This window comes from Camellia sinensis, chromosome 3 (assembly GCF_055761805.1).
Source record: "Camellia sinensis isolate YWXY chromosome 3, ASM5576180v1, whole genome shotgun sequence".
In the NCBI taxonomy this organism is placed as follows: Eukaryota; Viridiplantae; Streptophyta; class Magnoliopsida; order Ericales; family Theaceae; genus Camellia; species Camellia sinensis.
Window position 1 is genome coordinate 134,510,525 of NC_138963.1, and position 72,089 is coordinate 134,582,613.

Below are 72,089 nucleotides of genomic sequence, written 5' to 3' on the forward strand. Positions count from 1 at the left end.
GTGGACCAAGAGCTTGTGGATGTGTTCCTCAGGGAAGGGGATAGCCTGTCGACCAAGTCTCCTGCCCACCGGCCACCTTGATTTTCAATCGGCCAAATGTGATGGCCGGCCGGCCAGTTTGACTGCCGGTCGACCACTTTGATGGCCGGCCGGCCAAATGTGGTTTTCAACAGATATCTCTGTAGACAGCTGGCAGCTGTCATTCCAGGCCATACCCCAGCCCATGCCTGGACGTGGGAGTTCTGAGGAGCTGCAGATTGATATATATCTATATCAATCAAGCTCTCTAAAAAAAAGAAAAAATAACAAGGAGGGATGTACAACTTTGAGCAAAAAAATATCTCTCTCTTTACATTTTCTGCCTCTCTCTAAGGTTTAGGGCTTGTTTGTGCTCAAAAGTGCATTTTCTTTGCACTTTTGCATACAAACACCTAGTTCTCTACTCCCTTTATTGAGCTGAGGTCCTTGGAGATGATTTTTGGGGTGATTTGAAGCTTTTTTTGGTCCAAAAGTTGCTGATTTGCTGCTGTGCTTCAAGGGTGAGCTTTTACCTCTTTTAAGCCTTGTTTTGCCATGTTTGCAAATATTTTTGAGCTTAACATATAACATAGAAAAGTCTTGTTTTTATCTGCCCTAAATAGTTTCTTAAGGGTGTTTTAAGCTTTGGGGTTGTTTGACCCCTCTTAAGGCTTGTTTGGCCCTTGTTTTGTGCCATTTCGGTTGAGCTCCGGGACCATTGTGTTTGGGCCTCCTCACCACTGAAATCTTGGGGGATTTTAGTGATGAGGATGGTGTCTTGAGGTCCTAAGAAGGAGAGGGCCACCCCCTCTCCTTGTTGTCCTTGATAAGGGCCATTTTTGCCTCTTGAGGGAGCATCTTGTTTAAGTGTATGTTGGCCATGCTTTAACTGATTTTTGTGCTTATTATGTCATAATAAAGCTCTGTTTTCAGTTGGTTTGGACACACCTTGCATGCCTTGCATGCATGTCTTGTAATGCCACATTTTTGCCTTAACATGCTTTAGATGTAGACCCTTGTTCTAGCATGATTTAGGCTTAGCTTTGTGAAGCTTACATGCATATTTTGATGTGCTAAGGGACTTTTTTAGGTCATTTGAGTCATTCATGTCTTGCTTTGTATAGCTACCATGCAATCCCTCTTGAATGCCTTAAGCTTTGGCCTCTCTAGCATGCATTACTTGCATTATTTCAGTGGTTTGGAACCACTTACCATGTTATTTCAGTCCTTATAACATGCTTGTATGCTTGCCTTTGATGCCTCTTTGATGCCTTATGAGGTTGTGCCTTGTGCTCCATGTTTGGTCATTGTGCATGCCCTTGAATTCAAGTCATTTAGATGCCATCTAAGTGGTCTTTAGGCTTTGTTTTAATATGTTAAAACTCTGTTTTGATCATTTAATTCATGCCATGTTTGGTTTTGCTAAGGGTAGTTCAATACCTCCTTAGCTTGCCTTAAGTACTTGGACCATTATTGCATGCTTTTCTTGTTTTGATTACTTGGTTTGGCACCTCTCTTTCATGCAATTTCAGAGCTTATGATACATGCCATATGCTCATGTTTGTCTTCCTTTAAGTGTGCTTAAAGGTTGCTTATTTGATGTTCAAGTGTTAGCCCATTTGCTTGCATGTGTGTGTGTGTATTGGTTATCATTTCCATAGCATTGGCCACTGTTTTAGGCTTGTTTAAGGGTTGCCTAATTTAGTTTAAGTCCACCCTTTGGCATGTTGTTGCATGCTTAGCTTATGACATGTTGTTGCATGTTGAAATGATGCTGCATTTGGCAAGTATTCTCCTCCTTGTTTTGGTTGCTTAACATGCCATATGTTTTGCATGCTTATGTGTTGACATTGTGCCATGTATGCTCATTTAACATGCATGCTTGTTATATGCCTTGCATGCTTCCCATATGTTCATGTTGCATGCCTAGTTAACATACTTAGGTTGCATCGCATTTGCATGCATCTTTCACCTCTTGATCAAGCCATGATAGAGGTTGAAAGCCCCTTTGTTTGCTTATTTGCATTGCATTTCATTTAAAATCAAAGTGCATACTTGTTTTCTTGGGCCATCATGCATTGAAATGCGCGATTGATGGTCTGAGAATCGAGAACCGTGTCCCTTTGAGTCATAAACATGATAGGGGATATGTTGGTGCATACATTTGCTTGAAATACATTGCCATGCCTTGCCTACCCTCTGCTGCTGTCAAACAGGTTTCTGCAGGAAGTTTTGGCCGGCCGGCCATATATACTGCCGACCGACCAAATATACTTGGCCGAGAGCTCAATGGATGGTCGATGACCACTTCAAAATGGCCGGTGATGATCCCACTCAGCCGGTGGTGTTCCACAACACTCAGAGAAGCAACCTTGGGAGTTGTGCAATTTTCAGAGAAGTAGAATAGTCAAAGCAGAGGCAAACTTGTGCATGGCGTTGGATTTCCGAGCAAACCCGAGCACGCCCGCATTGGATCCTCTTCCCGAGGCCTTTACTGCTTTCTTAGCTTAGTTAATTTGCTTAATTAATTAAGTGGTCTGTAATAATTAATTAGCTTGTAGGTTAATTAATTTGTATTATTCTTTTGGTCTGTCCAAGCGAGGGTGAATTTGTAATAAGTGTGGGTGCATGTGTGCATGTCTTCCAACCCCCACTTCTTTCTCGCTTTTACTTACCTGCTTTGATGGTTAGTATCAGGACATGTTTACTTTAGCATACTTTATGCTATGCATGCGTGCATCATTCATTAGTCTTGCATGCACCAAGCTCGGCGCATCATACTAACTGCATAAGTATTTCAAATCTAACTTGAATACGTGCTACTTGTGCATTTTCACATATAGACTAGCCGAGCCTACTCTAGTGACATTCCGCATGTGTTGCATTACCCATCTTAAACTAGGATCATGCATATGATTGCTAACTAGTTTCTGTTTTGGCTTGGAGTACTCGGTAAGCATTTATGCTTTAGCATACCGCATGCGTGTGAGTGTTGCCATAACAGCATGATTACCATGAGGCTAGCTGCTTATGTGATAAAACTGCTTGAATGCATGTGGATGGAGGTTGAATTACCTAAATTGGAATAATGCATTAAAACTGTGAGTTTTAAGCCCACTAGATAATGGCAAAATCATCTTTTCTAAAAACCCACTCGAGGGTGGCAAAACCTGCATTTTAGCCTACTTGCGAGTAGCAACCCATCTTCAAAACAAACATGCAATGTTTTGTTCCAATTTAGGCGATTTGGTCTATACTTGTTTGCTGCGCGCATAACATAGTAATTCTAGGCTAATAAATGGAATAAGAACACATAACGTTTTCAAAAACGAATATCACGATTAGTAGAGGCCGATCTTCGGATCGGGCGAGAGGGGGTGCTCATAGCTGACCTTCCCTAATCGTACCCAAGCTCCCGAGCCGAGGCAACTTTGGTGATGATGGACACGTGGCCTTTGGCACCGAGTCAGGGTTTCCTAAATTCCCCTATAAAAAATATTTACGTGGCGACTCTGTATCTGGCAAAGCAGTCCATGTTTGGCACTTCTTTTCTAAAAATTTGTTTCTCAAAACGATTTGCCAAATTTGGACTCTTTGGTTTAGATTAAGAACTGTGACAATTTGAGAGTCCTGAACTGTAGTGAACCCAAAACGAACAGAACCGGGGGGGGGGAGGGGACTCGTCCTCCCGGGGCGTTTGGGGACGTCTACAGTTTCTGGCGACTCTGCGGGGGATTTAGAGAGCTTGACTCGAACTCGTGATATCCTGTTTTGATTTCATTTATGTGTTTCTTTGCATTGCATGTGCATTGGTGCGCCTAGGACACCGTGTTTGCCATCTGCCATTCCTAAACGGTTTGCCGGAGGCTTGACTTTGTCAAAGCATGCCATAAGGCTGGCCGGCTGTGGGCTCTAACAGTATGGGAACACAAACCCCGCTTTTACCAGGGCACCCTTTTCGACCATTCGACCTAGTGCATATCGAAATCCATAGTGACTATTCCAAACTAGGACAGGTTGCTTACCTGATGTTAGGTTGTTTTGAAAACTGTCGCGTGCATAGTGAAACCCTAGCTCCTGACAAAAATAGGACAGGGAAACCCTACCCCTCCATAGGGGTGTTGTGGCTCTCTTTACTTGCTATGTGCTTTTAGAGTGCATCTCTACAGGGAACGCACATATCAGTTTGCAAGTTTGAGTACCAGACCTGAGGGCACCAGTATCAGTTTATGAGAATCAGTTATATCTGTGGGTATCCGATTCAGTATTTTGGAGGCAGTGATTTCGGGCAAAAGTGATCAGTAGTAGAGTACAGTTATTCAGCTATACTAGCGTCTGTTCTGATTGGTCCGAAAGGCTGCGTGTTTTCTCTTTCGGTTCAGAGAGTTGATACAGAATAGCTAGCGTTCCCCCTTGCTGAGACAAGACAGATATCTGATCCGTTAGTCACCATTCAGTACAGCGGACTTATCATGACGCAGAATTTAGAGGAAATTGTGGTTATGACGGCCGCATCAGATCAAGGAATCACTCTGTAAGGCGAGACCAATGTCGATGTACCGCATCCACCCAGGTCTCCTGTCGCGCACCCGGTCTGGACCCCCCAGTTGTATCAGGCTCGTGAGCCCACCACATTCGAATTGATGGGAATGATAGGTGACCTCCAGAGATCCGTGGCCGATCTGGCCTACGGAATGTCGGCTTCGCCACCAGCTGCACCGTATGCTAGGAATTTCATACCACAGGAGCCCCCGCTACTGGGGCAGATTGTAATCGAGCTCAACCAACCAGAGGTTGCCTCCAGCTACAGCAACGACGTGTCAGCAACAACCGGGCTTTGCTCTGATGTAGTAACCTAAACCCCCGATCAGGCTGAGGCCAGAGACAAGAACAAAATGAAGGCAGATGCCGATCCCATTGAACAACTGTTGTGGGTAGCCGAGGCTTTGAAAGCCAGGGGGATGAATAAGCAACAAGTATTCGCAGTCATGACTAAAGCTGTGGATGATGCTTTCCCCACTCCAACCGAAGGCGGTTCAAGCCGGGTGAAAAATCGGGATGGGCTCCGTCATGCCAAGACAGCCCCTGTCACCCCTAACCCTGTACCATGAAAAGATCAGAAAGCCAAGGCAGTGCCTGCCGACCCTTTCACTAGTGTGTCTAGCAAGAACCCTCAGACTTCAAAGTACCTGCCTCGAGGGCGCAGAGCCTTTCATGCCCTCTACATGCATTTCAAATATTGGCTAAAAAGGGGCATCTTAAACCCCTCGAGCCTCAGCCCCTCCCGAAGAATCTCCCTTTCTCGCATGATGCTACCTTGTACTGCGCGTACCACCAACAGTCCGGTCACAGTACCGATGGTTGTTTCCGCCTTCGTCATGAAGTGCAAGATTTGATTGACAATGAGGTCGTCCTCCCGCCTACCTCAACAAAGTCTGTTACCACTGAGCTATTGGACTTCGAGGACACTGCAAATTTGTGATCAAGGGTTGGACCACCTGCGGGCGGCGCTCGGTGTATTTTGGATGTGTCGTCTGGCACGCATTTTGGAGCATCGGTGAATGCTAGTTTTGTAAATCCTGGCTTGCTTGTTGAGTCGGTCTTTTGTTTTGTTTTGAGTCTGTCTCATTGTCTTGAGTCAATCCTTTTGCTTATGGGTCTGTCTTGTTGTAGCGAGTCAGTCCCCTTTGTATAGAATGTTGGGTGATTACGGAGCTGTTGCCTCGAACACCGTTTTGTTTTGTAATTATCCTTTTGCTTTTCTTTTGAGTTTGTCTATCGTGGAGCCAGTTGCAACCAAGGAATCTGAATGAAACAGCTGCGGCTATCATGTTTCCATGCTTACTACTATTCTGAATTAGTTGTGCCAGGGGACTTGAATGGAACAGCAGTACATTCCACCTGTTCTCTTGTGCCCTGAAAATCATTGCATTGACCTAAGTTTTTCAAAACTTTTTGAACACTGTGGTGAAAACAAAGAGGAAGGAATTCCTCGGGTTTTGCAAACTTTGATCAAATTGAGAGAAAGAGAGGCGTGCTAAGCCCTTAATGATTGAAATCATGCTTGTCAGCGTGAGTATTGAGAAGGACCCTGGCTTGATCCAGACTGGTTCCACACTATCTTCAGCGCGAGCGATTCGTCGCTTCTTTAAGAACTTTCAAAAACAAAATGTTTTGTGCAGCCCTGCGAAGACTTGTGTGGAATCGCTCTTGAGATTGTGCAGCTTAGGATCGCTCTCAGCCTCAAGACTTGAGCCCTTGTTTTAAAGCCTTGAACCACAATTTGGAGCGTTCAACGATCAACCATCAAGAGAGGCCTGTGTGGCCAGATTGGAAGCAGCCCTCGAACAAGAGGCACCAAAGCCAGATCAAGAAGATCAGATCTCATCAGAAGAAGCTTGTAAAGCTAGAACAGAAGCACTCCTCCAAACTAGGGGCAAAAATGTCCGATTTGCTCGAAGAGCCGAAGATGGGTCCTTCAGTAAGTCAATGCAACAGTCACTCTCCTGGATACGGATGGCTTCAAAACCCTAAAACCATTTGGCATGGACTTGTTACACTTTTACCCTTTGAGCGGCTCGCTGGGACGAAAACCCGGAAGGGCGACCCAGGCAAAAGTTAGAGAAAAAGAAAATATATACAAAAAAAAGCAAAAAATATACAAAAGAGAGAAAAAAGAGAAAAAATATGCAAAGAGAGAAAAATACAAAAAAGAAAAAAGATAAAATATACAAAAGAGAGAAAAAAAAAAGAAAGGGAAGAAAGAAAAAGGAAAGAAAAGCTCGCAAGGTCGAAAACCCGCATCGGGCGCCTTGGCAAAAGTTAAAGCCTAAAAGGTGAAGGTTAAAATACCCGGGTGTACCTTAACCGGAACTACGTAAGGCTTGATTCCCATGTTTGGGATACGTAGGCAACTTCATCCTGAAGTCCAGCCCCCAACGTTTTCATAGCGACTAAGTCCATGCAATGGTTTTTAATCATCCTTGGTTCCCATGTTTGGAATACGTCGGCAACTTCATCCTAAAGTCTAGCCCCCAACACCTTCAAAGTGACTGTGTCCATATATTGGTTTTGACCATCTTCGTCTTCTCTGTATCCGAGAAAGTTTGGTCGTGATCATCACTAGTGAGGACTGTTTACAATATGCTGCGGCATCATCCAGACAAGGGGCAACTTTCCGTTGCCATGAGTCGCCGTTCAAACAAGGGGCAACTTTCCGTTGCCGTGCAGCGTCCTTCAAACAAGGGGCAATTTTCCATTGCCTCCGATCCGAGGTTGTGCATCTTGAGAGTAAGTTCCGCGCTAGTTAGGCGGCGGCCGTTTGCCAAAAAAAAATAGTTTTTGAGAATTTTTATTGAGGATGACTAGTTTTCTCGAAAATTGTTTTATTTGTCAAAACTGGACCATTTTCTGGGACCCAAAAAAAAAAGGAAAATTTTCAGTGCTCATAGCCTGACTTGCATCATTTTAAATCAGAAAATTGAACAAGTATGTTAATCTGACTCTCATCTTGGTCAAAATTGTTTTAGTAGAAAGCCAAAACAAAAAATAGTCATAATGATGAACTAGGGGCACGGTTGAGTCAGGCTTCCTGTTTTTCCCCCATTGCCAACATACTTGCCAAGAAGGGCACAACTCAAGCTGTCATTAAAGGGCTGAAAGCTCTCTCAACCTCCGAGCAACGAGGTATCGAACCAAGTGCGAAGCACGAATCTGAAGGGATCAAGGTACTCCGTTCCCTTACCTGGGGCATCGACCAAGCGCCACCGGAAGAAACAGCCGTGAGCTAACCCTGTCGGGCGTGAACCCACAACTTCCTATTCATCCATTAAACATCCTGGGGAGGGATAAAAATGAGAGAATAAAGAATAGAGAGGTGTAAGTTGAGAGAAAGAGTGAGCAAAAAGGGTGTTGAGAGAAAAAAACCGAGCTTGAGTGCCAGAGTGATGTGAGAATCACAAATGAGGAAAGGGTGGGAAACAATACCCAGAGAAACTAGCTCCTCATGATCTGAGGTCCCCCATCTTCGTTAACGCGTTTGTATGTCGCGTCTTCTGTTTTGTTTACCTCAACCTTTGTTTTGAGTCTTTTCCGAGTATGCCTCGTTGTGTTTAGGTTGTTTACCCTTTTGTCTCCGCTGTTGAGTCTTTCTCGCTGAGTTCAGTTGTAGGCTCAATACCCCGGTTTGAAGAAACCATCTTCAATTTCAAAAATTAATCGTTTTGTGCTTAGAATGCCGTGTCATTCTCCATATTTGTGCAAAAACATTATTTGGTTCTTTTATGCAACTGCAGGGTCCACCCCCGATAATTGTGAACAGGAAAACCTGGGCCTCTTTGAAGCTTCTGGGTTTCAGATCGCATCTGAGTGTGCTTCAACTTCAGTAGATTCAACCTTCATGGTCCGTCTTGTCAGATTTGGGCTGTTTGTTCAGGATCCGCTGTGTGCAAAATGAACCAAGCGCTGTGTTATGGGCTGTATGCAGATTAATCCCCAGTGGAGTATAAGCCGAGTGTTCAGAATGTGCAGTGCTTGGTATGGTTTGTTTTGCTGTTGGCTGGTTCGTTATCTGATTATTACAATGCAAGTGTTCAATTTTCAGACAACAGATCAATTTCATTTACATTGAGGTGCAACATGATGCAATGCGATGCAATGCATGAAATGTACAAATACAACACTTTTTCAGACAAAAAGTTTGTTTCATTTCATCATCTTTTTCAAGTACATGGTTTTGGAAATAAAAATCTGCCTGCGGCAGTACAAGGTACTCTAGCTACCAGCAAAAGGTACAAAAGAAAAAGAAAAAGAAAAACAGCAAAAATCTGGATCAATGACAAAGGATCTCAGGCCTGGGAGTCCGTCCTAGTCCTTTTCCTGGACGAAGGTCCAGGAGTATCATCAGCGCTGTCATCTGAGCCCGAGTCCGAGCCGTCTCTGATCTCATCTGACTCCGCCTCAGCCTCCGACTCCTCGTCATCGTCATCAGGGACTGGAGCCCGCAAGCTACTCCTTACGTGAGTGCGCCCCGCCTTGGTGCGGGGGAATACTCTGCCCTCTCCATCTCCTCCGGCAGGAACAGAAGGCCGGGCTGGAACACCTCCTACAGTGGGAATCTGGAAAGGAGGCTGAAAAGTATAAAAGGTAAACGCATCAGTATGCTGTGAACAGTTTATCAGTGCAGAATGCAGTATAGTGTGAGAATGCCGTGAGCAGTTTATCAGTGCAGAATGCAGTGTATGAGTACAGCGTGCGAATGCCGTGAGCAGTTTATCAGTGCAGAATGCAGTGTATGAGTACAGCGTATGAATGCCGTGAGCAGTTTATCAGTGCAGAATGCAGTGTATGAGTACAGCGTATGAATGCCGTGAGCAGTTTATCAAGTGTTGTGTTGTGCACCAGATTATGTGAAGCAGCTTATGAGTATGGTTTGAGACCATGATCAGAAGAACATACGGGAATGCTGTAGAGGGCCAGGAGGTCGAAAGTCCGCTGCAACATCCCCATCATGGAGGCATTCAGCTCCAAGGACTGTCGGGTATACTCGGAAGAAGCCTGCAAAAGTGTCAAATGCATCAGTATTCTGCGAAATATCAAATAAACTGAAATGAAATGCCAATACAAGATGTATAAAATGTAGTAATACATACCGGAGGCTAGTCACGGAAACCGACCAACTCATGGTTAGCCGGAGGAGGAGCAAAGGGGATCTGGTAGGTCGCCCCACCCTGCCCTCGGCATGTCATCATCGTGGGTAGCTCTGGCCAGCTAACCCCCGGACCCCTCCGAGCTCCGCTCTTGCTACGGACACGAGCTGTCCTCAACGTCCCTGCCCCTGCTCCCGCTCCAATTACCGGCGCCGCAGGTCCCCCTCTCTCAGCTCGGCGGCCACTACTCAGAGGCCGCATAATGTACATCTAAACATACTCTGACTAGTCGCCCTCGCCCCTAAAGCCCTCCGCGTCCCAGCCGATCGTGTAATCGGCCATCTCCTCGGCGGTGAACCTCTCGGTGTCCCTCATGTGGGTAGGAGGCGGACCCGGAACTATCTGCTCTGGCAAGCCCAGGGTCTGGCGTAGGAAACGCTCACCCAAGTACCAAGCCCGACAAACCGGGCCCTCCAGCAAAATCCGGAAACGTGCAATCTCCTTTGCACCGGCAAACCAATCCCGAGTCACGGCTGGCAGTGAAGCCCAAGACTGTCAGGTGATCTGAAAATGAAATACAGATTGTTATCTACTATTATTGACAATACAGTGTAAAGCGAAGCTTAAATGAACTGCAAGTAAAACATACCTCTGCGGGGGTAATAGTGTCAAAGTAGTGGCGAAAAAAAATGAATGTCTCCCGGGGCCTCCGTACGCACCTCACGTCAAAGTGACGCGAAAATGGGATGACGAGAGGGGTCTCTACGTCTGGCACTGGGGCGAGTCTCGGAAAGTAAGCGTAGACCCACAACTGCAGAGCCAATACCAGAAGGGTTATCAGATAAAGTAGAACACAAAATAAGGCAGAAATCGCAGGACTGTGTATTGTGCAGTGTATTGAGGAGAGTGTATAGTGTGTGCAGTGTACAGTCAGTGTAAAGCAGGGTATATGTGTGTGTCGTGTGTGCAGTATACGATCAGTATGAAGCAAACCACAGTGTGTGCAGTGTACAAAGTATAGAAAATGTAAAGCAGAAATGGAAGGCAGAAGAGAAAACGTACCTCCCAAGCTCGCCAGTAGCCCCCGAGCAGCTGTCCGTTGCAACAGGAGGCTGAGCTCATGTACCCGTACAGAGTGGCCAAGGCAGCGCCACCCCAGTCATAGTGCAAGATCCGGGTGACATCCACGAGAGCGCTGAGCAGGCAGAGGGACACAGTGTTCACCCGGTCGACGAAAATAGTCATCCCCAGCAGGAACATGAGAAAGCCGCGCGCATATCGCTCCACCGCCTCCTGAGTCATCGGAGCCTCCTCGACTAAGGCTGGCTGGACTCTAAACTGAACCTCGAACCATGAATATCGAACGAAGCCGGGACGTGCGAGAGGTGGCACCTCACCGAGCAGGTAGATCTGAGCAGCCTCCCACTCGTCCGTGTCGGTGTTGAAGGGGATCGGATCACCCCCCACTCTAATGCCGGTGAGCACCGAGAAATCATAGGGAGTCATCGTCATGTCTCCCACGACGGAAAAGTGGAATGGGTCGGTGGTGTCCCACCACCTCTCCACCAGAACGGCAAGGAGAGGCCTGCTCGCAGTAAGGCGTGAGAATCCCCTGCAGAATGCGCCAAATCTGGCCTGGTCAACAATGTGACGGACTGCGTCTGGTAACTCCGTGTACCAATCCCGGGCGGCAACATTCCCATACCCACGGACAGTATGGGAATCTCCCTGTTCAAAAGCAAAATAGTTACGAAGAATATAAAATGTACAGTTTTGAAGAGTATTCAGAATTGGTGACAATATAACGTGTGTGCACGTTTTCAGGTTCAAACAAACATCGGGTGCCGGTGTGCAAGCAGGGAACTACAGCATATGATGTGTCAGTGTGCTTGAGTGGTTCAGTACCGATATAGCGTGTGTGTACGTTTTCAGATTCAAACAAACATCGGGTGCCGGTGTGCTAGCAGGGATCTACAGCATGTGATGTGCCAGTGTGTTTGGGTGGTTCAGGGCAAATGCAACGTGTGTGCACGTGTTCAGATTCAAACAGACATCAAGTGCAAGTGTGTTCACAGTCAACTACAACATACAGTGTATCGATGTATTCGGGTTAAGCAATTAAAGAGCAGAATCAACTATGGTAGTTAAGTGTTCTACATTGCGGAAAATGAAACGGGGGAGAAAATACCTCGGAAGCACCGTATGAAAAGTGCGTCTCTGGCTCGCTCTGAAGGAGCTCTGATGGCACACCTCTCGCAAAATCCCGAAACTGGCGAAGTCCGTCAGGAGGAAGCACGTGAATCGCTGGCCGGTAGGTCGCCGGGTCGAACGGGCGGACGCTCAAGGAGAGGAGCTCGGCCTCTGGGTCCATCTCATGATTCGGGGGAGTCCTGCCCCGTGGAATATCATCCGCCATGTCAAAAGTGGTGCGAAAATGGCCGAAAGAGTGAAAATCGGGCAAGAATATGAAAAGTCAACCGAAAAGTCAACCCCGGGAGGGTAAAAAAATGGCCGGAAAGGTCGGGGTGCAGAAAAGGCACGGAAATCAAGAAAAACTTGGGAGAAACAAACCCCAAGAGGCGGAAATCAAAAAGGAGACACCGAAACGAAGTTTCGATTGGATGAAAGTTTCGAAACGCGATGAAGTTCGCGAATCAAGCGTCGAAAAGGGCACGAGAATCAAGGAAAACGGGGAATGGAAGAGGGGAAAATGCTCTAGAGAGAGAGAAAGCAACTATTTGCAGCCAAGGAAAATGAAAGAAATAGGGTTTGAAACCCTATTTTAAAAGACCCAAGGTGAAAAGTCAAAACTGCCCCGAATCAGGCATTTTTGGCCGGTCAGCTACATATTTGGCCGGCCGGCCAAATGTTTGGCCGGTTATGTTTTTTTGTGGCCGGTGGATGGCCGGTGAGCCTCCTACAACCTTGTTTGGGTCATATGTGTAGTTTGGGGCCTTCTTTGCCCGAGGAAGTGCAGGAAAAGTGCATTTCCGAAGCTCGACCAGCCCTTGTTTCGACCTCAGACTGTGTCTTCTGTGCGTGGCACTCAAATATGTGCAAGGTGTATCCTTTTTGTATCCTTTTGTCTCTTTTAAGATTCGAAAGTTGCCCCGCATGCATTGCTTTACAATGCTTTGGTATGAACGCGTGTTGAGTTATATATCATTATGCTTGCATTGTTATGCATATTAACGGTCTGGCGAGACCTTAAATATGCTCGGTCTAGGAGACCTTAAATCCTCTAAAGGTGTAAGTCCTTTGGTGTTTGTCGTGCCCGAACGACTTTTGATAAGTTGCATTATACATGTATTTCAAGCGACTCGCGTCGTCGCATATTCAAGTTCACATGCATTCCAAAAGCCGCACGTTGTCGCCCATTTCAAGATCATCTGCATTGTCATGCATCTCAAAAGCCGCACGTTGTCGCACATTTCAAAATCATGCATCATCATCCATTTGCATTTCAAAACAAAACAAAACAAAAAATGCATATGTCATGCATCATTGTAAATAGTGCATATGTCATGCATCATTGTTAAAATAGTGCATATGTCATGCATTCATTGTAAATAGTGCATATGTCATGCATACCACTGTAAGTAATGCATATGTCATGCATCTTACCGCAAATATTACATTTACGCCCATCCATTGCATATTGTAGATACTGCATTGTAGCTTGTATGCATTCACTGCATCACTTCCATCTAGGGTTTGCGTCTTTCCTTGTTGAGCTTGGTCTGGTATGTGCTCATACTTTTCACGTCTATACACTCATAGTCCTGTATGACCGTTCTATGTTAGACGTGACTTGTTCATGTCCATGCCTTTCCTAGGCAAGATACGGCTTGGCCGTAGGCCTTAATCCACTGTATCCATTCCATTGCATATTGTAGATGTTGCATTGTAGCTTGCATGCATTCATTGCATCACCTCCATCTAGGGTTTGCGCCTTTCCTTATTGAGCTTGGACTGGTATGTGCCCATACTTTTCACGTCTATACACTCATAGTTCTGTATGACCGTTCTATGATTAGACGTGGTTTGTTTGTGTCCATGCCTTTCCTAGGCAAGATTTGGTTTGGCCCGCGCGCCATATCCATCATACATATTACATTGTAGTGTAATTTTTTGCATCCTGCATTAGGATCATGTTCTTTCGTTAGCGGATCATTCTCCACTTGTGTCATTCCACCCAATTACTAGTTCTTGTGTCCGTCTGCATCACTCATAGTTCTGCATGTGTACGCGCCTATTCCATGTTGGTATGTTGGTTTGAGGGTTACGGCACCTTTTCTATGGTAGACAGACTTTGCATCTCCATCAATCTATTTGACATTTGTGTGGTTTTGAACCGCTCATGATTTGATCGTGATTCAATTGCATTGCATTTTCATTTGCATTATTATACATAGTTTTGTATATATCGCATATCATTTTGCATGTTGTGCATATTGCTAACGATATCTGTACCTGTTAAGTTTTTTTTCAGGCACGATATTGTATGTACGGTTCATTTGAAGCTGGTGCAACCAGATGAACCGCGCAGGTATTGTATTCTCCGAGTGAGACGTATCGAGAATTGCATAATTCTCTTACATCCTTTCTGCATTGTAGTGTAGTTTGGTGTATGCCAGCTTAAAACTGTCGCATGTTATGCTTCGTCACAGCTTTCTTTGCATGATCATAAGTTATGTTTGGCTCTTGGCATTGTCAGTTGCATTTTGCCCCTGCCTTCGGGCGCATATCTTTGCTTGTCTTGCATGTTTGTCTAAGTCTTTGGCCTTGTCAAAAATGGGTCGTCTCTGGGCTTTGACATTCACTCCCGCCATTGTTATGAATTTCGAGTTCTGTCAAAGAGGGGCAACTGTAGACACCTCATTTTTTACCGTCCTCAAGGCTTGGACGTCATCGTTTGAACACGCGATGATTATCCATGCTTGTGTTTGTTTTGAGTTTCGAAAAGTCTTGGCTGCGCGTCGTGCCTTAGAATCTCTTAACTTCTCTGTTTTGTGCTTGGTTGCAGACCAAGAGCTTGTGGATGTGTTCCTGAGGGAAGGGAATGGCCTGTCGACCAAGTCTCCTGCCCACCGGCCACCTTGATTTTCAATCGGCCAAATATGATGGCCGGCCGGCCAAATGTGGTTTTCAACAGATATCTCTGTAGACAGCTGGCAGCTGTCATTCCAGGCCATACCCCAGCCCATGCCTGGGCGTGGGAGTTCTGAGGAGCTGCAGATTGATATATATCTATATCAATCAACCTCTCTAAAAAAAAAAAAAAACAAGAAGGAGGGATATACAACTTTGAGCAAAAAAATCTCTCTCTCTCTACATTTTCTGCCTCTCTCTCTAAGGTTTAGGGCTTGTTTGTGCTCAAAAGTGCATTTTCTTTGCACTTTTGCATACAAACACCTAGTTCTCTACTCCCTTTATTGGGCTGAGGTCCTTGGAGGTGATTTTTGGGGTGATTTGAAGCTTTTTTTGGTCCAAAAGTTGCTGATTTGCTGCTGTGCTTCAAGGGCGAGCTTTTACCTTTTTTAAGCCTTGTTTTCATAGCTTGTTTTGCCATATTTGCAACTATTTTTGAGCTTAACATATAACATAGAAAAGTCTTGTTTTTATCTGCCCTAAATAGTTTCTTAAGGGTGTTTTAAGCTTTGGGGTTGTTTGACCCCTCTTAAGGCTTGTTTGGCCCTTGTTTTGTGCCATTTCGGTTGAGCTCCAGGACCATTGTGTTTGGGCCTCCTCACCACTGAAATCTTGAGGGATTTCAGTGATGAGGATGGTGCCTTGAGGTCCTAAGAAGGAGAGGGCCCCCCCTCTCCTTGTTGTCCTTGAAAAAGGCCATTTTTGCCTCTTGAGGGAGCATCTTGTTTAAGTGTATGTTGGCCATGCTTTAACTGATTTTTGTGCTTATTATGTCATAATATATTCTATTTTCAGTTGGTTTGGACACACCTTGCATGCCTTGCATACATGTCTTGTAATGCCACATTTTTGCCTTAACATGCTTTAGGTGTAGACCCTTGTTCTAGCATGATTTAGGCTTAGCTTTGTGAAGCTTACATGCATATTTTGATGTGCTAAGGGACTGTTTTAGGTCATTTGAGTCATTCATGTCTTGCTTTGTATAGCTACCATGCAATCCCTCTTGAATGCCTTAAGCTTTGGCCTCTCTAGCATGCATTACTTGCATTATTTCAGTGGTTTGGAACCACTTACCATGTTATTTCAGTCCTTATAACATGCTTGTATGCTTGCCTTTGATGCCTCTTTGATGCCTTATGAGGTTGTGCCTTGTGCTCCATGTTTGGTCATTGTGCATGCCCTTGAATTCAAGTCATTTAGATGCCATCTAAGTGGTCTTTAGGCTTTGTTTTAATATGTTAAAACTCTGTTTTGATCATTTAATTCATGCCATGTTTGGTTTTGCTAAGGGTAGTTCAATACCTCCTTAGCTTGCCATAAGTACTTAGACCATTATTGCATGCTTTGCTTGTTTTGATTACTTGGTTTGGCACCTCTCTTTCATGCAATTTCAGAGCTTATGATACATGCCATATGCCCATGTTTGTCTTCCATTAAGTGTGCTTAAAGGTTGCTTATTTGATGTTCAAGTGTTAGCCCATTTGCTTGCATGTGTGTGTGTGTATTGGTTATCATTTCCATAGCATTGGCCACTGTTTTAGGCTTGTTTAAGGGCTGCCTAATTTAGTTTAAGCCCACCCTTTGGCATGTTGTTGCATGTTGAAATGATGCTGCATTTAGCACGTATTCTCCTCCTTGTTTTGGTTGCTTAACATGCCATATGTTTTGCATGCTCATGTGTTGACATTGTGCCCTGTGTGCTCATTTAACATGCATGCTTCCCATATGTTCATGTTGCATGCCTAGTTAACATACTTAGGTTGCATCGCATTTGCATGCATCTTTCACCTCTTGATCAAGCCATGATAGAGGTTGAAAGCCCCTTTGTTTGCTTATTTGCATTGCATTTCATTTAAAATCAAAATGCATACTTGTTTTCTTGGGCCATCATGCATTGAAATGCGCGATTGATGGTCCGAGAATCGAGAACCGTGTCCCTTTGAGTTATAAACATGATAGGGGATATGTTGGTGCATACATTTGCTTGAAATACATTGCCATGCCTTGCCTGCCCTCTGCTGCTGTCAAACAGGTTTCTGCAGGAAGTTTTGGCCGACCGGCCATATATACTGCCGACCGACCAAATATACTTGGCCGAGAGCTCAATGGATGGTCGATGACCACTTCAAAATGGCCGGTGATGATCCCACTCAGCTGGTGGTGTTCCACAACACTCAAAGAAGCAACCTTGGTAGTTGTGCAATTTTCAGAGAAGCAGAACAGTCGAAGCAGAGGCAAACTTGTGCATGGCGTTGGATTTCCGAGCAAACCCGAGCACGCGCGCATTGGATCCTCTTCCCGAGGCCTTTACTGCTTTCTTAGCTTAGTTAATTTGCTTAATTAATTAGGTGGTCTGTAATAATTAATTAGCTTGTAGGTTAATTAATTTGTATTATTCTTTTGGTCTCTCCGAGCGAGGGTGAATTTGTAATAAGTGTGGGTGCGTGTGTGCATGTCTTCCAACCCCCACTTCTTTCTCCCTTTTACTTACCTGCTTTGATGGTTAGTATTAGGACATGTTTACTTTAGCATACTTTATGCTATGCATGTGTGCATCATTCATTAGTCTTGCATGCACCAGGCTCGGCGCATCATACTAACTGCACAAGTATTTCAAATCTAACTTGAATACGTGCTACTTGTGCATTTTCACATATAGACTAGCCGAGCCTACTCTAGTAACATTCCGCATGTGTTGCATTACCCATCTTAAACTAGGATCATGCATATGATTACTAACTAGTTTCTGTTTTGGCTTGGAGTACTCGGTAAGCATTTATGCTTTAGCATACTGCATGCGTGTGAGTGTTGCCATAACAGCATGATTACCATGAGGCTAGCTGCTTATGTGATATAACTGCTTGAATGCCTGTGGATGGAGGTTGAATTACCTAAATTGGAATAATGCATTAAAACTGTGAGTTTTAAGCCCACTAGATAATGGCAAAACCATCTTTTCTAAAAACCCACTCAAGGGTGGCAAAACCTGCATTTTAGCCTATTTGCGAGTAGCAAACCATCTTCAAAACAAACATGTAATATTTTGTTCCAATTTAGGCGATTTGGTCTATACTTGTTTGTTGCGCGCATAACATAGTAATTCTAGGCTAATAAATGGAATAAGAACACATAACGTTTTCAAAAACGGATATCACGGTTAGTAGAGGCCGATCTTCGGATCGGGCGAGAGGGGGTGCTCATAGCTGACCTTCCCCAATCGTACCCAAGCTCCCAAGCCGAGGCAACTTTGGTGATGACGGACACGGGGCCTTTGGCACCGAGTCAGGGTTTCCTAAATTCCCCCATAAAAAATATTTAGGTGGCGACTCTATATCTGGCAAAGCAGTCCATGTTTGGCACTTCTTTTCTAAAAATCTGTTTCTCAAAACGATTTGCCAGATTTGGACTCTTTGGTTCAGATTAAGAACCGTGACAATTTGAGAGTCCTGAACTGTAGTAAACCCAAAACGAACAGAATGGGAGGGGGGGGACTCGTCCTCCCAGGGCGTTCGGGGACGTCTACACATGTGTATCTAGATTGATTAGACCCACAAGATTGAGATCGTATTCATTGAATGTATATGTTCCATTTGGGAAAATTGTGAAATATGTGTTGGGATATCGAATAACTCTACACATGCACACGTACATCTAAACCTATGCTCGGGGTGATTTGTTATATTACTACCTTCATTGACTAAACCACTGGAATTGTGACTCTTTGATTGTGTGACTGAGTTGAGCACCCCAAGTAATGAACTCTATAACTGTGAGACCATACATTTTGATTGGTAGAGAATTGACTGAATTATGTGACAATACTGGGCCCGACTCATAAACCTATGTTTTTGCGACTAATTTGGAACCTCTGCGTGACAAATCCTGTATTATGTATAATCAAAGAACTTTGCTTAATGTGTTATTGTGTACCATGTGCTTGCATATAAGACCTATTTGAGAATTTCTATACTGATTATGATATATACCTCCTGATATGAATGCCTGCATATGCAACTACCCTGAACTTATGTGAACAGTGCCATATTGTACATGATTTGAAATACTTTGACATGAATAGTTGTGATAAATGAGTCCGATATGATTTTGAGAACTGATGGACTTAGAACAGTTGTAAAACTATCGACTAGGTACCTAAGCAACAAAGTGTGCCTTACAAAACCAAAAATACCCCATTGAGAAAACTTTTATCTGATTCAATCTGATAGAACTTTTGTTTGATTGGGCTTGTTAGAACCCTCATGTGATATAATTTGATGGAACCTTTACTCGATTTAGTTTGGCAAGACTTTTGACGGGATTAATTTGATGAGACCTTCTATCTGACTTGACCTTGTTGAAGGGAAGTACGGATTACGTATGAATAAATAGCCAGATTATTCTTGGCAGGAAAATTGATAGACCCAAAACTTGAATCCGTTAGAAGTACTTGACTTACTTGAAAGACCTTTGGTGGGCTATCAACAGATTGATCTGACCATGAACATCATTGAGAACCAACCTTCAACTATTGAGGACATATGTGTTAAAAAACGAACTGGGTTATGCAAATCCAGTGGTTGGGTGTCGTAAGACACAATGCTTGTGTGCTATCATGTTCTTGCCCATTTGACGTTATGGAAACCAATGACAGCAGATTGATTTGATTGTAAATGGTACTGAACATTTATCCTTGACTGATCAGAATACATTTTGTATGGGAGAGTAGTTGCTTCAGTGTTATCGGATTTTGGGAAATCAGGTTATGGTGAGTGGTATTATGTTTGTTTTGATGACATTCTTGGGGCGTCCTTTCGTGCTAGGGGATGTTAAGCCTATGTAGCACCTTTGTTGAGATATCTCTTTTGCCACCGACAGTTTTGTTCAGGTGGGTTTGTTTAATCGATCTCGAGTCGATCACCGACGGTCGGGAACGGGTGTGCTCTGATTCCGAGACGATTATTCCTTTGTTTTGTCCGGAATGTCATCCTTTGGTATTATGTGGATGTTATTAGCATCAAAGGAGCTTTGAAAAACCATGATTATTCAAAAATTTGTTAATTCAGTACGCTCTATGTAAATAACTGCTCAGCGCCATTATATTCTGTAATTGGGGCTCTGGGGATGTGTAAATTGTGCTTAATATGTGATTGACTCCTTTGGTATTGTCCTTGGCAACATGGGGATTTGTATATGGATTGCCTTATGCTTTTGACGATTAGCAGATAACATGGAAAGACTCGATAGAACAGGGGATTGAATGTGGACTGAACTATAAACCGTAAACTGTTGAATGAATTGAGGACACGTGTATTGTGTTAGAAATTGATTACTTCGATGCTACCTTTGTTGATTCGGGAATCAGTATCTAGATCCACTTCATATTCCGGGAGACTTTTGGTTAACCTTGGATAACTGTGATGAGTCACCGAACTAAATATTTTTCAGTGCCAACTGGTCGAAGTCGAATATCAGACAGTGGCAGAACTACTTCAGCCTTTCTTTATTTTGGAATGGAAATAAGAATGTATGGCTACGAATTTCATTGTAGGGCTACCTTGAGCACCCAAGGTATAAGTCCCGTTTGGGTTACGATACGTAGGATTACTAAGTAGCTCATTTCCTCCCTGTAAAATTTTCGTATGCTGCTTGTAGACTAGCCACCATTTACATCGATAAGAATGCTCGTTTACATGGGGCCCCAGTATCTATTGTTTAAGACAGGAATCCTAAAATGTGCCCAAATTCTTATAAGCCTTCAAGAGGCAATGGGGACTGAATTGTGATTTGACGTTGCTTGCCGTCCAAAAATCAATGTATAATTAGAAAGAACTTTTAGGAGAAATGCTCCAAATATATTCAGTAGATCTTTCAGGGAATTTGGAAAGTCTATTCGTTGTTGGCAGACTCTGCTTACAACAATAGCTTGCACTCTGGCATCGGTGTGGCACCGTGCAAAACCCCGTATGGCAGAAAAGGTAAGCCTCTGATTGATTAAGAACAGAATATTGTTTGATTTTAAGACCAAGCAAATAACTAGCTAAAGGATAACACTGGAACCGTTGAATAAGAAGTATTCCGAATTGCTTTCGACTGAAGGTAAAATAAGTTTGGAGGACCAAACTTCCCAAAAGGGAGAAGACTGTGATACCCCTATTCCGTATTATGCTAATTTATCCTCCTTATGCATATGATTATGTGTTTGATATGATTTTGAGTGCCATTTATATGAATATATGTGGTTTTGAATTTCTATCTGTTCACCGTAGGAATATCTGTTTGATTATCTGCTTCGGAAATTAAATTGAAGGCCTTATCGGCCACAGAAATCAAAATTGGCTGTGCCATTGTGATCAGCGTAATTTTTAGAGCCTACGGTGAAATTTGATTGAAAATTGATTCGGATCAAATTAATTGGATTAATTTAATGAATTAGTGCTCAATTATTTTATAATAAAATAATGCAATTGAGAGGGAGCCTTTAAAGGGCCATTTTACACCGTCACTTTGCTCCTTTTGAGCTTATCATCAGAAACTATGCTCTAAAGAGAGAAGGGAGCCGAAATTAGTGAGAAAAGGAGCTCAAGGAAGAGTTTTGGCTAGGGAACTTGATAGCTTTGAAGCTATACTCAAGAATTTGTTGTTGATTGGAAAAATTGAGCCTCTAGGTAAGCATTTGATCTTGAATTCATAAGTTTGAATTTGTGATTTTGTAAGTTCAAGGTTTGTTCGTGATCAAGGGCATAATTTGAATTGAATTTATTGAATTGGGAGTTTATATGAGCATGCATGTGCATGATTGCTATAGTGTTGCATATTCATGCAAGAGCCATGTTGAACAAGAGGAATTGGGCATCAAATCTCACATGCATGCATGGTTTTTATAAGTTCCATGATCATAAGCCTTATTTGTACCATTTGAACTCGAATTGGAAGCCAAAACTTACATGCATGTTTTATTATTGAAGATATGAAGCTCATATGGGGTTTGAAAGCATAAGCCATGATTATACAAGAATGTTCATTGATTTTGGAGAATTGAACCACGATTTTGAGTGATTAGCTTCATATTGTTTGTGTACCCTTGAAATATAATGTGTTTATATGTTTTTGGGACTGAAATCATGAGTTGAGACCTTTGAACATCAAAATTGAACTCCAAGAATAGTCCTGGAATTTCCAGAAAGTTTGATGTCCGCTCGAGCAGGGGAACCACCGCTTGAGTGTGAAATTCGTGCTCCCAGCATATTTCTGCAGACATGGTTCCCATTCGAGCAGGGGAAGTTGACGCTCGAGCGGGGAGCTATGTAGACAGACTTTCCGCTCGAGTGCCCGAGTTCATGCTCGAGCATGAATTTGATGCAACCAATGCTTTTGCAGACCTATTGGGCCTGCTCGAGCTGGGAAGTCCACGCTCGAGCGGGGACCCTATTTCTGAAAATTTTGTGTGATCGTTCTGTGTTTCGTTTTCCGTTCTCTTTCACTTGCAAGCACTCTTAGGCATGCATTAAGCATTGTAATTGAGTTAAAGAGATAAGAATGAAGCCTAAAGAGGAATATGTGAATTAAAGAACAGATTGAATCGTTTGTGACCCATATGTGTTGTATGATGTGTAGGGTCAAGCTCCACGGCAAATCCACAAGGCGATCACTGTGAGTAGTATAGATATTTTGAAGTTTGTCAATTGTCCAATTGTTTATTTCTTTACAAGTTTGCTAGTTTGAATTGTGGACAACCGATTGACATGAATAATTGGGCCGAAGGCCGTTTTGACATGAATGGATGGGCCGAAGGCCATTTTTTTTTTTTTGGGGTGAATAAGACATAAAATAAAAAATAGAAATTACACAGCTACAAGGGGCATGCCCCAGGACCTAACCAACACTATACAAGAAATGAACCAAGAACCAACCGAAAAAAGCAAAACATGGACGAACAGAAAAAAAAAAAAAAAAAAAAAAAAAAAAAAAAAAAACACTAAACTAACGAACTAAAGAGGAAACCAAACTATATCAAAGCAAAAGAGAATTATAACCCAAAAAACATGTTCATGAGCCGCATACTGTTCGGATGAAGGTCATGAACACATTCAACATTCAATAACATCCCACCACTATACCAGACATCACAGTCCACAAACCCAGCAGCAAAAGTGAAAACTGAAACCATGCACATCCTACATGGGTGGGCCAAAAGGAAAGAAATATAGCAAAACCATATTAACATATCCAAACACATAGTTTTAAAGTAAAACAAAAGAAAGACAATGTTTCCACACAAGGCGCTTCTGGCAGCCATCATCACGGACCAGCCAACTCTAAAACCTGAAATGGCAGGAACCTTTAAGCCATCAGAATAGCAACCACCAAAGACGTGACACCACTGCCTTCCCATGCAACCCAAGACATGCTCATACATTATGGTAAACCCTGTAGGAACAGTAACTAGTGAGTACCTCCAGCATGTAAGATACAATCTACTAGAATATAACACATAAGAAGCAGTGCCCTCAACATAGGATCTCACTCCACTCGACCCACAATTTAGAGACTCACACCACTCAACTTGTGCTTCCTTATCCTGCATATAAAAAGATACAATATTTATTAACATTAGCAATAAGTATAAAGGCCGAAATCACTCAACCCACATATGAAGTGAAAATTTTATTATTCCGCTATTCACTCAACCCTTAATTAACTAGGTGATTCCACAATGAACTCTGAACATAACCTGCACAATACCAAACCATTAACTAAACACTCCATATTGCTCACCAACACTCAACCCACATATAGAGAACTCACATCACTCAGCAGCCCTCTCATCAATGATAGTATGGGGCATCATAATTGTTGCTGGCAGATTCCATTGGTCAAGAAACCAAGTGTCCCCAGTGGATCTAGGCAAATTCTTCAGAGACAGCATTTTATTTCTCACCATCTGGATTACAGATTTAATAACCACCTCTTCAAGCTTAAATTCTTTGTTAAAAACACAGTTATTTCTCTCAATCCAGATGTGGTAAACAGAACACAAGAATGCATTGCTCAGAATATTGGCCCTCAAAGATTTACCCTTGGCCTCCTTCGTAGCATGTGTAACAATATCAGGCCAATCAAAATCAGGCCACTTTATGTTGCATTTAACTTCAATAGCACTCCAAACTCTGTTAGAAAAGATGCACTTGAAAAAGAGATGGGAATGACTTTCCCCAGGTTTTAGGCAGAAAGGGCATTGAGAATGAGGGGCTAGACCAAACATAAGTAACCTATCACCAATATAAAGTCTGTTGTGAAGAGCTACCCAGACTATGAAACTAACTTTAGGAATCCTATGAGGCCCCCAAAGGAGCCTATGCCAATCCACTTTCCCAAATCTATTTCTCCAATGATTCCAAGCTGAGTGAATGGAAAACTGACCATCAATAGTAAGTTTCCAGATAGCTTGGTCACACCTAGATGGGTTAGGTGTACAACAATCAGGAGTAAAGGAAATCAACTCCTGAATCTCCCAAGAATTGGAAATAGGCCACTTCCACGAATGACCATAAATGATTTCACTAACTTTGGTCTCACTGTTAAGGCATGAATCATACATAATTCTGTCCCCAAACTTGTTCCACATAGGACCAAGCGGATGCCAATTGTCATACCAAAGGAAAGTAGACTTCCCACACCCAATTTTGTGAGTGATCAGAGGCGACATCCAATCCCTAAGAGACAATAGCTTCCTCCAAACCCAGGATGGATCATTTGGGACTCTAACTTTCCGAAAACATCTACTGTTGAGTAAATAAGATTTAACTCATTGGCACCACATAGATTCCTCACCCCCAGAAAAAAGGAACCAAATATGCTTAGCTATAGCAGCTCTATTCCAAATGTCAAGAGACTTAAACCCAAGACCCCCCTCATTTTTAGGAGCACACACAGAATCCCATGCAATCTTGGCACTGTGAGTTTTGAGATCACTGCCAGACTAGAGAAAAGCTCTAAGAATACTTTCAATCTCCCTAATAACCTTCTTAGGAAGGATAAACAGGGAGGACCAATAAACTTGCATGGAAAAAAGAATGGATTGGATAAGCTGGCTTCTCCCAACATAAGACAAAGCTCTATTAGTCCAACTCTTCACTCTTTTGGTAATCCTATCAATGAGAGGGACACAATCGGTGGCCCTCAACTTGGTAGTAATAAGGGGAACACCAAGATATTTAACCGGAATAGTGCCCTCTTTGAATTTAGCAATACCTAGAATAGAAGCACGTAACCCCATCTCACAACCAGAAAAGTAGATGTTACTCTTACTGGGATTAGGGGTAAGGCGAGAAAGGTTGGACAATTCCTCAAGGCCATCCATAATAAGCTTAACAGTGGGCACATCACCTCTGCTAAAGATCATAAGATCATCAGCAAAACAGAGATTGATAATTTTAGTCTTCTCACATCTCCAATGGAACTTAAACAACGGATGCGTAGACTTCTCAGCCAAGATTTTGGCAAGAATCTCCATGGCTAAAACAAATAAATAAGGGGACATAGGATCACCTTGTCGTAAGCCTCTAGCCCCCTTGAAGTAACCATGGAGGCTCCCATTGATACAAATTGAAAAAGAAGGGCTAGTGATACAAGCCTGGATCCAAGAAACCATAATAGGGGGAAAGGCCATAGCCTTAAGGATGTTAATAATGAATTCCCATCTCACACTGTCATAGGCTTTCATGATATCCACTTTCATGGCACACTTCGGGGTAGGGGACTTCCTATGGTACCCTCTCATAAGCTCTTGAGATAGGAAAATATTGTCAGATATTCTCTAAACTTGAACAAAAGCTGACTGAACGGGATCAATAAGATCAGGGAGAACAGTTTTAATCCTGTTAGCAATGATCTTGGCAATGCATTTGTAAATAGTATTACAGCAAGAGATGGGTCTAAAGTCACCCACTTTAACAGGGTTAGGGACCTTAGGGATAAGAGCAATAATGGTACTATTGACTTCGGGGAGAAGCTTACCAGACTCGAAAAAAGGTTCTTATAGCTTGAATGACCTCTCTCCCCACAATATCCCAAGGGCTTTTGAAAAAGCCAGCTGAGAAGCCATTAGGGCCAGGGGCCTTATTGGCTTTAAGAGACCAAAACGTATCCTTAATCTCTTTGTCAGTCACAAGGCTAGCCAGCAAAACCAATTTGTCAACAGAAATCTTGGACTTAACCAGAGACTGGATTCTATCATAACCATTATAATGGTCATCAATAGGAGTGCCAAATAAACCAGAGAAAAAATCTGTAAATGCATTATGGATGTCCTCGGGTTTTGAAGATTTTTGGCCATCCATCATCTCCGGGCTCAAGATTTTACCCCTATTAATGTTACCCTTAATGGTTTTGAAAAAAAAAAACTGCTATTTCTATCTCCCTAACTCTGCCACTGAACTCTAGATTTCTGGTGAGCCAGACTCTCCTCAACAGCCAAAAGATCCACATGTTGTTTTAAAGATGGTTCTCTCAAGTTTTTGCAAAGAAGCATTACTAGGATCCTTGTCCAACTTCCATTAAGCGGAGAGGAGCTCAGACCTAGAAGCATGGACTCTGGTAGTAATGTCACTACAGTCTTTCTTGTTCAAAGCCTTTAGTGCAGGTTTCAGATTTTTTAAATTCTGACACACTCTAAACATACGGACACCCTGAATGTACTGGTTCCAAGTTGTAGAAACCACAGAACCAAAGTCCTCATGATCAGCCCAGAAATCAAAATATTTAAAGGGTTTCTTAAATGAAGTCACCTTATCATAGACATTTATCACTGCAGGAGAGTGATCAGATATGCCAGAAGGTAGGAAGGTGGCAAATGAGGCCAGGAAAGGATCCAGCCAAGCCTCATTAACCAAAACTCTATCGATCTTGGAAGCAATATAATCCCCACTAGTTCTTTTGTTAGCCCAAGTGAATGGGCAACCTCCATAAGAGAGACCAACTAGCTCAGCTTGCAAAATATAGGAGTTGAATTCCTCTTTATCCTTAGACCAACTAGCACAGCCCCTAAATTTCTCATAAGGGAATCTGATAGCATTAAAGTCCCCCAGGATAACAAGAGGGGTTTTGGACTGAGCTTGGGAAATAGTAACCATGTACTCAAAAAATTCTTTTCTAACATCATGTTTATTCTCAGCGTAAACAAAACAGACTCTGAACATATAATCCGAAGATAAACCATGCACTTCACAAAAAATATACTGGTCAGAGGCATGTAACATTTTAACATTGCAAAAAGTTGAGTCCCAGCAGACATAAATCCACCCAGTTTTAGAAGGTTGTGAGTTTGTCAAAAAGGGCCAATTGTTAACACCAGATAAAAAAAATCTGATGTTCATTCAAAGCTTTTATTTTAGTTTCCAAAATACCCAATATTTTAATATCTTCATGTAGCAAAAATTTTCTAACTTCTCTATGTCTATGAGGATTATTAAATCCTCTAACATTCCAAGATGCAATTTTTAGAGACATTAGAAACAGCAAAAATTCAGAAACCCACAAACCAGCTAAGACTGGGATTACCTGCGCTTCTTCCTTTGGCTTTTGTTGCCCTTACCAGAGGAGTTACCTTTTACATTAGAGCCAGTTTGGGCTTGTTTGTCAGTTTGAGTACTGCTTGGGGTCGATCCCACTAGTTTCTCCACTCTAGCCAGCAGATCTGTATCATGTGGAAGGGCAAAGCTTGTAATTTCAACTAATTCCTTCTGTAAAGCCTCCAGTCCATCCATCTTACTTTCCTTTAACTCTCCACCCCTTGTGCTCAACTCATCACTGTGAGTTTGGTCAGAAATCTTCTCCCCAGGCTCCACCTGAACTAGCACTTCTTGTTGACTTTGCCCCTCCTCAAGCTTATGCAAACCATCCTCCTGAGGCTCCTCTTGGTTTACTGACTCTGTAGGAGGATCTGGAACACCCACCTTCCTCTTACCCTTAGCCATGACAGTTTCCCAACCAGGATCCAGATTATTTTCAATTTCTTTTTGGAGGTTGATTAAAGCAGCAACTTGGGTTTTCACACATCTGGATGTATCATGCCCAAAAGCAATGCAGTGCTCACATTTGGGGGGTAAGCCTTGATATTCAACCTTGATGACAGCATCTACACCTTCACAGTTCACTTTGAACATCGCTGGTAAGTTGGATGTTGCTTCTATCTCGACACAAACCCTAGCGAAGGACACCTTACTACCCTGTTCTGTGAGTTGGTCCATAAATAAAGGAACACCTACAGCACTTGCGATATGGCTTAAACTATCACTGTCCCAATACTCGAAAGGGACATTGAAGAATTTAGCCCACACAGGAACCTTGGTAGCTTTATCCTTTGTCAGTCTCATCATACGGGTCCATTTCTTCAGGAATAGGTTAAAACCACCAATATACTAGGGCCCTCCCTCAAGAACTGAGTTACAGCATTCTGGGTTATCAAAGATAAAAAAAAAACTAAACCCTTCTGTAACAAGCCCGCCGGGGGGGGGGGGGCCTCGCTACAGCTCGGACTCGATTTTGTAGTCACGGTTCTAAGTCTGAACCAAAGAGTCCAAATCCGGCAAATCGTTTTGAGAAAACAGATTTTTTGAAAGAAGTGCCAAACATGGACTGCTTTGCCAGATACAGAGTCGCCACCTAAATATTTTATTTTGGGAAATTTAGGAAACCCTGACTCGTTGCCAAAGGCCACGTGTCCGTCATCACCAAAGTTGCCTCGGCTCGGGAACTTGGGTACAATTGGGGAAGGCCACTTCGTGAGCACCCCCGCTCGCCCGATCAAAGATCGGCCTCTACTAACCGTGATATCTATTTTTGAAAACATTGTATGTTCTTATTCCGGTTATTAGCCTAGGTTACTATGTGATGCGCACAGCATACAAGTATAGACTAAGTCGCCTGAATTGGAACAAAACATTTCATGTTTGTTTATTTGAAAGATGGTTTGCTACTCGCAAGTAGGCTTAAAATGCAGATTTTGCCACCCGCAGGTGGGCTTAGAAAAGATGATTTTGCCACTATTTAGTGGGCTTAAAACAAACAGTTGATGATTTATTCCAATCCAAGTAACCCAACCTTCACCCACAGGCATTCAGGCAGTTATATCACATAAGCATATAGCCTCATGGTAAGCATGCTATTCATGGCAATCACTCACACGCATGCAAGGATGCTAAAGCATAAAACTCACCGGGTACTCCAAGCCAAAACAGAATTTACATTAGAAATCATGCATGATCCTAAGTATACAGAAATGCCTAATGCAACACATGCAAAATGCAACTATAGCAGGCTCGGCTATTCTAAGATGGCATATGAAATGCTACAGCTAACATGTATTCAACTTGGAAATTCAAATACAAATGCAGTTAGTATGATGCGCCGAGCCCGGTGCATGCAAAACGGATGAATGATGCAAACATGCTGTCATACTGTATGCTAATTGAAATATGCCCTAATCTAGCCATCATAAGCGGATAAATAAAAGGGAGAAAGACGTGGGGTTGGAAGACATACAACACACACACACACACTTATTACAGTTGTGCCCTCGCGCAGAGGGTCCGAATAAATATACAGTCCCGAATAAAAGAATATTACAGTCCAAATATTACAGTCCGAATAATATACAAATTCCTAATTAATTAACAAATTAACTAAGAAAGCTGTAAAACTGGCGGGCAAGCCAGGGACCGCCTTACTTCTGATAAATGATGTATGCCTGGGCTGCCTTGCGCGGAAATCCACTGGGATGCCCCAATTAGCCTCTGTTTAGCAGTTATTCTTGGAAAGCGTGCCAGACTCCGAAAAGTTACTGATTCTTCATTTTGCTGCAACAGAGAGCAGGAAAGGGGCATAGCAATGTATTTTCACAGATATATGCATGCCTCGATCCTCGTGCCACCAATCACGCATATCGATGCATGATAGCAGAGGGGTCGAAATGTGCAACTCAATATGGAATGAATGCACACGAAAACACAACAAAACCTAACTCCATCATGGGTAATCCGGAGTGTTGGTGACTAGGGAATTGAGATACATTCCGTCACTCGGAGTACGAAATGCACCTCGTTTCCCGTGCCCGGGCTAACTCCTATTCCGAACACAATGCGATATGCATGACATGCATGAATGCAACTAAGATACAGCCTAGCATGCACAATGCTATGAAAATGAGATGTCTCGAAGTGCGTGCGCACGGGCACGCAAATCAAGAAAATACATGAATGCGATCTAAGATACAACCTAGTATGCACTATGTTATGAAAATGAGATGCCTCGAAGTGCGTGCGCACGGGCACGCAAATCAAGAAAATGCATGAATGCGATCTAAGATACAACCTAGTATGCACAATGCTATGAAAATGGGATGCCTCGAAGTGCGTGCACACGGGCACGCAAACCGAGAAAATGACATACGCAATGCAAATGGCATGGGATGGCACATAGAATGTAACGTGGACTTATACTAACATGAGAGAGCCTCAGCCGCACTCACATAAGAAGCCGATGGATGAAAATGAAGTGCCTCGAAATGCGTGCACACGGGCACGCAAACCGAGGCAATGGCATACGCAATGCAATGGCATGGAAATGGCATATAGAATGCAACATGGACTTATACTAACATGAGAGAGCCTCAGCCGCACTCACATAAGAGGCCGATGGATGAAAATGATGTGCCTCGAAATGCGTGCACACGGGCACGCAAACCGAGGCAATGGCATACGCAATGCAAATGACATGAGAACATGATATGGGCTTATACCAACATGAGAGAGCCTCAGCCACACTCACATAGGATGCCGGTGGATGAAAATGATGTGCCTCGAAATGCGTGCACACGGGCACGCAAACCGAGGCAATGGCATACGCAATGCAAATGACATGAGAACATGATATGGGCTTATACCAATATGAGAGAGCCTCAGCCACACTCACATAGGATGCCGATGGATGAAAACGAAGTGCCTCGAAATGCGTGCACACGGGCACGCAAACCGAGGCAATGGTAGAATGCGATGCAAATGACATGAAAACATGATATGGGCTTATACCAACATGAGTGAGCCTCAGACACACTCACATAGGATGCCGATGGATGAAAACGAAGTGCCTCGAAATGCGTGCACACGGGCACGCAAACCGAAGCAATGGCAGAATGCGATGCAATGACATGAAATGGAAAGCAATCATTCTAATGGAATTTTAGCACTAAAATATGGGGGGAAACAGTCCCGAAATGAGGCGAAATGACACCAAATGCATGAAATAGTCCCGAAATGCGAATTTAGGCACCCGAAATGGCCTATAGCTATGCCAAACATGCACAATATGGACATGTAATGCAAAGACAGAAGCTAGGCAGTCCCAAAAAAGGCACTTTCACAGTTATAAACATGGCCAAACAGCAAGCATAGGTAGGGCAAAAATGGCATGCAAGAATAGGGGCCAAGAGAGGGGTAATGAAGCAAGTGATATAAGAAAAATTCAAACTGAAAATTTTCCTTCTACAACATTGAAGAGGGACCAAAAATATGAATGTTTACAGTATATGGCAAGCCTCAAATCAATATACAAACATGCTAAAAAAAACGGCACAAGATTGAGGCTCAAAAGGTGCTATAACATGAGGTATACAAAACATTCATCAAACAAGAAAAGACCCTTAATAAAACATGTTCAGGGGGTCAAAATATAGCCATTTTTAGTTCGGATAAAAGTCCAAAAACAGCAACATCAGGGGCTGCCAAGGCATACAAAAATGGGACCAAAAAGAGGATATAAAGGGAAGTACAACATGGAAGTCTCAAACAGTGTTGATCCCTTCTTCAATGTTGAAGAGGGGCTCAAAATAAGCCTACTTACAGTTCATGAGAAACTCCAAAATAGATCACACATAGGCTAGAAAAAGCATGCAAAATATTGACATACAAAGAGGGTATTGAAGCAAGTGCACGATGGAGGGCTCAAACAGGGTTGAGCCCTTAATGAGAAATGAAAATGAGCTCAAAAAAATGACCTTTTCAGTTTTGGTCGGAGCTCAAATGTACAAGAAAGAGAGGCTAAGAAATGTTGCAAGAAATGAGCTAAAAAGAGAGAAATGGCAACTCACCCTTGAAGATCAATACTCTAGCAACTTCTTGGACCAAATTTGTTGCCTCTAAGCTGCTGGAATTCCTCTCCTTGCTGCTGAGATGGAGTGGTGGTGGTAGAGCTTGGTGGTGATGAAGAAAACAATGTGTAGGACTTGGAGTTTTCAAGCAAAATGAGAGGGATAGAGGGAGAATTATGTATCTAGCCTTGAAGAGCAAATTTTCTAACCCCTAAATGTGATGCCACCAGCTGGTTATATGGAACAAAAATAGGGTGTAAAGGTGGGGGGAAAAGGAGGCAAGCTTTCCCCCACAAAATATCCCCCGGATTGGGATATTTTCTGGGGGAAACAGCTGCACAGCTGTAAAGTACCAAGCATGAGGAACATGGCCGGCCCCTTACTTTTGCTGCAGGTGGCCGGCCGGCCACCCCCCCTAGCCGGCCGGCTAGGGGTCAAAAAGGTCAACTTCAATTAGTGGTCGGCCACCACAAAAAGGTGGCCTCTTAGGTCTCCTCTTCACAACCCTGTGGTTCGAATTTGGAAATTCTAAAACCGGAGGGAGAACAAGCCATTTTGAGGAGGGGTTCAAAAGGTTCAAATGGAATTAATGGCCGGCCATAAACTTTTAGGGTCCTTCCATGTGTGTACATCACAAATATGTGGTTTGTGGTTGAAGAAAGTGGCTCCCAGGTGTTCAACATTGGCTCGGAAGGAGGGGTTCAAAAAGGTCAAGAAGCATTAGTGGCCGGCCATGAACTTTTAGGGTCCTCCCATGTGTGTACATCACAAATATGTGGTTTGGGTTTGAAGAAAATGGCTCCAAGGTGTTCAACATTGGCCCGGAAGTGCGAAAAACGGGCGTCGGAGGGCGCCGGAGGAGTAAAAAACTGGTTGTTGAAACAATTGCTGGCCTTCCACCCTTCCATGACCTTCCTAGTGATGAAACAGAGGTACCTGCCAAAAACGAATGAAAACCGATGCAAAACGAATGTTCGGGGGCCAAAACACGCAGTTCGGGGCCTCGGAAACTGCCCGTTAAACACCGAAAGTGGCGTTCGGCCACGAAGTGGGTTTCTCAGACCCCAGTGTCCCTCAAAAGGGAGAAAATAAGATGTATGCCAAAAATCAGAGCAAATGGAGATGGTTAAGCGGTCCCGAACCGAGGCACACGGCCAACGGTCCCGAAAAACCAAAAACCGGACTCCGAAATGGGCAAAATGGCGTGCGGCCACAAAATGTAGCCCACGGCCACTGAGAGATGGTCTACGGGACCTCTCCCTCCCCTCGAGAAAAGAAACAGAGAAAACCGAGTCTGGTTCGCAAACCGAGACAAGGCACAGAAGAGGGTTCGGAAATCCGGAGGCGGGGCTCGCAGCCAAGACTCTGAAACTTCTGAACGAGCACATTATGCAATATCACCAAGTGCTCAACTGGTGACGCCTGAGTCTCAAGGTCGGTCAAAAATGGGGTGTCTACACCTTCCCTATTGGCTAACACTTCTTTCAACCCTTTAATTTTCCATAGACCAAAGGCACTGTTTCTCAAATAATTATAGGATACCCCTTTATCAAGAAAATATCCAACCAAGCAAGAGTCCCATTTTTCTAAAGGGTTAGGCCGTGGGGGTAAGTTCACACTAACATAGCCCTCACTATGAATAGGAGGAACATACCTCAAAGGGATACTAGATCGAGTAGATGAAGCAACCACATCTGCCCAGGTTCTTGTTTCTTTGCCTTGACCTCTACCTCCCCCTTGTCCTCTACCCCCCTTCCGCCTCTGAAATTAGAGATGCCCCCCCTTCAGGGATACATCTCCTCTCAACCTCTTTCATCGCTAAAATCAGGGATAGGAGGCTCTTCAGTTACTTGTACAACTTTGTCAGGAACAATGTTCACATCTGACTCCTTTTCTGTAGGCAGATCAACCTTGGATTCACCATGGCCCTTGGCTTCGTATCTGTTTTGAGCAACCAATATGCTATCTGGGAGATTTTGGAACATAGGAGTGTCTACATCCATCTAATCCGATCATCGAGAAGACGATTGAGACCCATCTAGGATGATAGGTGTCATGATCAACGGAGAAGGATCTTTCATCCTCACCAATCGATCTGCAACTCTATGGATGTCTGAATCCATCATACGAGCCTATCGATCTGTTTGGTTTAGGGTTTTCTCCACTCCCTCAGTGTCATCAATCTACCCTGGAATCAAAACATTCCCTTAGATTTTCTCCTCAGTTGCGTCCATTTGTGCCTCACTCAAAACTTCGAATTTGTTACTCACAAACCCTAGGTTATCACTCACGTTTTTCAACTTTGAATCCTCCCTTATCGGATCACTAACCCTTAAACTCGAAAGTCTCTCAGAAAAAGGCAAAGCATTAACTCCAAACATCGTATTCAGTGATAGATTGAAACCATAGAAACAACCTTTTCTAGAGAGATGCTAGAGCTTCTCACTCCAACCCATTTTTTTTTCAAAGGCCATTTTCACATGAATGGATGGGCCGAAGGCCGTTTTTACATGAATGAATGAATGAGCCGAATGTCGTTTTGACAAGAATGAATGAATGGGTCGGAGGCCATTTTGACAAGAATGAATGGATGGACCCGAGGCCGTTTTGACATGAATGAGTGGGCCAGAGGCCGTTCTGATAAGAATGAATGGATGGGCCAGAGGCCGTTTTGACAAGAATGAACGGATGGGCCAGAACCCGTTTTGACATAAATGAATGGGCCAGAGGCCAGTTTGACATAAATGATTGGGCCAGAGGCCAGTTTGACATAAATGAATGGTTTTCCATGTATCTATGCTGTGAAAGTACATAATGCACCCTTCTCACATCATCAACTGGGAAGAAATCCAACTCAATGAGGACGCTACCTTTGAAGAGGGACCTGTAGCAATTATAGACAGCCAAGAAAAGAACTTGTGAGGGAAGACAATTCACCTTCTTAAGATACTCTAGCGTCACCATGGTATTGAAGAGTTCACCTGGGAACGTGAAGACGCGATGCGGGCAAATTATCCACAACTATTTGAGACGTAAGTGTAGACACCCCATTTTTGACCGACCTTAAAACTCAGACATCACTGATTGAGCGCTTGGTGATGTTGCATAATGTGCTCGTTCAGAAGTCTCAGAGTCGCGGCCGTGAGCCCTGCCTCCGGATTTCCGAACCCTCTTCTGTGCCTTGTCTCGGTTTGCGAACCAGACTCGGTTTTCTCTGTTTCTTTTCCTAAGGGAAGGGAGAGGTCCCGTAGACCATCTCTCAATGTCCGTAGGCTACATTTGGTGGCCATAGGCCATTTTTCCCATTTCGGAGTCCGGTTTCCGATTTTCGGAGCCGTCAGGCCGTGTGCCTCGGTTCGGGACCGCTTAACCATCTCCTTTTGCTCCAGTTTTTGGCATACTTCCTATTTGCTCCCTTTTGAGGGACACTGGGGTCCCGGAAACCCACTTCGTGGCTGAACGCCACTTTCGGTGCTTAACAGCCCATTTTCGGGATCCCGAGCTGCGTGTTTTGGCCCCCGAACATTCGTTTTGCATCGGTTTTTGCTCATTTTTGGCAGGTACCTCTGTTTCATCACTAGGAAGGTCATGGAAGGGTGGAAGGCTAGTAATTGTTGCAGCAACCAGTTATCTCTCCTCCGGAGCCTCCCGGCGCCCGTTTTTCCAACTTCCGGGCTAATGTTGAACACCCTAGGGTTAGTGTTGCCAACTTTCAACCACATACCTGTGATCTACACACCTTGGAGAATCCAAAAAAGTCATGGCCGGCCACTAATTGTTCAGGCCATTTTTCTCACTTGGCCGGCCGGCTAGGGGGGTGGCCGGCCGGCTAGGGGGGGTAGCCGGCCGGCCACCTGCAGCAAAAGTAAAGGGCCGGCCTGCTTCCTCACTGTGTGCACTTTACAGCTGTGTAGCCCTTTCCCCCAGATAATATCTGTATCCGGGGGATATTTTGTGGGGAAAGCTTGCCTCCTTTATGCCCCACCTTTACACCCTCCTTTTGGTCCTTATAACCAGCTGCCAACATGCATTATAGAGGTTAGAAAAATTGTTCTTCAAGTCTCCATACACAACTCCATCTTCATCCTTCTCAATTATTTGAAAAACCCTAAGTCCCTAACCATCATTCCTTCTACACCACCAAGCTCTACCACCACCACCTCATTTCCAGCAACAAGGAAGGTTTCTCAAAGGCCAAAGAAGCTGCAAATTCATCCAAGAAGCAACAAAAGTTTGAGTCTTCAAGGGTAAGTAACACTTTTACCCTTTTGACCCTTTTTCCTGATCTATCTGTAAGTCTTCTATGCTTTTTGTTTCAAGCTCCGGCCCTAACTGAAAAGGGGCCTATTTTGAGCTCATCTTCACCTTTCATTAAGGGCTCAACCCTGTTTGAGCCCTCCATGACACACTTGCTTCATAGATCTCCTTATATGTCATAATTTTGCATGCTATTTTTGGTCCATGAGCAATTTATTTTCGAGCATGTTGTAAACTGATGTTAGGCTTATTTTGAGCCCCTCTTCAATATTTAAGAAGGGCTCAACATTGTTTGGTGCCTCCATGTGTCACTTGTAGTTATATCCCTTATTTGGCCCCATTTTTGCATAAATTGGCAGCCCCCTTTACTTCTGTTTTTGGACCTTGGTCCGAACTGAAAGTGGCCTTATTTTGGCCTATACTTCATGTTTCATTGACATTTTTGTTCTGTTTGGTGATTATTTTGTATACTTCATGTTATAGCCATTTTTGAGACTTATTTTGCATCACATTTCTATCATGTTTGTATACTGATTTTGAGGCTTCCATGTACTGTAAATGTTCATATTTTTGGTCCCTCTTCAGTGTTGTAGAAGGAAATTTTTCAGTTTGGGTTTTTCTTATGTCACTTGCTTCATTACCCCTCTTTTGGCCCCTATTCTTGCATGCTATTTTTTCCATACCTATGCTTGCTGTTTGGCCATGTTTATAACTGTGAAAGTGCCTCTTTTGGGACTGTCTAGCTTCTGTCTTTGCATTGCATGTCCATGTTGTGCATGTTTGGCATAGCTATAGGCCATTTCGGGTGCCTAAATTCGCATTTCGGGACAATCCCATGCATTTCATGTCATTTCGCTTCATTTCGGGACTGTTTTCCCCCATATTTTGTTGCTGAAATTCTGTTAGAATGATTTCCATCCATTCCATGTCATTTCATCACATTTTATCATCGCCTCGGTTTGCGTGCCCGTGTGCACGCATTTCGAGGCACCTCTTTTTTATCCGTCGGCATCCTATGTGAGTGTGGCTGAGGCTCACTCATGTTGGTATAAGCCCATTTGTCATTTCATCGCATTTATCATCGCCTTGGTTTGCGTGCCCGTGTGCACGCATTTCGAGGCACCTCTTTTTTATCCGCCGGCATCCTATGTGAGTGTGGCTGAGGCTCACTCATGTTGGTATAAGCCCATTTGTTGTTTTCATGTCATTTCATCACGTTTTATCATCGCCTCGGTTTGCGTGCCCGTGTGCACGCATTTCGAGGCACTTCATTTTTATCCACCGGCATCCTATGTGAGTGTGGCTGAGGCTCACTCATGTTGGTATAAGCCCATATCATGTTTCCATCTCATTTTCATTGCATTCTGTCATCGCCTCGGTTTGCGTGCCCGTGTGCACGCACTTCGAGGCATCTCATTTTCATTGCATTCTGTCATCGCCTCAGTTTGCGTGCCCGTGTGCACGCACTTCGAGGCATCTCATTTTCATTGCATTCTGTCATCGCCTCGGTTTGCGTGCCCGTGTGCACGCACTTCGAGGCATCTCATTTTCATTGCATTCTGTCATCGCCTCGGTTTGCGTGCCCGTGTGCACGCACTTCAAGGCATCTCATTTTCACAGCATTGTGTATGTTAGGATTGTATCTTAGTTGCATTTCATGCATATCATGCATATTGCATCGTGTCCGGAATAGGAGTTAGCCCGGGCACGGGAAACGAGGTACATTTCGTACTCCGAGTGACGAAATGTGTCTCAATTCCCCGGTCACCGACACTCCGGATTGTCCATGATGGAGTTAGGTTTTAGCTGTAATTTCATGTGCATTCATCCTATATTGAGTTGTGCATTTCGACTCCTCGGCCATCATGCCTCGGTATACGCGATTGGTGGCACGAGGATCGAGACATGCATATATCTGTGCAAATACATTGTTATGCCCCTTTCCTGCTCTCTGTTGCAACAAAATCAGGAATCAGCAACTTTTTGGGCTTGGCGCGCATTTCAAGTACAGGTGTAAATAGAGGCTAATTGGGGCATTCCGGTGGATTTCCGCGCAAGACAACCCGGACATGCATCATCCATCAGAAGCAAGGCAGTCCCTGGCTTGCATGCCAGTTTTATTTGCTTTCCTAGTTAATTCATTAATTAATTAGAATTTTGTAATATTTTGAACTGTAATATTCTTTTATTCGGGACTGTAATATTTGGACTGTATTATTTATTCGGACCCTCTGCGCGAGGGCAAAACTGTAATAAGTGTGCGTGAGTGTGATGTATGTCTTCCAACCCCACGTCTTTCTCCCTTTTATTTATCCGCTTATGATGGTTAGATTAGGGCATATTTCAATTACCATACAGTATGACAGCATGTTTGCATCATTCATCTGTTTTGCACGCACCGGGCTCGGCGCATCATACTAACTGCATTGTATTTTCAATTTCAAAGTTGAATACATGATAGTTGTAGCATTTCATATACCATCTTAGAATAGCCGGGCCTGCTATAGTTGCATCTTTGCATGTGTTGCATTAAGCATTTCTGTATGTTTAGGACCATGCATGATTTCTAACATAGTTTCCGTTTTGGCTTGGAGTACTCGGTGAGTTTTATGCTTTAGCATCCTTGCAGGCGTGTGAGTGACTGCCATGAATAGCATGCTTACCATGAGACTATTTGCTTATGTGATATAACTGCCTTGAATGCCTGTGGGTGAAGGTTGGGTTATCTGAATTGGGACAATTCATCAAATGTTTGTTTTAAGCCCACTAGATAGTGGCGAAATCATGTTTTCTAAGCCCACTCGAGGGTGGCAAATCCACGTCTTAGCCTACTTGCGAGTAGCACCATCAAACCATTTTCAAACAAACAAACATGAAATGTTTTGTTCCAATTCAGGCGACCCGGTCTATACTTGTATGCTGTGCGCATCACATAGTAACCTAGGCTAATAAACCGGAATAAGAACTCACAATGTTTTCAAAAATTGATATCATGGTTAGTAGAGGCCGGTCTATGACCGGGTGAGCGGGGGTGCTCACGAAGTGACCTTCCCCAATCGTACCCAAGTTCCCGAGCCGAGGCAACTTTGGTGATGACGGACACGTGGCCTTTTGGCACCGAGTCAGGGTTTCCTAAATTTCCCAAAATAAAATATTTAGGTGGCGACTCTGTATCTGGCAAAGCAGTCCATGTTTGGCACTTCTTTCAAAAATCAGTTTTCCTAAAACGATTTGCCGGATTTGGACTCTTTGGTTCAGATTTAGAACCATGACTGACGAAAGTCGAGTCCGAGCTGTAGCGAGGTCCCCCGCGGGCTTGTTACAGTTTCTAGCGACTCCGCTGGGGATTTAGAGAGCTTGACTCGAACTCATGATATATGTTTTTGACTACACTTGTGTGATTCTTTGCATTGCATTTGCATTGGTGCGCCTAGGACACCGTGTTTGCCATCTGCTATTCCTGAACGGTTTGCCGGAGGCTTGTCTTGTCAAGGCATGACCATAAGGCTGACCGGTTGTGGGCTCTACCAGTATGGGAACACAAACCCCGGTTTTACCGGGGCACCTTTTTTGACCATTCGACCTAGTGCATATTCGGATCCATAGTGACCATTCCAAACTAAGGACAGGTTGCTTACCCGATATAGGTTGTTTGAAACCGCTGCGTGCGTAGTGAAACCCTAGCTCCTGACAAAATAGGACAGGGAAACCCTACCCCTCTATAGGGGTGTTTTGGCTCTCACTTATCTGTTATGTGCTTTAGAGTGCGTCTCTACAGGAATGCATGTATCAGTGTATGAGTTTGGGCATCAGGCCTGCGGGCACTAGTTTGCGAATTTGGGCATCATGCCTGCGGGCATTACTATCAGTATTTGGGAGTCAGCTTTACCTGTGGGTATCAGACTCAGATTTTGAGGCCGAATTTTGGGCAGAATTCAGTAGACGGCACACTCATTCAACTATGCTCGTATCTGTTCAGGTGAAATCAGGCTGAGGTGCTGTCTGTTTTCTCTTTTGCTAGGGTAGTCTTGGAACTGTCGCTTCAGAAGGCTCCGATATCCCCCGAGGTTCATCGAACTTGTGCTGATAGACTTTGCCAGGTCAGAGATTCAGTTCAAGGGGAATCAGTGTTCCTTCGCTGAGGTAAGGCAAAGGAGGGCCAGATAGGGTTCATTTTGTTCATCTGATCCGACAGTCACCAGTCACATCATCAGCAGACCTGTGATGGCACAGGGTTCGGAAGAATTTGTGGCCGTGATAGCAGCGCTAAATCAGGGAACTGCTATGCAAGCTGAGACCAGTATTGAAACGCAGCGCCCATCTGGGGCGTCTGCCTCACATCTAGCTTTGGGACCCCAGCCGAACTTTGACCCAATTCCGCCAGTTGAAGACTTGCAGTGTCTGAATCCTCGAGAAGGGTTGGCTCAAGCTCAGGTGCTCAGACCCCTGGTGCAGCCTAATGAGAGAACTCAACCCTTTCATGTTGATGAGTTCAATCTGACTACAGTGAAAATTGCAAACCTTGAGAAGCAATTCAAAAAGGCACATGGCCTTAACTCCATTCCTGGCATTGAGGATGGGCACACCGAGGCCTCCATCCGACTCCCAGACAGATTCAAAATTCCATATATCGACCGTTTCGACGGGTCTGGAGATCCAATGGTACATATCCGACTTTTCTTAGATGTCCTGAAGCCGATGGGTCTGACTAAGCCACAGAAACTCTCTCTGTATGGAAGAACCCTGTCGGGTGTAGCAGCTACTTGGTATACCAAATTGGAGGATACAGTGAAGCAAAACTGGGAAGAACTGGCTGAGGCCTTTGTCGATCAGTATTCCTACAATACCCAAGTTGAAATGACCATCCAAGAGCTCGAAGCAACTCGCCAGAACCCAACAGAGCCTTTTGTAGAATTCATTGCAAGGTGGAGAGCAAAGGCAGCACAAATGACAGATCGTCGCCCTTCTGAGAAGGATCAAGTGCAGATGATGGTCCGAAACCTCGAGCATGACATGTTGCAAAAGTTGATAGTCGCTCCACTATTCACTTTCAAAAATTTGCATGAACTGGGGGTTCAAGTCGAGAATGCGTTCAACAGCGGGATCATTCCCAGGACAAGGGAACTGACAAGGAAGGTGATTTCAGGGAGTACCAACGCTGGTAGTAGCGCTATTCCCAAACCCACCGAAATCAATACAGTCGCCACAGCCGACCCTTTTGCCAAACCAAGCCTACAAACAGCTGGCCCAGCCCGAGCTCAGGGTAGAACTTTCACCCCCCTCTATATGAGCCTGACTAGCACACTAAAAGCCTTGATGGAAAAAGGGCATCTCAAACCCCTCGATCCTCAACCTCTTCCCAACCCACTCCCAGCCAGACATAACCCCTCCAAGTACTGTATGTACCATCAGCAGCGCGGTCATGGCACCGACCGTTGCTACCGCCTTCGTCATGAGGTCCAAAATCTCATCGACAACCGGACGATAGCTCCACCTTCAAACCCCAATGACCAAACATCTCCTGCCTACCTCAATCACATCCACATACTGCCATCCACCTTCGACCCCAGCATATACATCACCCCGGCCCATCTACCCAAGCCTGAGGTGTTTATCCCAGAAAGCATGGACTTATGCATGATGGGTGCACCTGAACCTCAACCATCTCAAACCCGTGAACCCACTACTTCTGAGTTGATGGGAATGATTAAAGATCTTCAAAGAACCGTGACGAATCTGGCCTCCGGGACATTGGCTCCATCATCGACCACACCACATACCGGGAACTTCATGTCAAAAGGCTCCCCGATGTTGGGACGGGCTGCATTTGAGGAAAGCCAATCCCTTGGTAAAGTGGAGGCGAGTGGAAAGAACAAGGTAGGGGCGGGTATGGATCCCCATGAACATCTTCTGTCCGTTGTTGAGGCTTTGAAAGCCGAAGGACTGAACAAACAGCAAGTCCTCGCAGTTGTTACAAAAACTGTGGATGACACTTTCGCCACTCAGAATAAAAGCAGTCTGAATCAAGGGGCAAGCCAGGAGAAGGGCCTTTGTATGAGGAATGTTCCTTTCAGCCCTAATCCTCGACTCGGAAGAGATCGGCAAACCAGGCCAGCACCTGCCAATCCCTTTGCTGGTGCGCCCAGTAAAAATCCACAAGCCCTGAAGTACCAACCCCGAGGTCGGAGGGTCTTCCATGCCCTCTATATGCCTTTGTCCAAAGCTCTCCAAATCCTTGTTGGACAAGGCCACCTCAAACCCCTTGAGCCTCGGCCTCTCCCGAACCCTCTTCCGGCTACACATGATACTACCCAGTACTGCGCGTACCATCAACAAACTGGCCATACTACCAACGCCTGCTTCCGTCTTCGCCATGAAGTACAGGATCTATTTGACAATGGGGTCATTCCCGCACCAGGTCCTGCAAAGTCTATCGGCACTTGATCAGTGAACTTGTAGGGGATAATGTGATGTGATTGGAGGGATGAACCACCTGCGGGCAGCGCTCAGTTTACTCCAGATATGGTGGATGGCATGCACTGTTTTGAGCATTTGCGAATGCCGGTTTCCGACTCGGGTATTGGGTCAGTCCTGTTGTTTCATTTTGAGTCTGTCTTTTTGTTTTGAGTCAGTCTTCTTCTTTTTTTTTTTTTTTTTTTGGATCTGTCTTGTTGTATCAAGTCAGTCCTGTTGTACAGGAGTCGGGTGATTCCGGGGGGGGGGGGGTGTTACCTCGGGCGTCACCATTTTGTTTTGTGTTTGTCTTTTCATTTTGTTTTGAGTCTGTTTCTGCCAGGGAGCCAGTTGTACCAACAGATTTGAATGAAACAGCAGTAATTTTTGCACTTCTGTGTTCACTTCTGCCGTGTGCTAGTTGTGACGAAATCTGAATGAAATGGCAGTACATTCCACCTGCTCTCTTGTGCCCCAGAATCATTGCATCGACCTAAGTTTTCCAAAACTTTTTGAACACTGCAGTGAAAACGAAGAGGAAGGGATTCCTCGGGTTTTGCACAACTTTGGTCAATTAAGAGAAAGAGAGGCATGCTAAGCCCTTAATGATATGAAATCATGCTTGTTAGCGTGAGTACTGAGAAGGACCCTAGCTTGATCCAGACTGGTTTCACACTATCTTCAGCGCGAGCGATTTGTCGCTTTCTTGAAAACTTTCAAAAACAAAATATTTTGCGCGGTCCTGCGAAGACCTGTGTGGAATCGCTCCTGAGATTGTGCAGCCGAGGATCGCTCTCAGCCTCGAGACTCAACCCCTTTGCTTCCAAACCTTGAAACTTGAATTCAGAAGGTTCAACGGTCAACTATGATGTGAGGCCTGTGTGACCGGATTTGAAGCAGCCCTCGAACAAGAGGCCAAGAAAGTCAGATCAAGAAGATCAGATCTCATTAGAGGAAGCTTACAAAGCAAAACAGCAGCCATTCTCCTAGATTCAGATGACTTCAGGATCTCAAAACCATTTGACATGGACAAAGCTACACTTTTACCCTTGAGAGGCTCGCTGGGCCGAAAACCCGAAAGGGCGACCCAGGCAAAAGTTAGAGCAAGAGAAAAATACAAAAAAGAAGCAATACAAAAAATGCAAAAGAAAACAAAAAGAGAACAAAATGAAGAAAAATGCAAAAAAAAAAAAAAAAGAAGAAAATCAAAAATCAAAAGAAATAAAAAGAAATGAAAAGAATTGAAAAGAAAAGAAGAACAAAGCTCGCAAGGTCGAAAACCCGCAACGGGCGCCTTGGCAAAAGTTAGAGCCTAAAAAGGAGAGGTTAATACCCGAGTGTACCTTAACCCCCGAACTACGTGAGGCTTGATTCCCATCTTTGGGATACGTAGGCAACTTCATTCTGAGGTCCAGCCGTAAAACACTTCAAATTCGATTGTGTCCATGTAATGGTTTTGATCATCTTTGCCTTCTCTGTATCCGAGAGTCGGGTTGTGTTCGTCACTCTGAGGACTGCCTACAGTGTGCCGCGGCGCCATTTAAACAAGGGGCAACTTTCTGTTGCCATTCAATGCGCTACGTTGCCATCCAAACAAGGGGCAACTTTCCGTTGCCATTCAATGCACCGCGGTGCCGTTCAAACAAGGGGCAACTTTCCGTTGTCATGCAGTTCCCCTCAAGCAAGGGGCAATCTTCCTTCGAATCCGAAGTTGTGCATCTCAAGAGTAGGTTCCGTGCTCGTTGGGCAGTGGTCGTTTGCAAAAATAGTTTTTGAGAATTTTTACTAGGGTTGACTAAATCTTCTCGAAAAGTATCCCATTTTCAAAACTGGACCACTTCTTGGACCCAAAAAAGGAAAACTCTCAGTGCTCACAGCCTAACTTGCATGATTTTAAATCAGAAAATCGAACAAGCGCGTTAATCTAACTCTCATTTTGGTCAAAATTTTTTAGGAGAAAACTAAAACAAGAATGGTCAAAATGATGAACTAGGGGCACAGTTGAGTCAGGCTTCCTGTCTTTCCCATTGTCAACATACTTGCCAAGAAGGGCACTCTACCTGCCAGAATAGGGCACAACTGAAGTTAACAACAAAAGGCTGAAAGCTCTCTCATCCTCCAAGCAACGAGGTATCAAGCCAAGTGCGAAGCACGAACTAGAATGGGACAAGATATTCCACTTCATCATCTGGACAGATCTTATCACGTCCAAGCTCCCCAGTAAAGCATCATCAACTGATGTTAGCTGCGGATTTGCCACACACCCAGTTGTAGCGCAACCCCTCTGCGGGAGAAACTCATTGCTATGAGCAGAAGAAAGAGAATCTAGCAGAACGCTAAGGGCGCGAGCCCACAATTTGTTGTTCGTCCATCAACCACCCAGGGGAGGGATGAAAAACGAGAGATTGAAGAATAGAGAGATGTACGATGAGAGAAAAAGTAAGAAAGGGGCTTTTTCAAAAAAAAAAAAAAAAAAAAAAAACAGAGCTTGAGGGCCGAGTGATGTGAGAACTACAAATAAGAAAGGGTGGGAAACACTACCCAGTGAAACAAGCTCCCTGTGCACGCCTGAGTGTCGTGTCTTTTTGTTTTATCTCGATTCTTGTTTTGAGTCGTTTCGAGTGTTACTCGATGTGTCTAGGTTGCGTGCCTTTTATTTCCTTGTTGAGATGTCTTGCTGTGTTCAGTCGTAGGTTCGATACCCGGTCAAAAGCTCATTTATCAATTCAAAAATAAAATCGTTTTGCGCTCCGAGTGCCGTGCCGTTCTCCACATCTGTGCAAAACAAGATTCGTTCTTTCATAAAACCGCAGGGTTCAACCCAGGTCATGCGAGAACAGCAAAACAAGGACCTATTTGAAGCTATATGGGTTCCGGACTACAAAGCAAAAAAAAAAGAGGAAATTTTGAGCATCTGAGTGTGTTTCACCTTCAGAAAATTCTGAGATCGCATTCCATATGTACCTCTTTAGGCCTTGCCAGTGCCCTGAAGAATGAGTGTGCCTCTACTCCAAGCTTAAGCATGCTTCAAGTCAGAACGGCAATTAAAGCAGCAGCAGTAGATGTTATCTCTCGCCAATATGAACAGGGTGTGCCCCCTTTTGAACTGAGTGTGTTGCAAAGTCCTCTAAGAGGTAAATCAGGGGCACCAGAGTACATATTTGATACTCCTCTACTACATAGAATATGAATTTTCATTGTTGCATGCGTGCCACACATCGTTATGATTCATGCATAGAATATGCTTGCTTTCGATTTTGCATAGAATATGCTCCTGTTTCTTGCATAGAAAATGCTCATATCTTTTGCATAGAAAATGCACTCTTCCATACTCGCATAGAAAATGCACCTCATTTGCATAGAACATGCATTTCAATCGCGCTGTTTAGCGTATCGCACTGTTTAGTGCATTTCAATCGCGCTGTTTAGCGTATCGCACTGTTTAGTGAATTTCAAATCAATCGCGCTGTTTAGCGTATCGCACTGTTTGGTGCATTTCAAATCAATCGCGCTGTTTAGCGTATCGCACTATTTAGTGCATTTCAAATCAATCGCGCTGTTTAGCGTATCGCACTATTTAGTGCATTTCAAATCAATCACACTGTTTAGCGTATCGCACTATTTAGTGCATTTCAAATCAATCGCGCTGTTTAGCATATCGCACTGTCTTGTGCATTTCAAAATCACTCGCGCTATTTTGCGTATCGCACTGTTTTGTGCAGTTTATCGTTCGCGCTATTTTGCGCATCGCACTGTTTTGTGCGGTTTACATTTCGCGCTATTTTACGCACCTCACTCGCACTGTCTTGTGCATTTCAAATCACTCGCGCTTTCTTGCGCATTGCACTGTTTTGTGCACCTTACTTGCATTTTGCACGCATTCCATCGCGCTATCTTGCGCATCTCACCTGTACTTGTTAGTGCATTGTATCGCGCTATCTTGCGCACCTTATCTGTATCGCACTGTTTTGTGCATTCACCTTGCTCGTACTGTTTTGTACACCTTTAGCATCGCACTATTTTGTGCATCTGTTTAGCACTGTTTTGTGCATTCACTCTGCATCGCACTGTCTTGTGCACTCCCCGGTCTAGGAGACCTTAAATCCTGCATCTTTATTCGCACTATCTTGTGCATTCCTGGTCTAGGAGACCTTAAATCCTCTAAAGGTGTAATTCCTTTGGTGTTTGTCGTGCCCGAACGACTTCCGGTGGTCCGGTATGGCCACCTACCTGTGTTTGCAGTGAGTTCCTAGGAGACCAACTGCGACGGTGGAAACTAGAGTTCGAATGGCTCATGCCTAGAACACAAAGGTTCGGGATTTCCGTGACTAAAGTCTGGTTTAAATACCCAGAGGCGTGTCCTCGGCTTGAAATCTGTATGGAAGCCCCATAGGTTGAGATAGCGTGTATGCACCTCAATTCTGGATACTGAACCAACCTAGTCTGTCACCCCGTTGGAGAATAGGGAAAGCTGCGACCATGGTCAGGGAGAAAAGTTGTACCTGCAGTTCAACCAAAACGAAGCGGAAGATCCCCAGCAGCATGAGGTAAGTCATTGCCAATTGCCCCTGTAAGGTACCTTTACCTCTTAGCTATTACATTACATTTTAGCCACTACGTTACAGTGCATTGCATGAATCCCCAACTTTCAAATCGGCTTCGCGTAGCGTATAAGTCCAACTTTCAAACCGGCTTCGCGTAGTGTATAAGTCCAATTATCAAACCCGGCTTCGCGTAGCGTATAAGTCCAATCTTCAAAATCTTGTTGCATATCATTTTGCATTTTGCCCCCTTTGCCTGCGGGCATGCCTGCGAGCACATCTCTGTTTATTTTGTACGTTTGTCTAAGTCTTCGGCCTTGTCAAAAATGGGTCGTCTCTGGGCTTTGACATTCACTCCCGTCACTTGTGACTTCCGAGTTCTGTCAAAGAGGGGCAACTGTAGACACCCCATTTTTGACCGACCTTAAGACTCAGACATCACCGATTGAGCGCTTGGTGATGTTGCATAATGTGCTCGTTCAGAAGTCTCAGAGTCGCGGCCGTGAGCCCTGCCTCCGGATTTCCGAACCCTCTTCTGTGCCTTGTCTCGGTTTGCGAACCAGACTCGGTTTTCTCTGTTTTTTTTCCTAAGGGAAGGGAGAGGTCCCGTAGACCATCTCTCAATGTCCGTAGGCTACATTTGGTGGCCGTAGGCCATTTTTCCCATTTCGGAGTCCGGTTTCCGGTTTTCGGAGCCGTCAGGCCGTGTGCCTCGGTTCGGGACCGCTTAACCATCTCCTTTTGCTCCGGTTTTTGGCATACTTCCTATTTGCTCCCTTTTGAGGGACACTGGGGTCCCGGAAACCCACTTCGTGGCTGAACGCCACTTTCGGTGCTTAACAGCCCATTTTCGGGATCCCGAACTGCGTGTTTTGGCCCCCGAACATTCGTTTTGCATCGGTTTTTGCTCATTTTTGGCAGGTACCTCTGTTTCATCACTAGGAAGGTCATGGAAGGGTGGAAGGCTAGTAATTGTTGCAGCAACCAGTTATCTCTCCTTCGGAGCCTCCCGGCGCCCGTTTTTCCAACTTCCGGGCTAATGTTGAACACCCTAGGGTTAGTGTTGCCAACTTTCAACCACATACCTGTGATCTACACACCTTGGAGAACCCAAAAAAGTCATGGCCGGCCACTAATTGTTCAGGCCATTTTTCTCACTTGGCCGGCCGGCTAGGGGGGGTGGCCGGCCGGCCACCTGCAGCAAAAGTAAAGGGCCGGCCTGCTTCCTCACTGTGTGCACTTTACAGCTGTGTAGCCCTTTCCCCCAGATAATATCTGTATCCGGGGGATATTTTGTGGGAAAAGATTGCCTCCTTTATGCCCCACCTTTACACCCTCCTTTTGGTCCTTATAACCAGCTGCCAACATGCATTATAGAGGTTAGAAAAATTGTTCTTCAAGTCTCCATACACAACTCCATCTTCATCCTTCTCAATTATTTGAAAAACCCTAAGTCCCTAACCATCATTCCTTCTACACCACCAAGCTCTACCACCACCACCTTATTTCCAGCAACAAGGAAGGTTTCTCAAAGGCCAAAGAAGCTGCAAATTCATCCAAGAAGCAACAAAAGTTTGAGTCTTCAAGGGTAAGTAACACTTTTACCCTTTTGACCCTTTTTCCTGATCTATCTGTAAGTCTTCTATGCTTTTTGTTTCAAGCTCCGGCCCTAACTGAAAAGGGCCCTATTTTGAGCTCATCTTCACCTTTCATTAAGGGCTCAACCCTGTTTGAGCCCTCCATGACACACTTGCTTCATAGATCTCCTTATATGTCATAATTTTGCATGCTATTTTTGGTCCATGAGAAATTTATTTTCGAGCATGTTGTAAACTGATGTTAGGCTTATTTTGAGCCCCTCTTCAACATTGAAGAAGGGCTCAACATTGTTTGGTGCCTCCATGTGTCACTTGTAGTTATATCCCTTATTTGGCCCCATTTTTGCATAAATTGGCAGCCCCCTTTACTTCTGTTTTTGGACCTTGGTCCGAACTGAAAGTGGCCTTATTTTGGCCTATACTTCATGTTTCATTCACATTTTGTTTTCTGTTTGGTGATTATTTTGTATACTTCATGTTATAGCCATTTTTGAGCCTTATTTTGCATCACATTTCTATCATGTTTGTATACTGATTTTGAGGCTTCCATGTACTGTAAATGTTCATATTTTTGGTCCCTCTTCAGTGTTGTAGAAGGAAATTTTTCAGTTTGGGTTTTTCTTATATCACTTGCTTCATTACCCCTCTTTTGGCCCCTATTCTTGCATGCTATTTTTGCCATACCTATGCTTGCTGTTTGGCCATGTTTATAACTGTGAAAGTGCCTCTTTTGGGACTGTCTAGCTTCTTTCTTTGCATTGCATGTCCATGTTGTGCATGTTTGGCATAGCTATAGGCCATTTCGGGTGCCTAAATTCGCATTTCGGGACAATCCCATGCATTTCATGTCATTTCGCTTCATTTCGGGACTGTTTTCCCCCATATTTTGTTGCTGAAATTCTGTTAGAATGATTTCCATCCATTCCATGTCATTTCATCACATTTTATCATCGCCTCGGTTTGCGTGCCCATGTGCACGCATTTCGAGGCACCTCTTTTTTATCCGCCGGCATCCTATGTGAGTGTGGCTGAGGCTCACTCATGTTGGTATAAGCCCATTTGTCATTTCATCGCATTTATCATCGCCTTGGTTTGCGTGCCCGTGTGCACGCATTTCGAGGCACCTCTTTTTTATCCGCCGGCATCCTATGTGAGTGTGGCTGAGGCTCACTCATGTTGGTATAAGCCCATTTGTTGTTTTCATGTCATTTCATCACGTTTTATCATCGCCTCGGTTTGCGTGCCCGTGTGCACGCATTTCGAGGCACTTCATTTTTATCCACTGGCATCCTATGTGAGTGTGGCTGAGCCTCACTCATGTTGGTATAAGCCCATATCATGTTTCCATCTCATTTTCATTGTATTCTGTCATCGCCTCGGTTTGCGTGCCCGTGTGCACGCACTTCGAGGCATCTCATTTTCATTGCATTCTGTCATCGCCTCGGTTTGCGTGCCCGTGTGCACGCACTTCGAGGCATCTCATTTTCATTGCATTCTGTCATCGCCTCGGTTTGCGTGCCCGTGTGCACGCACTTCGAGGCATCTCATTTTCATTACATTCTGTCATCGCCTCGGTTTGCGTGTCCGTGTGCACGCACTTCGAGGCATCTCATTTTCATTGCATTCTGTCATTGCCTCGGTTTGCGTGCCTGTGTGCACGCACTTCGAGGCATCTCATTTTCATTGCATTCTGTCATCGCCTCGGTTTGCGTGCCCGTGTGCACGCACTTCAAGGCATCTCATTTTCACAGCATTGTGTATGTTAGGATTGTATCTTAGTTGCATTTCATGCATATCATGCATATTGCATCGTGTCCGGAATAGGAGTTAGCCCGGGCACGGGAAACGAGGTACATTTCGTACTCCGAGTGACGAAATGTGTCTCAATTCCCCGGTCACCGACACTCCGGATTGTCCATGATGGAGTTAGGTTTTAGCTGTAATTTCATGTGCATTCATCCTATATTGAGTTGTGCATTTCGACTCCTCGGCCATCATTCCTCGGTATGCGCGATTGGTGGCACGAGGATCGAGACATGCATATATCTGTGCAAATACATTGTTATGCCCCTTTCCTGCTCTCTGTTGCAACAAAATCAGGAATCAACAACTTTTTGGGCTTGGCGCGCATTTCAAGTACAGGTGTAAATAGAGGCTAATTGGGGCATTCCGGTGGATTTCCGCGCAAGACAACCCGGACATGCATCATCCATCAGAAGCAAGGCAGTCCCTGGCTTGCATGCCAGTTTTATTTGCTTTCCTAGTTAATTCATTAATTAATTAGAATTTTGTAATATTTTGAACTGTAATATTCTTTTATTCGGGACTGTAATATTTGGACTGTATTATTTATTCGGACCCTCTGCGCGAGGGCAAAACTGTAATAAGTGTGCGTGAGTGTGATGTATGTCTTCCAACCCCACGTCTTTCTCCCTTTTATTTATCCGCTTATGATGGTTAGATTAGGGCATATTTCAATTACCATACAGTATGACAGCATGTTTGCATCATTCATCTGTTTTGCACGCACCGGGCTCGGCGCATCATACTAACTGCATTGTATTTTCAATTTCAAAGTTGAATACATGATAGTTGTAGCATTTCATATACCATCTTAGAATAGCCGGGCCTGCTATAGTTGCATCTTTGCATGTGTTGCATTAAGCATTTCTGTATGTTTAGGACCATGCATGATTTCTAACATAGTTTCCGTTTTGGCTTGGAGTACTCGGTGAGTTTTATGCTTTAGCATCCTTGCAGGCGTGTGAGTGACTGCCATGAATAGCATGCTTACCATGAGACTATTTGCTTATGTGATATAACTGCCTTGAATGCCTGTGGGTGAAGGTTGGGTTATCTGAATTGGGACAATTCATCAAATGTTTGTTTTAAGCCCACTAGATAGTGGCGAAATCATGTTTTCTAAGCCCACTCGAGGGTGGCAAATCCACGTCTTAGCCTACTTGCGAGTAGCACCATCAAACCATTTTCAAACAAACAAACATGAAATGTTTTGTTCCAATTCAGGCGACCCGGTCTATACTTGTATGATGTGCGCATCACATAGTAACCTAGGCTAATAAACCGGAATAAGAACTCACAATGTTTTCAAAAATTGATATCATGGTTAGTAGAGGCCGGTCTATGACCGGGCGAGCGGGGGTGCTCACGAAGTGACCTTCCCCAATCGTACCCAAGTTCCCGAGCCGAGGCAACTTTGGTGATGACGGACACGTGGCCTTTTGGCACCGAGTCAGGGTTTCCTAAATTTCCCAAAATAAAATATTTAGGTGGCGACTCTGTATCTGGCAAAGCAGTCCATGTTTGGCACTTCTTTCAAAAATCAGTTTTCCTAAAACGATTTGCCGGATTTGGACTCTTTGGTTCAGATTTAGAACCATGACTGACGAAAGTCGAGTCCGAGCTGTAGCGAGGTCCCCCGCGGGCTTGTTACAGTAAGGTATGATCTAATTTCGAGGACGAAATTTATTTAAGGGGGATAGGTTGTAGAGACCCTAATTTTTTTTGTCATTACACTTGAAACCCTGAGCCTTAGGCTAATAGCATTTTAGCCCTAGTTCCGTAAAAGTCTGCGTAAGGGCCCAAGTAAATAATAACTTCTCCGTGTGTTACCGTAATTAAATCATAGAACGCCACTTTATAATTGGAACTATCCTAAGACTTGGTTTTATTTATTTTGCCTCATAATTTCTAAAGTAATTCACGCATTTTATTTTATTTCTATTTTTTTTTTTTGTTCTTTCATTTATTATTTATTTGAATGGAATACTATTGTTTATTTGGATATATACATAGTTTAAATATATACATATATATATATATAATATGTTGGTGGAAAAGTGATTGGATAACAACAAAATAAAATAAAATAAAATAAAATAAATAAATAATAACTATCTAGATATTTAGTTCTCTTAGCCATTAAGCTACCTTATATTATATAAATTGAGGGCTTGTCCAAATCCACTCCCACGTTTTTCTAAATCCCAAGGAGAGGGTGAGAGAGGGAGAGTTGGCTCAAGGGAAGGGAGGTAGAGAAGTAAGAAGAAGAAGAAAAAAAAAAGGGAAAAAGAAAGAATTCTTGAAGGTAAGAACATACCTCTTCCTTATTTTCTCCAATCCTTTCATCATCTCATTCTATGGTCTAGTATGCCTCTTGTGTTACAAATTGATGGTAAATAGGATGTTTTTGGTGTGTGTGAAGGTGTAGGTATGAAATAGTATCATTGTCTTGCAAACTTGTGAAATTAGGCACTGCTGCAACTTCTCTAATTTAAAAGAAATATCAAATCTATCTAATTCTCAAATCTGAATTTATTGTAGGATATTTTATGTGTTTAGAGCTTGTGAAAATTTTATTAGCTCCTAATTGTGTGTTTTTAGGGCTTGGATAATTTGTTGAAAAATCTGGTCCTGAATCTCTGAAAAACAGTCCACTTTTAGCAATTTTATAAAATTCTAGAAAAATCATCTCGTGTTGGTTCTTTTGTCAAAATTTAGATATATGAGTCCTCTTTCCAACAGAATTTATTTCAGAGAAAACCATCGGGTAGATTGAGAGAAACGTTAGTTTCCCCAAAGGGTGATAAATCTGGACAGATTTTCGAATATAGTTTGTAGATGAATTTGTGGAGGGGCTGTGCAACTTCTGAAAATTGGAACTGAAACTAGACAGATTGAATATTGTTTCTGTGCAATTTCAGCCCCTAATTTGGCCTAGAAGTATTTTTACCAAAGCGTTCTTGTTAGCCCTGCAGAACCGAACAGTGCTGGAAATTGTGTTATATTATGTTATTTGTCTCTAAATGTGTCAAAGCCATTTTAATGTTATTTTCTTTCCTTACTATACTTATGCATGATGACCATGGACTATATTTCCTCTAGTATGTTTTTCTCATACTCGTTTAAATGACCGAATTACCGAATGTGACTAACTTACCTAGCAAAAGATCTAATAAACGGGAAATGATAAGGGGTTGGCAATGGGTGACGTTTATCTTAGTGTTTTCGAACAATTTTATACATATGCATGACATGAATTAGGATGGGATTAATACCAAATGAGTTAAGTCTTGCGTAAGCAGTTTAGGCGAGCCCCTAGTTTGACCCGGATGTATTCAGACTCTATGCAGTGGTTTCAGGGTATAAGCGAGCCCTAAGCACGAATTGGTATGGTATGTGCAGGGTGTAAGCGAGCCCGAGGCACGATTTGGGTGTAAGCAAGCCCACTTGTTGGCCGTCCCTTTTGAGGTCCATCAATGCCACTGACAGGTAAATAACCGGGAGGTGGGCATGGGTTGTAAGGTCTGCAAAGCAGCAAAAGGGGGAGTTTTTAGTAGTCCGGTGTTTAATCTTGTGGTTGGGTAGAAGGATCTCTTTGGGGGGGGGGATTCTAAATGCCTAGTCTAACTACTAATTTATAAAACCTTAATGGAAGTATGTTGTGTTATCTGATTTGTTTTGTGTACGATTGATTGATAGAAGATATGGGGGTGTGTGTGCTTTTACTGGGCATTCCAAGCTCATGGCGTGTCATGCCAGGTGAAGAAGCAGCTTACGACGGGGAAAGTGATCCCGAAGACAATCAAGATGAAGTTTTAGAGCCGTGGTTCACTTGAGAACTTGGATTAGTAATTTGTTTTTTTGTGTTCTCTCTTCTTTTACCTTTTGGTTTGACAATGTTTGTAAACCTCTAGTGGAACTCAAATCAGTTATCTATGTTATAACTCTGCTTGTATGTGTATATTAACATATTGTGGTTATCTCTTTTGCTTGAGTTGTACTTTATATATTTCTCTTGCGGTCTCAAAATTTTGGGGCGTGACAGTAAATTACTAAGTAAATTCTCATTAAATTCCCAGCAAATTACTTAGTAAATTCGTAGTAAATTACTTAGTAAATTTCCACCAAATTCCCAGAAAATTACTCAGTAAATTCACAGTAAATTACTCAGCAAATTCCCAATAAATTAATCAGTAAATTCTCAGTAAGTTACTCAGTAAACTCGCGCCAATGTTTCAAATATTGTGGGGCCACATCATCGATTATGTTGTAGAAAGCGTCGTTCTTGTGGTCCCTCAGGTCGATGTGGCCAGAATAATAATTATGTGGTCCCAAAGACCGGGTCCAACATGTTTTCCTAATTCTAGATGGGCCTTCAATTATAACGCTCTTGGGCCTATGCGGTCTTTGGGCTTCGTCTCTTATATTGTCTGCAACCCATTGCTGTATTGCTGTTGGAACGACCCATACTGTGTCTGTAAATGGATGAACATACGGCAATGGTGGATTAAATGAAATCCGGTCATAATTTGATGACAACTTGTCGTAATTTAACCAGAAACATTTTGGGTCGCCATTTCGTACCACTGCTAGTGCTTCGTCCTTGGTGCCGGCTGCAAGTGCATCTCGATATATATTGTCTTTGTTATTCTGGTTAGCGCAGCGGCTCCTCTCACGGAATTCACCCCATTCCATGTAATTCCCGTGTTTGGAGATGTATTCCAGCACATTCTGTTGGTTGCACGCCCCTTGAACATTTGGATGGAAATGGCGGCTGGTTCGATCGTGAGTAACGTCGAAGAACCGTTCATTCTGTGTCTGAAAACGGTATGGAAATTGAACAAGGGCATGGAGGTGTGGTTGCCCGTCCTCGTGTAATTCATGTGCAACCCTCACATAATTTGGTGGCCTGGTTGTGAATAGCTCTCTAATTTTCTCTAACAATCTCTCTTTAGGTATAGAACATCGGGCATATGTGAGGAAGATGTTCTTGTTTTGGACTCTAAAACGACGTCGCATTGATGCCATAACTCACTCTCGATGACGTCACTTACTCTCTCAGATGACGCAAGTCACTCTCTGAAAAACTTTACTACTGGAAGAGAGTTAGGGAGTGAGTTATATAGGTGCCCCGGAGCGTCCCACTAATATTACCTGGGACGCTCCCCCCGCGCCACGTGTCGTCCCCGGATTGGTGCTCCCTTCCGCATTTTGTGACGTGTTGTCGGCTAGTGTCTCCGCTCCGCGCCCAGATCTGCGGCCAGGATTAAAAATCTAAAAAGGCAAGCGCCGCTCTCCGATCTGCGGCCAGGATTAAAAATCGAAAAAGGCAAGCGCAGGCGGGAAATTATATAAGCCAAAATAATTGGGGGAGTTTGAATTATTTTGCAAATGGATCGCGGAGATCTAGGCCAATTTCGGCGGTTGATTTTAAAATACGAGCCGGATCTATTGCTCCTGCACTGGTCCTTGCTGGTCATCGGCGAAAACAACGCCGAAAGTTTAATCCGGCTCATCAACGCCTTACAGCGGCAAGAAGATGCTCTATTCGCCGGTATGAAAGCGGTTTCCGAACTAGAAACCCAAGCGACGTGGGACATATATTCCGTCGCTGATATCTGCTACATCACCGCGCCTTCAGAAAATCAGCCCGTGCGTTCTGGTTCTGGACGTTTAGATAATACAAAAAAATTGTAAATTATTATTTTGTAACTGTTTTATGCGTAATAAAATTTGGGCCTTGTATTTAGTGTCCACTTCTTTCATAGTTTGGATGGGCCTATGTTTAATGGGCCGCGTTGCTTACTGATGGGCCTATCTCTAATGGGCTGCTGTGCGATATGTCTGGGCCTATTTTAATTCTTCTTAATAAACATTAAATGGGCCTCATTGCTGTAATTGGGCCGTTGGTCTGTTTAACAATTACAGCCCATTTATCCAGCTTAAACCTTCTCAGAAATCGAATTTATTAAGACACATAAATTCAATAAACTTGCATTTTTATTTAATCATAAAAATTTACATAAATATTATCCCATCGCCAATCTTTTACATAATATGAAAGCTCGTCGAGTACAATGGTCAGTGCGAGACAATAATTTACAGGGCTAATAATCCCAAAGCTGGATAATTTGATCGTCATCCTGCGTGCAATAAGCTGGGTAAATACATTCTCCGACAAGCTTCTGCGACCACTGGAAGTCAGCCATGTATACATTGTTGCTGTAAACTTCCGGATTCCCAATGCTTTCCGGAGGTTGTAGTTGAATAGGCATTGTATCTTGTAGACCCCCTGGTTGCCCGGTCTGGGGAGGTCTATTGCTTTGAACCACATCGGGTTCTTCAAAGTATCGTAAAAGACCCCTGACAGCGTCCTCTCTCTCCAGTGTATGTGGTTCGATGCATCCGTTCGTATGGAATATCGAACAGCCGCATTGGAAGTGGAATATCTTCCTGCGTTGGGCCTTCTTCTTGGCATTACGATGCCTCTTCTTGACTGGTTCTGGCGAACAGGGGCTCGTTGACTGTATAGAATTCTGCGTTTCGGTACGTCCACGCTTTGAGCCCGGCGTGTTCATGTTTTTCCAAAAACTCTTTGTAACTGGAGTCGGCTCCGAGGTTGCATAATATAATACTTGGAATCCCGCCTGTTATTTTCTTTGGGCGGGCATATTTACAATTTGAAAAAAAATCCCGTTGCGCTCCAATAAACTCGCGCCAATGTTTCAAAAATTGTGGGGCCACATCATCGATTATGTTGTAGAAAGCGTCGTTCTTGTGGTCCCTCCGGTCGATGTAGCCAGAATAATAATTATGTGGTCCCAAAGACCGGGCCCAACATGTTTTCCCAATTCTAGATGGGCCTTCAATTATAATGCTTTTGGGCCTATGCGGTCTTTGGGCTTCGTCTCGTATATTTTCTGCAACCCATTGCTGTATTGCTGTTGGAATGACCCATACTGTGTCTGTAAATGGATGAACATACGGCAATGGCGGATTAAATGAAATCCGGTCATAATTTGATGACAACTTGTCATAATTTAACCAGAAACATTTTGGGTCGCCATTTCTCTTGCGGTCTCAAAATTTTGGGGCGTGACAGTAAATTACTCAGTAAATTCTCATTAAATTTCCAGCAAATTACTTAGTAAATTCGTAGTAAATTACTTAGTAAATTTCCACCAAATTCCCAGAAAATTACTCAATAAATTCACAGTAAATTACTCAGCAAATTCCCAGTAAATTAATCAGTAAATTCTCAGTGAATTCTCAGTAAGTTACTCAGAAAATTTCCAATAAAATACTCAGCAAATTCTCAGTAAATTACTCAGTAAATTCCCATTAAATTCTTAGTAAATTACTCAGTAAATTCTCAATAAATTACTCAAAAAATTCTCAAAAAATTCCCAGTAAATTCTCAGTAAATTCCCAGTAAATTACTTAGTGAATTCTCCGAAAATTACTCAGTAAATTCCCAGTAAATTCTCAATAAATTCCCTGTAGATTTCTCAATAAATTACTCAGTAAATTCTTAACAAATTACTCAGTAAAATCCCAATAAATTCTCAACAAATTCCTTGTAAATTACTTAGTAAATTCTAAGTAAATTAAAAGTAAATTACTCAGGAAATTCACAGTAAATTCCCAGTAAATTACTTAGCAAATTCATAGTAAATTCTGAGTAAATTCCTAGTAAATTTCTTGTAAATTCTTAGTAAATTACCAGTAACTTCCTAGTAAATTACTCAGTAAATTTCCTGTAAATTTCCAGTAAATTCCTCAATAAATTCTAGGTAAATTCCAAGTAAATTACTCAATAAATTTCTCAGTAAATTCCCCATAAAATCCCAGTAAATTCTCAGTAAATTCCAAGTAAATTACTCAATAAATTCCTAGTAAATTACTCATCAAATTCCAGTAAATTACTCAGTAAATTACACAGTAAATTACTCATTAAATTCCAAGTAAATTCCTTGTAAATTGTTAGTAAATTACTCTGTAAATTCCAAGTAAATTACTTAATAAATTCTTAGTAAATTACTCAGTAAATTACTCAATAAATTACTCAATAAATTCCCAGTAAATTTCTGGTAAATTACTCAGAAAATTCTCAGTAAATTCTCAGTAAATTACTCAGCAAAATTCCTACTAAATTACTCAGAAAATTGACACTAAGGCCAAGTTTGGCATGTCTAAAAAAAGTCAAAAAGTTACTCAAAAAGTTAAAAAGTTATCACTATTTATTAAAAAAAATATTAAAAACTTAATATTACACACATTTTAGGACAAGACAAATCTGACCTATGGCTACTTTTTTCAGATCTGTGGTTGCTTGTTTTAAGAAAAATTGCATAGTTGGGGTGCAATTTTAACACACTGTTGTTCGGTTCGTGGGGGCCCATCACGGGTCCCGTTTTGATAATTTGAACCGTTTAATATGTAGAACACGTCGATTACTATATGTTTTTGAAAAATCACATTGATCATATATCGTTAACTACATGATCAAATCAGTTTTGTATAAAAAAATAGATGGTATTATAGTTAATCGTTGAAAAAAAAACTAATCTGATCAGATCGTTGTCGATGTCCGATCAATGTGATTTTTTACAAACATATAGTACTCAACGAGTTCTACACATTGAACGATTCAAATTATCAAAACGGGACCCGTGATGGCCCCACAGGTGTTCAGTTCAGCTGAGCAGATTGTACAGTCGCACAACACACACCCATCATCTTCTCCTACACACTAATTTATACAATTTTTTAATACACATTTTTTCATAAAAAGTCAAAAAGTTAACCCAAACAATCATTTTTTCCCCCTAATTTTTTAGTCCAAAAAGTCAAAAAGTGCACTTATTTAGGACATTCCAAACAACCCCTAAATTACCTAGTAAATTCCCGTTAAATTACTTAATAAATTCCCAGCAAATTCTCTGTAACTTCTCAGAAAATTTTCAATAAATTTCTTGTAAATTACTCAGTAAATTGCCACTAAATTCTCAGTAAATTTCAAGTAAACTACTCAGTAAATTCCCTGTAAATTGCTTAGTAAATTACCTATAACTTCCCAGTAAATTACTCAGTAAATTTCCAGTAAATTCTCAGTAAATCCCAAAAAATTACTCTGTAAATTCCCAGTAAATTCTCAGTAAATTCAAATAAATTACTCAATAAATTTCCAGTAAATTCCCAGTAAATTCTCAATAAATTCTCAGAAAATTTCTAGTAAATTACTCAGTAAATTCCTAGTAAATTACTCAACAAATTCCCTGTAAATTCTCAGCAAATTACTCCAAAAATTATTAATAAATTCTCAGTAAATTACCCAGTAAATTCCATGTAAATTCCTAGTAATTTACTTAGTAAATTCCTAGTACATTCTCACTAAATTACTCAGTAAATTCCTTGTAAATTCTAATTCAATTACTTAGTAAATTCTCAGCAAATTGTGCAGTAAATTCCCATTATATTACACAAGAAATTTTCAGTAAATACCCTGAAATTACTAAGTAAATTCCCAGAAAATTCTTAGTAAAATCTCAGTAAATTGCTCAGTAAATTACACAGTAAATTACCAGTAAATTTCTCAGTAAATTCCCAGTAAATTTCCTGTAAATTGCTCAGTAAATTCGCAGTAACTTCCCAGTAAATTACTCAGTAAATTCCCAGTAAAACCTTAGTAAATTGACAATAAATTACCCTGTAAATTCTCAATAAATTACTCAATAAATTCCAAGTAAATTCTTAGTAAATTCCAAGTAAATTACTCAATAAATTTTAAGTAAATTACTTAGTAAATTCCCAGTAAATTACTCAGTAAAATTTCAAAAAATAACTCAGTAAATTCCCAGTAAATTACTTAGTAAATTCCGTGTAAATTCTCAGTAAATTACTCTGTAAATTGCCAGTAAATTCTCAGTAAATTTTCAGTAAATTTCTAGTAAATTCTCAGAAAATTCCATTTAAATTATTCAATAAATTCTTCGTAAATTACTCAATAAATTCCTAACAAATTTTCAGTAAATTACTCAGTAAATTCCAAGTAAATTACTCAATAAATTCTCAGTAAATTCCCTGTAAATTCTCAGTAAATTACTCAGTAGATTCCCAGTAAATTCACAGCAAATTACTCAGTAAATTCGCAGTAAATTTCCAATAAATTTCCAGTAAATTACTCAGTAAATTCTCAGTATATTCCCGGTAAGTTACTCAGTAAATTTCTAATAAATTCTTAGTAAATTCTCGGCAAATTCTCAGTAAATTACTCAGTAAATTCCCTATAAATTCCCAATAAATTACTCATCAAATTCCTAGTAAATTACTTAGTAAATTCCCAATAAATTCTTAGTATATTCCCAGAAAATTACTCAGTAAATTCCTTAGTAAATTCTCAGTAAATTCCCTGTAAATTCCTTAGTAAATTCTTTGTAAATTCCTTGTAAATTCACAGTAAATTCCAAGTAAATGACATAGTAAATTCCAAGTAAATTACTCAATAAATTCCCAATAAATTCTTAGTAAATTCCTAGCAATTTCTCAGAAAATTACTCAATAAATTCTCAGTAGATTTCTCAAAAAATTCCAAGTAAATTCGCAGTAAATTCCTAGAAAATTACTCAATAAATTCTCAGTAAATTACTCAGTAAATTCCTAGTAAATTACACAGTAAATTCCCCGTAAATTCCCTGTAAGTTACACAGTAAATTCCCAGTAAATTAACCGATAAATTCTCTGTAAATTCCAGTAAATTTCTCAGTAAATTCCCAATAAATTCCCTTTAACTTCCTAGTAAATTACTCAGTAAATTCCTCGTATATTCTCTGTAAATTCTTAGTAAATTCCCGGTAAATTCTTAATAAATTACTTAGAAAATTCCCAGTAAATTCCTAGTAAATTTCCAATAAATTACTCAGAAAATTCCTAGTAACTTACTCAATAAATTCTCAGAAAATTTTTAGTAAATTACTCAGTAAATTCCCAGTAAATTCGTAGTAAATTTTCAGTAAATTACTAAGTAAATTCCTAGAAAATTCTCAGTAAATTCCCAGTAAATTACTCAGTAAATTCCTAGTAAATTCTTAGTAAATTAATCAGTAAATTCCCAATAAATACTCAATAAATTCCCAAAAAATTACTCAGTAAATTACCCAGTAATTTCTAAGTAAATTCCCAGTAAATTTCTTAGTAAATTCCCTGTAAATTACTCAGTAAATTACTAGCAACTTCCAAATAAATTACTCAGTAAATTCCCCGTAAATGCCCTTGTAAATTCCCAGTAAATTACTCAGCAAATTTTCAATAAATTCCAAGTAAATTCTCATTAAATTCCAAGTAAATTACTTAATAAATTCTTAGTAAATTACTCAGTAAATTCCAAATAAACTACTCAGTAAATTAGTTAGCAAATTCCCAGAAAATTCCAGTAAAATACCCAGTAAATTCCCAGTAAATTCTCAGCAAATTCCCTGTAAATTATCAGCAAATTCCTAGTAAATTACTCAGTAAATTTCCAGTAAATTACTCAGTAAATAAGCAGTAAATTCTCAGTAAATTCCCAACAAATTACTCATTAAATTCCCAGTAAATTCTAAGTAAATTACTCAGTAAATTCCCAGTAAATTACTCATTAAATTCCCAGATAATTCTAAGTAAATTACTCAGTGAATTCCTAGTAAATTACTCCGTAAATTCTCAATAAATTACTCAGAAAATTCCCAGTAAATTTCAAGTAAATTCTCAGAAAATTCCAAGTAAATTTATAACAACCCTCATCTTGTCTTAGTCATATTCATGAGCATTTATATGATTTTGCCTTGTTAAGTTTGTACATGCGGACTTTGATTCATTTTGCCTAAGTAAAGGATCCTGTTTTGTTTTGATGATATCATGTTTTGCCTAAGTATTATATGCATGATTTGTGCCTTGCTTGGTGTGTTAAGCCTAGGTCATCTATCATTGCTGTCTCAAGCCTAGGTAACACCTTTGAACCTCTTACACCTAGGCCGTCGCACGCCAACACCTAGGACCATCTTGGAACCATTTTGGTTGACCTCCACCTTCACCCTGGCGTATTGGCCGAGATGTCATCATCTAGACCGAGGTGTGCATCACCTAGGCCGAGATACGTATCATCTAGGCCGAGATGTTATCATCTAAGCGTCCTAGATCTTTGATCCCTGCACCTAGCGATCTTGTTCCGAGACTGGTATGACCTAGACCGAGGTGTGGCACATCTAGGCCAAGGTGTGGCACAGCTAGGTCAAGTGTTATCCTTCCTAGCCGAGATCATTGAGACCTTACTTGCCGAAGCCCATGTCTTGATCCGAGGTCATTGTCTTGTCAGAGTGCCCATGCCACCTTACTTGTTATACACACTTTGTCATACTTTTGCCCTTTCATTCTGGCACCTTTTTAAGGAGATCCAATCTGGTGATGCCACAAGTCCCAGTAGAGGGTTAAGTCAGATTGTAGCTGGGAGCCCATATCATTTTGTCATATATTTGCCCTAGAAGAGAGAGAAGCTCTAAGAAAGAGAAGACGGAGTTCTTAAGAGAGAACTAGATTTCCAAGCTTGATCCTTAGAGTTTGAACCGTTTGATTTATGTTTTGAGGTTAGATTCTTGATCTACTCTTGTTGTTCTTTACGTTGATATGATCACATTGCATGATCTAGCATGACTCATGAGCCATGCATTGATTTAAAGTTTGGTTTTAGAAAGAGAAAATGATGTTCTTGTGTTCTTCAAGAAAAGCCATGTTTTGATCAGAAAGTTTGTATCAAGATCCATGTTTTTGTGTTTGTTTTCATGAAATCTCCAAGTATGGGTACCCAGGTCCATGTTTTTGAACTCATATCATGAAATCTCAGATTTTGAATAAAGAAATTATGATTTAAGCATTCATGTTCTTCATGTTCATGTTCTTCAAGGAGGAAACCCAGATTTCCAGACTTCATTTCCCTAAGTGTGGTCACTGAGACCACTCTTGCCTAGATCCCACACCTAGGCCAAACATCATATCTCACCTTGGCCTACCTTGCATGATCACTTGCACTTTAGTCTATTTTGCATGCACACCTAGGCCTAGGAGACCACACCTCGGCTAAGAGGTGTGGGACCTCGGCCAAGACTCCCTGAGTTCACCCAGCTAGGCCATTTTTGCCTAGATCATCTCTTTGCATCCATTCCAAGACCTGGTTGGTACCCAGCATGTTTTCTCTAGAAAAAAAAAAAAAAAAAAAAGAAGAGTATTTTGACTTCCAGCACATGTTTTACTTTGTCTTGACTTGGTTTTGGAAAAAAATGCCGAGATCATTTACACTCATGTAAAGCTTGTTTTGAGAGTGCATTGCAAAATCATCTTTGAGCATTCCTTCTTGTCTTCTTGAAACGCATTCAATAGACTTTGCTATATGATTATAGGTCTTGGATTCTCACCTTAATCCCCACATCCGAAGAGCTATTGTGAGTGGTATTTTTAATAAAGCTATGTTATAATGTTTTAATAAAGTTTTGCTTTGTTTCGTTTTGGAAAAGTATTTGATCAAGTATAAATGATTATTCCTTAGTTTTTGTATCCAGCATTATGTTTGTTTTGATGACATTCTTGAAAGGTCCTTTCGTGCTAGGGGACGTTAAGCCTATGTAGCACCTATGTTTGAGATATCTCTTTGCCATCGACAGTCATGTACGGATGGTACCACCGACTGTCTTGTACGGGTGGGTTTGTCTAATCGATTCCGGGTCGGTTATTCCTTTATTTTGTCAGGAATGTCATCCTTTGTATTATGTAGATGTTATTGAACATCCTAAGAAGCTTTGAAAAAATTTGACTGATGAACTTGATTCATCCCATGTTTTGTTACAAGCTATGATATGTATTGTTTTGATAAAAATCTCGGATATCATTTATTCAAACCTTTATTACTTATATCATTCACTGAGTATCCATGCTCACCATCTCCTTTATATATATGTAGGTGATGAGCAAGAAGGCGATGTCGCCTAAGTTTTGTTTGCAGCTTGTTTTGGATTCATGTTTTGTATCATCTTGAAGATTATGCTTCTTAGTTTGTAATTCATTTCTTTTGTATATTTCGACTTGAGAAGCCTTTTGATCGAGATGTAACATGTACTATATTTTATTTGTAATCAAGTTGTAAAACCATATTAAGATGTACATCATTTCATTTGATCTATGCACAGATCTTATGGACTACTTAGATTTAAATTTATTGCTTTCACACATGTAAGCCCCATATGAATACTCTGATTGTGTGTGACTTTGAAAGTTGGCCTTTGGTAATCTCAGATTACTGGCCATCATGGCACCATTCTACTAGGGGCGGAATAGGGTCGTGACAAAATTACTTTGTAAATTCCTAGAAAATTACTTAGTAAATTCCCAATAAATTACCTAGTAAATTTCTCAGTAAATTCTCGGTAAATTTCTCAGTAAATTCCCAGTAACTTTCTAGTAAATTACTCAGTAAATTCCCCGTAAATTCCCAGTAAATTACTCAATAAATTTCCAATAAATTCCATGTAAATTCCCAGTAAGTAACTCAGTAAATTCTGAATAAATTCTCAGTGAATTCTCAGTACATTCCAAGTAAATTACTCAATAAATTCACAGTAAATTACTCAGCAAATTCCCAGAAAATTACCAAGTAAATTCTCAGTAAATTTCTAGTAATTTCTCGAAAAATTCCCAATAAATTACTCAGTAAATTCTTGATAAATTCCAAGTAAATTCTCAGTAAATTCCATGTAAATAGATAAATAAATTCTCAGTAAATTACTCAGTTAATTCCTAGTAAATTACTCAATAAATTGCCAATAAATTCCAAGTAAATTACTTAGTAATTTCTCAGTAAATTCTAAATAAATTCCCAGACAATTACTCAGTAAATTCACAGTAAATTCATAGTAAATTCTCAGTAAATTCCTAGTAAATCACTCAATAAAATCCCAGTAAATTCTCAGTAAATTCCCAATAAATTTCTTGGAAAATTCTCAGTAAATTCCTAGTAAATTGCTCAGTAAATGACTAGTAACTTCCCAGTTAATTACTTAGCAAATTCCTAGTAAATTCTCAGTAAATTCTATTAAATTACCCAAAAAATTCTTAGTAAATTTTCAGCAAATTCGAAGTAAATTTTCAGTAAATTCCAAGTAAATTACTCAATAAATTTTCAGTAAATTTTCAGTAAATTCTCTCAGTAAATTACTTAGTAAATTCCCAGTAAATTACTCAGTAAATTTCTTAGTAAATTCCTAGTAAATTACTCGACAAATTACTAGAAAATTCTCAGTAAATTACCCAGTAAATTCCTTGTAAATTCTCACTAAATAACTCAGTAAATTTCTAGTAAATTACTTAGTAAATTCCCAGTAAATTGTCCTTAAATTACTCAGTAAATTCCCAGTAAATTACTCCATAAATTCTCAGTAAATTACTCAGTAAATTCCCAGTAAATATCCTGTAAATTACTCAGTAAATTCCTAGTAAATTCTCAGTAATATCCTAGTATATTACTCAATAAATTTCCAATAAATTCCCTATAAAATACTCAGTGTATTCGAAGTAACTTCCCACTAAATTTACTCAGTAAATTCCTAGTAAAATCCCAGTAAATTCTTAGTAAATTGACAGTAAACTCCCAGTAAATTACTCAATAAATTCCCATTAAATTCCCGGTAAATTACTTAGTAAATTGCTTAGTAAGTTCTCTGTAAATTCCAAGTAAATTCTTAGTAAATTACTCATTAAATACCCAGTAAATTCTCAGTAAATTACTCTGTAAATTTTTAGCAAATTCCCCGTAAATTCTCAGTAAATTTTTAGTAAATTCTCATAAAATTACTCAGTAAATTCCTAGTAAATTAGTGAGTAAATTCTTAGCAAATTCCCGATATATTACTTAGTAAATTCCAAATAAATTCTCAGTAAATTTCGAGTAAATACTCAGCAAAGTCCCAGTAAATTACTCAATAAATTCTCAGTAAATTCTTAGAAAATTACTCAGTAAATTCCTAGTAATTTACTCAATAAATTTCTAGTAAATTCTTAGTAAATTTCGAGTATATTCCCAGTAAATTATTCAGTAAATTCACAGAAAATACTTAGTAAATTCTAATTAAATTTCCAAAAATTCCCAGTAAATTACCCTGAAAATTCTCAATAAATTGCCAGTAAATTTCTAACAAAATTTCCTGTAAATTTCTCAGTAAATTTACTATAAATTCTGAGTAAATTCTCACTAAATTTCCAGTAAATTCCTCAATAAATTACTCAGTAAATTAAAAGTAAATTCTTAGTAAATTCTAATTAAATTACTTAGTAAATTTCCAGTAAATTACTCAATTAATTCTCAGTAAATTCCTAGTAAATTTCCAGTAAATTACTCATTAAATTCCTAGTAAATTACTCAGTAAATTCCTGGTAAATTACTTATTAAATTACCTAGTAAATACCCAATAAATTCCCAGTAAATTACATAGTAAATTCCTATGAAATTCTCAGTAAATTTCCATTAAATTACTAAATAAATTCACAGTAAATTACTCATTAAATTTTCAGTAAATTCTCTGAAAATTAACCAAAAAATTCCTCGTAAATTCCTCGTAAATTCTCAGTAAATTCTCAGTAAATTCTCAGTAAATTCCGAATAAATTCTCTGTAAATTACTCAGTAAATTATCTGTAAATTCCCAGAAAATTACTCTGTAAGTTCCCAGTAAATTACTTAGTAAATTCATAGAAATTCCTAGTAAACTACTCAGCAAAATTCCTAGTCAATTCTAAGTAAATTCCTAATAAATTACTCAGTAAATTCGCAGTAAATTCCCAATAAATTTCTCAAAAATTTCTCAGTAAATTCCCTATAAATTCCCCGTAAATTACTCATTAAATTCCCAGTAAATTACTCAGTAAATTCTCAGTAAATTACTTAGTAAATTTTCAGTAAATTACCCACTAAATTCTCATCAAATTCCCAATAAATTTCTCAGTAAATTACCAACAAATTCCTTGTAAATTACTTAGTAAATTCCCAGTAAATTCTCAATAAATTTCCAGCAAATTACTCAGAAAATTTCCAGAAAATTCTTAGTAAATTACTCAGTAAATTCTATGTAAATTACTCATTAAATTCCAAGAAAATTCTCAACAAATTCTCAATAAATTCCCAGTAAAGTAAATTCCTATTAAATTCTCAGTGAATACCCAATAAATTCCAAGTAAATTACTCAGAATATTCTCAATAAATTTCTAGTAAATTCTCAATAAATTACCTAGAAAATTCCCAGTAAATTGGTCAGTAATTTCCTAATAAATTCTCTTTAAATTTCAAGTAAATTACTCAGTAAATTCCCTGTAAATTTTCAGTAAATTACGCAGTAAATTCCAATTAAATTACTCAGTAAATTTCCAATAAATTCTCAGTAAATTACACAATAAATTCTCAGTAAATTCCTAGTAAATTATTCAGTAAATTCCCAGTAACTTACTCAGTAAATTCTCACTAAATTATCATTAAATTGCTCAATAAATTCAAAGTAAATTCTCAGTAAATTCCACATAAATTATCAGTAAATTACTAAGTAAATTCCCAGTAGATTCTCAGTAAATTACTTAGTAAATTTTGAGAAAATTATTTATAAATTACAAATTAAATTCTAAGTAAATTACTCAGTAAATTTCCGGTAAATTGCATGTAAATTTCTCGGTAAATTTCCAGTAACTTTCAAGTAAATTACTCAGTAAATTCCCCGTAAATTTCCAATAAATTCTATGTAAATTCCCAATAAGTAACTCAGTAAATTCCTAGTAAATTCTCAGTGAATTTTCAGTACATTCAAAGTAAATTAGTAAATAAATTCTCAGTAAATTACTCAATAAATTCACAGTAAATTACTCAACAAATTCCCAGTAAATTACCTAATAAATTCCCAGTAAATTACTTAGTAAATTTTCAGTAAATTCAAAGTAAATTACTTAGTAAATTTACAGTAATTTCTCAAGAAATTTCTAGTAAATTCTTAGTAAATTACTCAGTAAATTCCATGTAAATAGCTAAATAAATTCTCAGTAAATTACTGAGTTAATTCCCAGTAAATTACTCAATAAATTGCCAATAAATTCCCAGTAAATTACAAGTAAATTACTCAGTAAATTCCTTAGTAAATTCTAAATAAATTCCCAGTAAATTACTCAGTAAATTCCCAGTAAACCACTTAGTAAAATCCCAGTAAATTCTCAGAAAATTCCCAATAAATTTCTAGGAAAATTCCCAGTAAATTGCTCAGTAAATGACCAGTAACTTCCCAGTTAATTACTCAGCAAATTCTCAGTAAATTCTTAGTAAATTACGCAAAAATTCTCAATAAATTCCTAGCAAATTCGAAGTAAATTCTCAGTAAATTTCAAGTAAATTACTTAATAAATTCTCACTAAATTACTCAGTAAATTCCTCAGTAAATTCTGATTAAATTACCTAGTAAATTTCCTGTAAATTCTCACTAAATAACTCAGTAAATTTCCAGTAAATTACTCAGTAAATTCCCAGTAAATTGTTCTTAAATTACTCAGTAAATCCTCAAAAAATTACTAAGTAAATTTTCAGTAAATTACTCCATAAATTTTTAGTAAATTACTTAGTAAACTCGCAGTAAATCCCTTGTAAATTACTCAGTAAATACCCTGTAAATTACTGAGCAAATTCTCAGTAAAATCCCAGTATATTACTCAGTAAATTTTCAGTAAATTTCTCAGTAAATTCCTCAAAAATTACTCAGCAAATTACTTAGTAAATTCTCTGTAAATTCCAAGTAAATTCTTAGTAAATTACTCAGTAAATACCCAGTAAATTACTCAGTAAATTCCCAGTAAATTACTCTGTAAATTTCTAGTAAATTCCCCGTAAATTCTCAGTAAATTTTTAGTAAATTCTCAATAAATTACTCAGTAAATTCCCAGCAAATTCCTGATATATTACTCAGTAAATTCTCTGTAAATTACTTAGTAAATTCCAAATAAATTTCTAGTAAATTACTCAGTAAAGTCCTAGTAAATTACTCAGTAAATTCCCAATAATTTACTCAACAAATTTCTAGTAAATTCTCAGTAAATTATGAGTATATTCCTACTAAACTACTCAGTAAGTTCACAGAAAATACTCAGTAAATTCTAATTAAATTCCCAAAAATTCCCAGTAAATTACCGTGAAAATTCTCAGTAAATTGCCAGTAAATTTCTAAGAAAATTCCATGTAAATTCCCTGTAAATTCCTAGTGAATTACTCAATAAATTTACTGGAAATTCTCAGTAAATTCTCACTAAATTCCCAGTAAATTACTTAGTAAATTCTTAGTAAATTCTAATTAATTACTCAGTAAATTTACTGTAAATTACTCAGTAAATTCTCAGTAAATTACTCAATTAATTCCAGCAAAATCCTAGTAAATTACTCATTAAATTCCAAGAAAATTACTCATTAAATTCCCAGTAAATCACAGAGTAAATTGCTGATAAATTCTCAGTAAATCACTCAGTAAATTCCCAGTAAATTACTTATTAAATTACCTAGTAAATACCCAATAAATTTTCAATAAATTACTTAGTAAATTCCCATTAAATTACTCAATAAATTCACAGAAAATTACAAGCAAATTACTTAGTAAATTTTCAATAAATTTTCTGTAAATTAACAAGAAAATTCCCCGTAAATTACTTAGTAAATTCCCAGTAAATTCTTTGTAAATTACTTAATAAATTATCTATAAATTCCTAGTAAATTACTCAATAAATTCCCAGTAAATTACTAAGTAAATTCCTAGTAAATTCTCAGTAAATTCCCAGAAAATTACTCAGTAAATTCCCAGAAAATTACTCAGTAAATTCCCAGAAAATTCCCAGTAAATTACTCAGCAAAATTCCCAGTAAATTTCCAAAAAATTACTCAGTAAATTCACAGTAAATTACTCATTAAATTCCTTGTAAATTTCTCAGTAAGTTCTCAGAAAATTCCCTATAAATTCTCTGTAAATTACTCATTAAATTCCCAGTAAATTATTTAGTAAATTCCCAAAGAATTCTCAATAAATTCCAAGAAAATTCCCAGAAAATTCATGATAAATTACTTAGTAAATTTCTAGTAAATTACCCACTAAATTCTCATCAAATTCCCAGCAAATTTCTCAGTAAATTACCAGTAAATTCTTTGTAAATTACTTAGTAAATTCTCAGTAACTTCTTAGTAAATTAATCAGTAAATTCCAAGTAAATTACTCAGTAAATTCGTAGTAAATTCTCTATAAATTTTTACAAAATTTCCAGTAAATTACTCAGAAAATTCTCAATAAATTCTATATAAATTACTCATTAAATTCCTAGTAAATTCCAAGAAAATTCTCAACAACTACTCACTAAATTTCCAGTAAAGAAAATTCCTATTAAATTCTCAGTAAATTTCCAATAAATTACTCAGCATATTCTCAGTAAATTTCTAGTAAATTCTCAGTAAATTCCCAGTAAATTACTCAGTAAATTCCAATTAAATTACTTAGTAAATTCCTAGTAAATTCTCAGTAAATTACATAGTAAATTATCAGTAAATTACTAAGTAAATTCCCTGTAGATTCTCAGTAAATTACTTAGTAAATTTTGAGAAAATTCTCTATAAATTACAAATTAAATTCCAAGTAAATTACTCAGTAAATTCCCTGTAAATTCCCAGTAAATTACGCAATAGATTTCCCGTAAATTCTCAATAAATTACTTAGTAAGTTACTTAGTAAATTCCAATTAAATTGCTCAGTAAATTCCATGTAAATTACTCAGTAAATTCCCTATAAATTCTCAGTAAATTACTAGTAAATTACTCAGTAAATTTTCAGTAAATTCTCATTAAATTGCTCAGTAAATTCCCATTAAATTCTCATTAAATTCCCAGTATATTTTCAATAAATTCCAAATAAATTACTCAGTAAATTTCCAAAAAATTCTCAATAAATTAATCAGTATATTCGTAGTAAATTCTCAAAAAATTCTTAGTGAATTCCTAGAAAATTCCCAGAAAATTACTCAGTAAATTTCCTGTAAATTTTCAGTAAATTCTCAATAAATTTTCGATAAATTACTCAATAAATTCCCATCAAATTCCCTGTAAATTCCAAGTAAATTACTCAATAAATTCCCACTAAATTCTCAGTAAATTACTAAGTAAATTCTCACTAAATTCATAGTAAATTACTCAGTAATTCCCAGTAAATTATTAGTAAATTCCTAGTAAATTACTTAGCAAATTCCCAGAATGTTCTCGGTAAATTCCCAGTAAAGTCCCACTAAATATCCAGTAAATTTCCGATAAATTATTTAGTAAATTCCTAGTAACTTCGCAGTAAATTCTCAGTAAATTCCCATAAAATTCCCATCAAATTACATAGTAAATTCCTAAGTAAATTACGCAG

The 72,089-nt window shown here is 40.7% G+C and overlaps 3 protein-coding genes across 3 annotated transcripts; all 3 read right to left on the minus strand.

Moving 5' to 3' along the window:
• Positions 1–23,622: 23,622 nt before the first annotated feature.
• On the minus strand, positions 23,623–24,522 carry LOC145821844 (uncharacterized). Its single transcript, XM_082918418.1, has one exon. It carries the CDS (start codon positions 24,520–24,522, stop codon positions 23,623–23,625), a length of 900 nt encoding a protein of 299 aa, XP_082774544.1.
• Positions 24,523–26,371: 1,849 nt separating this feature from the next.
• On the minus strand, positions 26,372–28,189 carry LOC145821845 (uncharacterized). Its single transcript, XM_082918419.1, has 2 exons — positions 27,375–28,189; positions 26,372–27,005 (listed from the first exon to the last, which is right to left on the minus strand). Exons 1-2 carry the CDS (start codon positions 28,187–28,189, stop codon positions 26,372–26,374), a joined length of 1,449 nt encoding a protein of 482 aa, XP_082774545.1.
• A 26,631-nt stretch (positions 28,190–54,820) lies between these two features.
• LOC145821846 (uncharacterized) lies at positions 54,821–55,630 on the minus strand. The gene has a single exon (XM_082918420.1). The coding sequence runs from the start codon at positions 55,628–55,630 to the stop codon at positions 54,821–54,823; it is 810 nt and encodes a 269-aa protein (XP_082774546.1).
• Positions 55,631–72,089: the final 16,459 nt, after the last annotated feature.

What these genes read in the sequence shown, in the direction of transcription:
- LOC145821844 (XM_082918418.1), bottom strand. Translation starts at nt 24,522, where the DNA reads ATGTCGCCTCTGATCACTCACAAAATTGGGTGTGGGAAGTCTACTTTC.
- LOC145821845 (XM_082918419.1), bottom strand. Translation starts at nt 28,189, where the DNA reads ATGAGACTGACAAAGGATAAAGCTACCAAGGTTCCTGTGTGGGCTAAA. An exon ending in AGCCAAAGGAAGAAGCGCAG is followed by an intron (nt 27,006 to 27,374) that starts GTAATCCCAGTC and finishes TTATATGTTCAG; the next exon opens with AGTCTGTTTTGTTTACGCTG.
- LOC145821846 (XM_082918420.1), bottom strand. Translation starts at nt 55,630, where the DNA reads ATGCGACGTCGTTTTAGAGTCCAAAACAAGAACATCTTCCTCACATAT.